Consider the following 72089-nt stretch of genomic DNA (forward strand, 5'->3'; position numbering starts at 1 on the left):
TATACTCATGGCATGCATGCATGTCCTGCAAATCCATATCTATCTTAAAAAGTTCATTCTTATAGAATGACTTTCACATGCATGCCACCTATTGTTTATAAATTTTTGTAACCAACTGAAACTCTCATGCATGATCCTAAAATTTTCGCAGTGATAGGTTACGATTATTAGTTTTGTGTATTAGAGTTTTTGGTTGCTTAGTTTGACCCTCTTCAGACCTTGAGTTTTAGTTGACAGTTTAGATTCGACCCGAGTTTTAGTATGCCAGATCCAGTCAGTGAACTCTAAGTCGCAACGTCTGGTGAACCCAACTTCGTAGTTCCAAGCCAGGTAGGCTCTCGCACTCATATAACTCTGTATTTCTTGTGTATGGTTAATTATTTAATGATTTAGAAATTTATTTATTCATGAAATTCTGGTATTATTTATGTTGGTATTTCTATTATTATCATGTTATTTGCCATTTATTTATTTTAATTATGTTCTAAAATAATTAATTCAATATTTCACTATTTGTACAGCGTATTTCGGTGATTTTGTGTTAACACACCCTTTGCGAGGAAAGGCAATTGATAGAAAGTGGGCACTCAGACATTACTCCCCCTAGGATTATTGCTTCAAGTGCAAGACCAACTATTATATCTCCTAACTGATGTTTAATGAGTCGTGGAAATCCTAAAATACACGGTCCAAACCTAAGGTCAACCGTGACTAACTCTACACTATGCCCCCGTGGAGAAATCAATCAGTCTCAATACCTCACATTGTGAATAGTTGCAAGAAGCTCTAGCGATTCCAAGTGATAAATCATATTCCCTAATATAGGTCTAACCTTTGGTCTAGGAGAAAGATCCCTAGTCACAATTAAGCCCCAGTGCTAAAGATTACTTCAATGCTTCACTCTGTTGCTCATGCAACTAAGCCCTAGCGGAGTTCCTCTCTTAGCACTTCACTCGATTGTGACCACAAAGAACTCTTGGAAAACAGAGGTAGGATTAATCACAATGAAGGGGAAAGGAGACGCTCCGCTACCTCTCGACTCACCCTCTCAACCCTCTCCAATCTTGCTTTGTCTAACCCCATGGTGTGTCACTCACTCACAAGGACTACCAATGTAGACTCTCAACCCTAGTGTCACTCTAAGGGAGAAATCATTCAACAAGCATTTAAGATTAAAACTCAATTAAAAACATCAATTAAGGAAAGCATAATAAAAGGTCACTGAAACAATAACATCCTAGGGTTTACAAGCCCAAGTACCCACTAGGGGTTTAACTCTCCATGGAGCAAGATATAATTAATAATGAAATCGAAAGTAAAGAGATGCAATCCATGAGTAAAGCCCCCTTGGTATTTATGCCGATGGTCTTGTGGAGTAGCCTCGTCCTCTTCAAAGGTTCCCTCGTCAAGCCTAGGGCACACCTCTCCGGATCAGTGCCGATGAAAGCTTCCCCAATAACTCTCTTCCAAAGAAACGCGGTGTCGATGGGCGTTGAACCACTCTAAAGACCTTGCCAAAGCCTCTCTAAACCCTAGCCGCAGGCCTCTCCAAAGTTGGTGAAAAAAGATGGAGAAAGGATGGAAAAAAGATTCTAAAATCAGGCAGAATCGTGGCTTTATATAGGGCTGAAATCAGGAATCCACACTGGCGTGTGGAATTTCCACACGCCTGTGTGAATTTGCAGAACTTGGTTTTTCAGCGGCCTGTAAACAGTAACTGCTACAATGCTTTGCTATAGTACTCCGCAAAACCCACTCCCGAATCCACACTTTTCATCAAGGAAACATAAACGGGCACACGTCTATGCCGTAGATTGCATCACTTCTTCAATAAGGGATAACATTGAGGAAGATCTTGCTAGCCTTGCACAAGTCAGAACACATGAGTGTGACTGCCTTTGTGCCCCTCCAATTTACATATTCCATCGAACATAATGGAGGTTGGCATACACTCATATGTCTTTGAGCACAACTTGTGTCTTCTAGTGTGTTCATTTCAAGATTCCATCAACAAAAATGCATTCACAATCTACTTTGGCTTCTTTCTTCTACATTTGGCTCCATAACCCTACATGCACAAAAGACCACAAAAACATATGTATTAATGATAAAACCTGAGAAAAGAAATGCTCATCATAAGAAAAGAATACTTCGTATTACTAATACACAAGCACTTATTATCGGCGCTAACCAAGGTCACAAAATTGCATTCTTTTTTCAGTACTCTAGCCAACTATTATCATCATTTAATTGAGGGGTATTTGAGAAAAGTTGTGCCTCTTACTGATATATTGAGGAAGGACCAACCATGGTGTTAGGTTGAATAGCAACAATCGGCTTTTGACAAGATTAAGACTAATTTTGAGTAAACTGGTCTTAGCTCTTCCTAACACTAATGCATCCAACAAGGTTATCGGTGGAGTTCTAGTTCAAAACAGGCATCCAACGGCTTTTGAGAGTTGGAAGTGCAAAGATCTGGAGCAACGGTACTTGGCACACAAGCAAGAGCTGCTCACCGTTGTCTATTGCTTGCAGGTATGGAGAGTTTATCTTTTGGGAACCAAATTCCTTGTCAAAACTAATAATGAAGCCAATACTTTTTTGCTACTCAAAAGAAGCTATCCGTATGCAAACTAGATGGCAAGATTTTTTGCAAGAATATGACTTCCTTAGGTAGCATAAGACGGGGAGGCACAATTAGGTTACCGATGCATTGAGTTACCGGTAGGTTATGGATTATGATGTTGTTTTTTCTCAGATAGAGAATGATGTGCAGACTCAAATTCAGGAAGTAGCCAACAAAGACAGCCAATACACTAAGTTGATGCTTGATGTCCAAAAAGGAGTTATGTGCAAATATTGGCTTGAAGATGGACTTCTCTACGCTAAGGGCACTCGACTCTTTGTGCCGAAGGATGATCGGCTTCGACAAGATCTCCTTAAGACGCATCATGATGTTCCTTGGGCAGGACATCCGGGCAGTGAGTGTATGATGGCCTTGCTCTCACCCTATTTCTATTGATTGAATATGGGTGATAACATAGAAGCATATGTGAAGACATGCTTTATGTGCTAACAAGACAAGTCTGAAAGAAGACGAGAAGTTGGCCTTCTTTAGCCGCTATCAATTCTAGAATGGCCATGGGCTTTAGTATCTATGGATTTCATTTCTGGTTTTCCGAATATAAATGATATATCTTATGTTATGGTGATCGTGGATTGATTCACTAAATATGCTGTGTTTGTACTAACACGAGCGACATGTATAGCTGAGAAAGTAGCTGAATTATTTCTAAGGCATGTGGTTAAACACTATGGTGTACCAGAAGATATCGTTAGCATCAGAGATGCTCGCTTCACCGGGTAATTTTAGATAGCCTTGTTTGGTTTGCTGGGCACAGAGTTAATGTTCTCGACTTTCAATCATCTTCAAACTGTTGGGTAGATGGAACATATCAATGCTTTATTGGAGGAGTTTCTTTGATACTATGTCTCTGCCTTATAAAAAATTGGCTGGACTTGCTTAATGTAGCCCAGTTCAACTACAATCTTTTTTTATCTTCTTTGAAAGAGAGAAGTCCTTTTAAGCTTTTTATTGGTACCAACCCATTACTCCTTCAGTGGTGGCCAAGAGGAGAACCAGAGTGAAATGCCCCGCTACCTATCACTTTGCTCTTTACCAATATGATCGAGAGTGCTCAAGATAGCCTCGCCAAGGCAGCTTGCCGCATGAAGAAGTATGCAGACCAAGGGAGACATTCTTTAGAATTTCATGTTGGGGGCAGGGTTTGGTTGAAGCTCACTCTTCAAGTGTGGAAGAAGTTGCATCAAAAGGATGTGCATAAGGGCTTGATTGCATGGTATGATGGGTCGTTCCTTATTATCCTAAATGTTGGCAATGTTGCCTATCATTTTGATCTCCCCAGTCAGCTATAGCTTCATCCGACTTTTCATGTCAGTTTCTTGAAGCCATGCCTTGAATACCCCATTGATCCATCAAAGGCTAAGTTGAGTAGAGCTTCATCGATGATGTAGACAAAGTTCACTCATGTAGCTGAATGGATTTTAGACCGAAAGGTTGTAGGCTAAAGTAAGAAAAATCATTTTGTTTTCTTTCTTGTGCAGTGGAAAGACTTGCCGACCTCAAAGATAAGTTGGAAAAGTGATGCTACTCTTTAGAAATTCGAGGAGTTAGTTCAAAACTTCTTGACAAGTTTGGGTCTGACGAGGAGGTCGGCTTCAACAAGTGGGGGTGATTTGTAAGGGTTCGGTTCTTTACATATAGTCATCTTGCCTTTGACGTGGGAGCGCTGGGGCAAGTTGGTGTGGCCTAATCAAGCAGTGCCGAAACAGGCAATGCACATGAGTTCACAACTGCGTTGACTGGGCAACGTGCATGGGCGCGTGATAGAGAGCTTGTGACTTAGAATGGGAGAGGTAGTCTTCTAGACCATGTATTGAGACCGAGTGGAGTGTGCGCTTGACCATGGGCATGGCGCATGATTAAGACAGCACAGGTGGCCACGTTGTGACAGAGGCTGGTACCCAACACTTACCCGATTTTGGGGTATGATGGGCTAATTCTGTGTTACTGAGATAGATACTCGGCCATTACTGAGAAACCTTGCTAATAGCTAGGCTAGTATCGATAGGCATTGGCGTGACAGAGCTAGCATGCAAAGCTATTGAGGCTGGATGTGTGCAACGGCTGGGTATCACTGAGACTTGATTGGCCTGTGATGTTGGGTAGCACTGTAGCTCTATCTTGGTGATGGATAGTATAGTGATTGGCACTATATAGCTGTACTTATTTTGATAGGATAGTTGACTCCATCTCAACCCTTGGATTAAGTCTTGGTGTTCTTATCCTTTGTAGTGGATTTATTATATAGGGTCTCCCATTCCCTTCTTTTAAGGAGGATGGATGATCTCTTGGTTATTGTCTTGGCCATGTTTGTAATCTTCTCATTCTATAGAAGTTTTGTTTATTTCTCTAATACTTGGTTTCTTGTGACTTCTTGTGATGCATGAATGCTTATATGCCTATGTTTACCTGATAGCATACTTATATTGCTTGTATTAGGGTTGTTTTTCCACCCTAACCTTTGGTAGGCTAATTGTCGCTTGGTTGCATGTCAAGCACTGCACAATGTGATCGAGGTGATAATTAAGAGGCCATGATAGCTGCCATGGTGATGACTTTCATAGTAGATGGAAATCAAGAACAAATCAAAGGTGATCCCTCCTTGGATAACACCCATAATTTATCACATGCAATGCCTAAACTTCAAGATGTGGATTTTGGTTTGTTATCATGAAATATCTCTACATCTAATGCCAATTTTACCACTAGAAATTCAAACTTTTTGATGCTAAAGTTGCAGCAACTCTTAAATGAATTCACATATATTTTCATTGAGCCCTTTAACTTTCCTCCAAAATGCACAATGGACCACCACATTCCATTGAAAGAAGGGGTTACAACAATTAGTCACTATTCTTATCGCTATGGCCATTTCCAAAAAGATGAAATTGAACTTCAAGTTGTTGATATTCTCGCCACTGGAGTCATCCAACCAACCAACAGTCCTTTCTCTAGTCATATCCTCTTAGTTTGCAAAAAAAGATGGTGGATGGGGCTTTTGTGTTGACTATTGAGAGCTCTATATAGCTACCATACTAGATAAATATCCCATTCTGATAATTCAAAAACTATTATACGAATTACATAGAGCTCAATTTTTTCTAAAATTGACCTCGGATCGAGTTACCACCAAATCTGAGTGAAAGAAGAGGATGTTTCCAAAATGGCCTTTCACACACTTTCAGGTTATTATGAGTTTAAGGTGATGCATTTTGGCCTTATGAATGTATCGGCCACATTCCAAGCAACAATGAATGATCTCTTCAGGCCTTTTTGGGCAGGTTTGTTTTAGAATTTTTTTTTTATGACATTTTAATCTACAGTATGTCTTGGAAGGATCATCTACACCACTTATGTCTTGTTAGAGTAATCTATTGGAACAACGCCTTGTACCCAACAAAAAGAAGAGCCGATTTAGCCATAATCCATTGAATAATCATATAGTGTCACAAAAAAGGCTCTCTATTGATCCCTTCAAGGTGTCAAGTGTGCTAAATTGGCAACTCAAAAATATGTTAAAGCCATTTGATCCTTCTTGCGGCTCACTAGATACTATAGGAGACTCATTAAAAGCTATGGAGACATTGCTTGGCCTCTTATTGAGCTGCTTAAGAAAAACTAATCCACCAAATTTTCTTAGCTAGTACAAGCAAATCGGACATTCCAAAAATTAAAGCAAGCCATCACAACAACCGCCACACTTTCCATACCTAATTTTTCTCAAACATTTGTAGTGGAATGTGATGATTCCTGCATTGGTATTAGGGCAGTTTTGATGCAAAATGACCGACAATTGGCCCTTTTCAACAAGCAACTAGCCGTTGGCATCTCACAAAACTGGCTTATAAGAAAGAACTCATGGTTCTAGCGCTAGCCATTCGACAGGGTGAACTATTTTGATTGGTTAGCTCATTGTGATCAAACAAATCATAGAAACCTTCAACATATCTTACAGTAGCATGTTGACACACTAGCCCAACAAAACAAGATTGACGAACTATTGGGTATGAATTGGATATTCAATATCGACCATACTCCACAAACAAGCCTTCCGATGTTTTATCTCGAGCCTATGCAGAATTAGAGTTGACAGTTATTTCCATTCCTTATTGGGCTCATTGGGATCAATTGCAACAAGAAATCCAACAAGACCCCTCATCGCTGTCCCTTCACGAGTAAATTTCCCACCAACCATTGACATTTCCAAATTATCAACTCATCCACAGTTGTTAATTTGGAAATGCCGACAGTTGGTATGAAATTTGCTTCTGTTCAAACATTTGTAGGTGCAAGCCTTTTGGGGGCTTTGTGCACCTATAAATGGCTTGCAGCCAATATATATTAGCCATGTATGATGGCTTCTGTTCAAAAATATGTAGATGATTGTATAGTTTGACAAAAAACTATAAGTATGATGCATTCTCTCCTAAGGGACTTCTCCAATCTTTGCCTATTCCTACTCAAGTCTAGAAAGATATATCAATGTATTTTTTATTTGGATTACCTAAATCTAATAGTTAGGATTGCATTTTAGTTATGGTGGACAGACTGTTTAAATATGCCAATTTCCATGGCTTAAACCATCATTTTCATCGCCAAACTTGTGGCTGATCTTTTTAGCATGAAGATAGTTCTCCTACATAGGGTTCCTCGTGCTATTATAAGTGATCAAGATCCTTTACTTATGAGTTGTTTCTGGCATGAGTTTTCTTTAAGTGGGGTGTCATACTCCAAATGAGCTTGACCTATTATCCGGGGTACAAAAGCCTAACCTAAGCTGATCACTTTCCCAATTCCTCCATGCAATTTTTGCTGTCATGTGCCTCTTTTGTAGCATCAAATGCTGAGTTGTTGTTGTCAAGATTATGCCCTTAAATGCCAACAAAGATACTTGTATTAGGGCATTTCATTTGTGTTATACATTCTTATTATTATTAATAGGCATTTATTTTGATGTTCATATAAATCTTATGATATTATTTTTAATTAGTTTTAAACATCATAGTCCATGTGTATTAAGTTAAACCTTATACTTTTTGTGGGATAAAGAGTGCTAGTTGAACACTATAGGATAGTTGAAGCATATGTCATAAATAAATTAGTGGGATTGGTGTATTCGAGTATACTCTCAGCAATCCAATCACATGGATTTTACTCTTTGATTGTCAATGATTGGGATTGTTGGTTATCATATGAGTGGACCTTAGATCTAAGGTATCATTATCACAATGTGCTTGTGACGTCTGTTTAGTTACCAGAGTTGTTCGGCTCAGTTTACCCTTTGCTAGAGCCAACCTCGAAGTGTGGCTATGTCTTGTAAGTAGTAGTTATGAGTGATCACTAAGAAAAAATTCGTTCTCTTGGAAGTAAACAAGTTAGTATCCTATATGATTATAAGTATGTGAGATTAGAAGACCTTGGCAAAGCAGTTAAATCGTGTGGAACATAAAGGGTAGTTTAGAAATCTTACTCTACTATGGTTATTAGCATGTTTAGTAAGTTTAACAATTACCATGGCTCTCACTCAATTGGGATACAAGAACAAAGGGTATATACGCATATGGTAATCATAATTGGAAAGGTCTGTAATGATCTACTCATTCATATTCAATTGAACTTCAGTGTTTGGCCACAGGGCTGGCTAGGTGTCACCCACGTCCTTTGGTATCTCCCATTGCCAATCAAAACAAACATAGAAAGTCACGCTAAAAAGAATTAAGAATCAGTCTCATTTTGAGTATAGGGTTACTTCATGGGATGAGTGAAATTGTAAATTGATCTAGGGTTTTTCTCTTATGTTTAAATTTTGATTCAAGTTTGATAGAATCGAATAATTATTCAAAAATTAAGGACTTAAAGACAACTGGTTTTAGTAATACTATGACTCATATTTCTATTAGAACTTCATAGGATAATTTTTATCATGTTATAAAGTTTCATATTTCTAGTAGAACTTCATAGGATAATATTTATCATGTTATGAAGTTTCATATTTCTAATAAGACTTCATAATAGGATAATATTTATCATGCTTAGTCTCTATAAATATGACTCCTCTATGTCCATAGAAGGAATCAATTGATTCTCTAGTGAGATAAATCCCCAATCTCTCTCTCTCTCTCTCTCTCTCTCTCTCTCTCTCTCCTAACCCTAGCTGCTATTTGAACAAGAAGAGAAGATTGTTTCTTAATTCTGGTGTGTGATCTAGAGATGTGGGATCTTCATCTGGTACTAGAAAATCTATGGTAATTTGAGGAACAAATTTCTTACATTAAAGGAAAGGTTTTGGAATATCCAGAGGTAGTTTTCTAGACCTTTTATTTAAATTAGGGTGTTCATTAAAACAATTAGTTTATATTGTAATTTTATTCTTTCTTCCGCATGCCTCTGATGGTGTTATATAATTTTGTGATATTCCCTAACAGTTGTAATCTCTTGTTGCCAATTTATTATTTTGTCCAATCTTTGATATTTCTCAATTGAAAAAGATAATAGGTACCCATTCTGTATCTCAAAATCTACCCCATGAATTACACATTGACGACGAGTTGTATCTTCTTGTAGCTATCCTAAAGGTTCAACTCTTAAGTTATGGTTCTTCTCACAACTATCAAATACTTGTTCAATGGCAATTTAGCCATTAGAGGAGTCTATATGGATGGTTTGGGCTGATTTCCGTGGAAAATTTCCCACCTCAAACTTTGTGAATAAAGTTTATTCTATTTAGGAGAGTATTGATAGACCTTTTTGAAAGCAATTATTGGTCTACTCTAGAAAAGATAAGATAAGTCAAGGGTAGAATTGTAAATTGGCAACAAGAGATTATAATAATTCAATATTGGATGCTACAAAAGAGGCACACAAGAGCAAAAAAGGCATAGAGGAATTGGGAAAGTGATCAAATTAGGCTAGGCCTCTGTCTTCCAGGGTTTGTATCTCTAACAAATAACTTATGTATTATTTCCCAAATGGTTATCATTTCTACTAAGGTGTTTAGTATTATTTGCATATGTTAATTATTCTATATATTTGTGTATTTTTCTTCATTGGTTGGTACCTCAAAATTGTTTATTACATTGTTTTGACATTGATAATAATATTCAAGAAATATAAAAATCAAAAAAATCAAAAAGCCAACTCTAAGTGAAGCTCCCAATCAATCAAATAGTAAGATTTCTCAAATAACGAAAAAAATGATAATAGAATGGAGAATCCTCTGAAAAGCCAAAAAAGGAAAAAAAAATTTCTCTTCCTCACTATAATGTGCATAAACATTGGGATGTTTATAGTGCTTTTAATAACCTACCATAAGAAAACAACTATAAATAAAACTAATCAACTACATGTGAAAACTAGGATATACAAAAGATGGTAAATCAACAATATATGTTTTACATTGTCATAATAAAATCCCTGCATTTGGAGTAAGAATTTTTCAATAATAAGTCTTTTAAAAATTTCCAACTATGTTTGTGTTAACATTTCCAGCTTCATATTAGATGCTTAGTGATCAATCCTTGCATCGTAACATTCCAAGGTGCCACTTCTGTAGAAAATGCTAGCTTCTATTTTAAACCAATGCAATCAAATCCATGCCAGCTACCAATTGCTCTTATAGCTTACCTCACAATTAGCATCAATTTAGTTTCTAGGCATGTGGAATACTTTATAGACTAGATGCATGATTTCAACATAAAAAAGAATTTCAACTTTGTGTTCATAAAGAACAATAGGGAACATTTGCTTTGTGACCACTTTCTTTTAAAGTTATCCAAACGAAGTTCTCATTGCTTTTTGCAGTAACTTTTCTTCAGATACAGAAATTATAAATTAATAGTAGCTAGAAGCATAACCACAGAGTTTAAATAAATGACTGCAACAAAAATCAGCACTTCAACATGGTCTGTCTATGTATTTTGCAATTTTATAAGATCTTGCCTGAGAATGACACTCTTATTGGTATAGGTGGCATTTACCTGTTCTGACATACTAGACCATTCAATAGCATCACCATCAACATGCCACAGGCAATTTGTTCAATTATTCACCACATGCTGCATAATACATAAAAGTCATTGATAACATGGCACAACAAATTTGAAAGCTTTTCCAAAAAGCACATGGGCAAATCAATAAAGTTTGTCTAATAGCTGCCAGTTAATCAAACTCATCTTTTTTTTATCCCTTTAATTAGCACATCACCGTGAAGCTTTGCATAAAAACCACTGGAAAATAAGAATGTATTCAAAAATAACTTTCAAAACTAAAGTACATAGAAAATGAGAGAGGTGAATATAAATAATAGTACAAGTGGACTCCCATTCCTTAAAGGTGGTGTTTGTTTGCAAGGAATGGAATTGATAAGGAATGAGAATAAGGGGGAATGGATTAGGAATGGAAGGAAAACTGTGTTTGGTTGGAGGGTATGAGAGAGTAATTCATTGGGAATGGAAAAAGTAAAAAAAAAAAATTTGTGGTGAAAAGACTTTTGTACCCTAAATACAAGTTAATAAGGAAATAATATTATGTTAGATAATAATTATTTTTTATAATAAATAATAATAATTTTTTAATTTTAAAATATTTTGACTATTGTTATTTTCATTTAACTAAATATTTCACTTTAATTATTATTTATTATTAAAATTATCTATTTAATTATTATTTAAACTAGGTTATTATTTTTAATTATTAGTTATTATTTTTTACATTAATTATTATTTATTGTTAAACTTATTTATATAATTATTATTTGAAATAATTTATTATATTTAATTAGTAGTTACTATTATTTCACATTAATTATTATTTATTATTCAAATAACCTAATTAATTACTATTTAAATTAAATTATTATTTTATTTATTGGATATTATTATTTCACTTTAATCATTATTTATTATTAGAATTATATATTTAATTATTATTATTGAATTAAATTATTACTTTAATTATTAAATAAGAGGGGCAAATGTGATATTTCACCAAAATGGGAGGATTGCTCATTCCTCTCTCACTCTTCACTTATTCCTCACTCTTTCCTTTCTCACTCCCATACATGGTCATCCAAACAAGGCATTGGAATCCCCAAGTAATGATTCCCAATCCATGGCTTGCAACCAAACACCCATGATGACATCCTTAGAATGGAAAAAAGTTTATAAATCTACTATTTCATGTTATGCCAAGAAGGATATGAATGCTGAATTATTTTACAAATATGATTTATTAATCAAAGAATTTGTTGAAAGAACTATTTGAAGCAAGTGAAACCACAAAACTAGATTCAATCACTCCAGTTATTATGGCAACTTTAATAGTTATATTATTCTAGAGTTTGATGCTCATGCCACCATATCAACCCATAAAGGGGTGTTTGGTTGCAAGACATGAAGTGGGAATTATTATTTTGTGATTCCAATGCCTTGTTTGGATGACCATGTATGGAAGAGAGAGAGGAGTGGGTGAGTAATGAGTGAGGACTGAACAACCTTCCCAAAATCATTCCTTACTCACTCCTTGCGGTGAAATGTCAAATTTACCCATCTTATTTAATAATTGAAATAATAATTTAATTCAACATAATTAAATAGATAATTTTAATAATTAATAAGGATTAAAATGAAATAATAATAACTAATAAATAAAATAACAATCTAATTTAAAAAATAATTAATTAGATAATTTGAATAATAGATAATAACTAATGTGAAATAATAATAACTATTAATTAAAGATAATAACCTAGTACAAATAATAATTAAATAAATAATTTTATCAATAAATAATTATTAATGTGAAATAATAATAACAACTAATAATTAAAAATAATAATCTAGTTCAAATAATAATAAAATAGATAACTTTAATAATAAATAATAATTAAAATGAAATATTTAGTCAAATGTAAATAACAATAATAAAAATATTTTATAATTTAAAAATAATTATTATCTAACCTAACAATTTTTTTGTTATTAACTAGTATTAAGGGTATAAAAGTTTTTTTACAATATTTTCTTTTTTTATTTTTCGGATTCCCAATGAATTACTCTCTCATACCTTACTAGCCAAACACATTCTTTATTCACATTCATACTTCACTCCCACTCATTTTCATTCCTATTCAACTCCTCCCTATTTCCAATCCGATAACCAAACGCCCCCAACTCCTCCCTATTTCCAATCCCATAATCATTTCATCCATCATTTTAACTATTTACCTCATATATTTCATTAAAACATATTTATTTAATTAAATCTTAAATATTATTAATAAAATAAAGAAATAAAATATTTTAAAAATTATATTTCAAAATTAATATTAAAAATAATAAAAATATACAAATAATAATAAATTATTATATTATTTTGAAAAAAGTAATATTTATTTAATTGAATCTTAAACATTATTAATAAAATAATGAAATAATATATTTAAGAAATTATATTTCAAAACAAATATTTAAAATAATAAAACTATATGAATAATAAAAATTTATTATATTATTTTCAAAAAATTAATTAATATGTGATTGATAAAAAATAAAAAAACAATTTATCAAAATGATGAAGAAATAAAGAAACAACTTAACATAAATTAAAAATACTAAAATATTACATAATTAAAGTCATTAATAAAAGATATAAAAACAGAAAAAAAAATCATTAATAAAAGATATTACATAATTATATAAATTAATAAAAAACACTAAATTAATTAAAGTCATTAATAAGATATAATTACTTAAATTTTTTTAAAAAATATTAATAAAAACATACAATGGAGGCCACCATTTGAACGCTCAGTGGCCATTGAACGTTCATTGGCCACTGAGTGCTCTTTTTTTTTGTTGTGCAAAAGGAATTTCAGCAAACTTAGGAAAAGAAAAAAGAACAAGTAGAAAAGAGAAAAATTTAAAAAGATAAGCTGTGGGCTTTGCGAAATGTCTTCTAGCCAATGAGAGCGATCTCGCCCTTGAGAGAAGAGAGAAACTTGTGGGTTTAAATTGCCGAAGTTTACAAGTTGATCATCAATTGAGTTGTAATATCTGTTGACATGGTTAAGATTGAAGTTGGTCCATTGCTGGAAGATATCCTGAATAGATCGAATTGTGCTTATGTATCGCCAAGCTGTAGTGTACGACACTTAAATCTAGAAGTGAGCCAAGTGCCATGAGCAAGAAGATCAAGGAAGGAGTTGTCCAAGCCAAGAAAATTTAGGATAACATTCCAACAATGAAGAGAATTCCGCCATTTCCACTGAGTGCTTTTAATGGCTTCTCAATCCTTTAATCGCTTATTGTGTGGAGTAAGAACTTTATGCAACCGTGATACCAATTAACTTGTGTTCCCCTCCAATAAAAATTTACCAAGTCAAATATTATAGCCACGTCAACCTATCTAATCATCTACTTACTCGAACAATTAATTTTTTTGTATTTTTCTTTTTATTTTTATTTTTAACTTTTATCTTTACCTTATCATTTTATTTGAAATTTTAACCTAATATAATATTCTCTCCCCTAGGCGTAGATCTTTTCTCCCTTGCGTGTGCCACATGGTTAGGCCACCATGAGCAGTTCGTAGTGGTTGAGGAGTCGCTAGAGGCAAGAGAAAAGGGAGTCATCGAATAATGGAGGAAGATGGGCTAGGAGGGTAAGTTGCAGCCACTTGATCTATGATCATGAGTTCTTCATACCGATTTCATCCATAATCTATACCACTTTCAGCTTTCTACATCGTCGTTGCGATGCTAACAGCCATGTCTAGGTCTGTTGTCTTTTATTCTAACCCTTTTTTCTCATTTTCTTGCTTTATTTTGTTTTATTTTCGAGGTTTTCATGTATTGTTTTTGCTTTTTTTTTGGTGGTTTTCAGATTCTTTCCATGATTTTAGACTAATATGGAAATTCTAACTTGAAGAACATACATAAACAAGGCTAATTTTTGCATAAAAATTGGATTTCTTTTTTTATTCTCTATATTTTTTACAAGTTTTTTATGCATAAATATGAAATTTTATTGGGTTTGTTTGTTTAATTTGGACACCATTGATGTTAGTTGTAATAAATAGGAAGGACGCCTGCAAACATTTAAAATTAGCTTGAAATATTAATGATGAAATTAAAAAGAAAAAAATAGGAATTACTAGAAAATTTTGCAAGCTTAATAATTAGATTAACATGATCCAAGATGAGAAGCTAGGGAAATTCTAAAAGGAGAAGAGATGGAAAGAGGTTAGGCTGACAACTGGTTTGGATGACAGCATTGATCCAAAGGGGAATTAGTGCTTGTCCCAATGCACACCCATGTTTAGGGCATCTCGAATCATACGTCATTTTTGAAGAAAAAATTTAGATTTGGCACAGGGCTGCGCCAACCAAGCGCAATACCCGACGCCAAATCTAATTTTTGCCACTGTAGCAGCGTTTAATTTATTTTTTATTTTATCTTTATTTCTATTTTGATTTTCTTTTTTTTTTAATTCTGTTTTTTTAAATTTTGTTTTTATTTTTTTTAAAATTTATATTTATAATTTTATATTTTAATTAAATTAATAACTTATAATTTAAGTTTATATTTTTCAATTAATAAGAAATATAAAGTTAAAGGAAATAATTTGTGAAATATAAATTCATTAAAATTAACGAAAATTACATGAACGATAAAATAAATACATAGAAAATAATACTAAAACATACATTATCATCGATACCAAAAAGAAAAAAAAAAACAACAACACCCAAAATTCAAATATGAAGTTTGAACAATTTCTTGGTCGTTACAGGCAAATTAAGGACAAAGGCTCTCATATTGCACTTCGCAATGCATTAATTGAACATTTATGGTTGCGCTATGCAAATAACGATAATAATTAGAAACTTGTGTGCTACTTTAGTTTCCAATAATGTGTTGTTTTTACTAATGGTGTTTGTTCGTATGTTATGTTTTTATTAAATAATTAATGTAATGTTTGTATTTGTACTTGTATTTTTTTATCAATTAGATTTTATTTTATATTTAATAAATATTTATAATAAATATAAAAAATTAAAACTATATTTTAAATAGTACAATATTTAAATTTAATGGTTAAAAGTGAAAAGGATTTAAAGATGATTAAATTTGTTGATAGTATGAATTATAAATTGTGAAGTGCTAAAATAGAGATGGTGGTTGGAGAAACTTTCTGGTAAATTTTTTGAGGGAGTACCAAACTATGGTCAATTTTCAGTTAGGGGTCCAAACTTTAATTTGAATCAAAACAGTTACCAATCTCTTATTTATGTTTCACAGGATGGTAATCCGGGAAATTTCGGCCAACTTATGCTGAGCTGGCCACCGGAAAGTCTATGTTAGCAATTTTTTTGAAATGGCCACGTTATCTTCCAGCTGGCCATCACCATGTGTGAGAGACATCACCACGTGCGAGAAGCATCACCACGTGTCTACAAAACCCTCTCTTCACAGGGAAAAGAAGGGCACCTTGCTTGTCTTTCAGATTTTTCCTTTCTCTGGCCGAGAGAGAGCGAGAGAAGAGAAGACGGTGACAGTCATTCAGAGAAAGGTCGCCATCGTCGGAGGAGGAGTTTGACGCGTTGATCTCTGGTGAGCTGTTGGACTCTTACTTATCATTTTCTTGATTTTTTTTTAAATTCATGGATGTCTTTGTTTAGGGCACTGGATCGTTGCATAAATTTGGTAGTGGTTTCTCATAATTTTTTTTAAAATTTTTTGTACCACTATTTTGTTTATGCAATTTCTTTCTGGTATTGGTTAATTTCTTTTTATTTTTTGAGGTATTTATTGGATAATGAACTCTGGAATAGTCTGAACTATGTCATTATTGTTGAAGCCAGTGTTTTTTTTTTCTCATGTTTGATTTTGTTTTTCTGTTCAATTAGGGGTAGGATATTATGGGGCTGTTAGGAAAGTTGGAAGGGGAAAATATAGTGAGGTTTTTGAAGGCGTGAATGTTACCAACAATGATCGTTGCATCATCAAAATCCTAAAGCCTGTGAAGAAAAAAAAAAGGTGTTAAATTATCTAGACTCTGTAATGAAGCTCTTGGTATTTTTAAAGTCTTATTGTTAGTATCATTTTGTGGAATATCATGGGTGGGTTATCTGTTAGGCTTACCACTTTCAAACTTGGGACTAATTACTAAAATTTCTTTAGGTTTACTTTAACTTGTTAAGATGGTCATCATGTTAACTGGGTTGGAATTTAACCAATGCCACTTTGCTTTTGAAACTTTTATGCAGTTCATAGAAATTATAAGTTGGTTACCAAGTGAAACTATCCTGGTCCTCATCAATAGTGTCTACATTTCTAAAACTGAGAAAAGGTGATTTTTGGTTTTCCTAGACCATTGACTGGACTATTTTTGGAATTTAATGTTAAATTGTTGTTTGTGAAAGTGACTCAGTTGATATGTTGTCGAAAGTGAAGAAATTAATGCTCATTTGGAAACCTAGTTTCTAGTTTTACATTTTTTTTTATTATTTTTTTTTTTTGGTCTTTTTTCTTGTGGTTGTCATTTTAAATCATCTTTTAGGGTCACTTGATTTTTAACTAGGTGGAACCCTCGACCTGTACGCAAAGACTTGATTTATGCAGCCCTAGAAATGAAATATTTGATTGATTTATGCAACCCTATAATCTTGTAATAATTTTGGATGTGCTTGCTTTTTGCAGGACCTAAAGAGAAACATCTTTGTTTCAGACCTAGAGATAAAACAAGAAGACGGTTGCTAAGGGGGGAGATCCTTGAATCCAGCGAGGTGGGAGATCATCCAAACCCTAGGCCAAGGTTGCCGAGGAAGTAGGAGATGGCCATTAACTAGGAAATACGTCAAAATGGGGAGGAAGCACCAGAATACTGTAAGTGTTCTCTTTCCCAAATTTATGGCATCATATAAGAGTATTTCTGATCTTTAATGAACTTGTAGTTTAGTTACCTTCTCGTATGAAGGTGTAAGACAATGTTTATTTAAATTATTGCCACTCAATATATGTAAATTATGAGATGATGGATGGATTAATTTTCTTGCTTGCACTTGTTTTTGTTTAATTAATTTAGACAAAAATTTCTTGCTTTTACTATTTTTATTTAAGTTATACATGTTTATACATTGAGTGAAGTAGCTTAAGTGTGTATAGTTAATAATGTGTCTTGATAATTAATCCAACACACTTATTATGGTTTAAATTATGTTGTTATTTAGTGGCTATATTAATTTAACTTATTATGGTCATTTGAGTGCATATATTTTGGAAATTTATACATGAATGTGCCATTCAATATTAATTAGTTAAGTTACTTGCCTTTATGCCTTTACTAGTTTGGATTGAGTAACTGAATGAATCAAGTTTCTTGCTTTTAATGGGTTGATTTATTTAAATTAGATAGAATGAATTAACTTTCCTGGTTTGGATTGATTAACTTACATAACCTTGTTTAACTTTCCTAGTTATGTTATTTAATTCGTGGCATATATGTAGCTTGAATGAGTTGGGTAAGTGTGAATAAATTAATTCATTCATTGCCCTCATTGATGTATATGGCTATGTTATTTAATTTGTGGCATAATGTAGCTTGTTTGGATGATGTAAATGTGAATGAATATGAATTATTTCATTCATGCCCTTGTTTAGATGATGTAAATGGCTATGTTATTTAATTTATGCCATGTATGTTGCTTGTTTGGATGATGTAAATGTGAATGAATTTATTCATTCATGTCCCTTGTTTGGATGATGTATGTTATTTAATTTATGGCATATATGTTGCTTGAATGAATTAATTCATATGCCATGGTTGTATGGTTTAAATGATCATGTGATTTAGTTTACTTGTATTTTCTGGGTTGGTTTACTTAATCCAAATTCAGAATGGTTTCAATTATTTGAACTTAAGGTTTTAGTGAAGTACTATGGTAATTGCATTCATTATACTTACCATGGTAATTACATTTATTTCCATTACCAACTGCAGAATTATTTACAATAAGGCTGCATTATATTGTGGGTGAAGTAGAAGGCATGGTAGGGTATATAGATTTTTGTTCTACAGATCAATTGTCCAAACTAGAGCTTATTTCCATGGCCAAGAAATTTAGGTTAAATGTTGAAGGATGTACTTTTTGGTGGATAGACAATAATGAACAGGATAAGGGTTTGCAGGAGCTTGAAAATGATACAGATGTATTAACTATGGCATTGTCTGTTGCCTCGAATAGGGAGGTGTATGTCTATGTTAAGCTTAGAGATGTTGGTATAAGGGAATAGACAAGAGGGCTAAGTTTCAACCGGAAGTAGGCCTAGATAATATAGAAGATGTAGAAGAAGTTGAAGAAGCTGTACAGGAAGAATTTGTAGTAGGACAACATACTGTAGAAGATGACCTTCATGAAGAAGAAGCAGAAGAAGAAGCTGTAGATGATGCAGATTTAGAGGGTATTTTGTTAGGGAGAGGAACTGATAGGAATACAGTTAATGAGGATGACAAATTCCATGACTCAGACTACAGTTTCAATGGGGAGACAAATGAAGAAAATGGAGAGGATTCTGCAAGGGTTAGGCTTCAGGTTGAAATGGAAGGAAAGGATACTAGAATGAGTAATGATGATGAGGTTGAATCTGACTATGCAAGGTCTGAAGAGCTACAATCTTGCTCTTCAACAGATGAAGAATGCTTGCTTCCTGTTAGGCCCAAATATGCAGAATTCAATGAAGAAGTAGACATGAAAAACCCACATTTTAAGATAGGTATGAAATTCAGAAGTTTCAAGCAATTTAAAGAGGCTGTGAAGAATTATGGGATAAGAAATCCTTACGAGATGAACTTTAACTCTAATAATAAAAGGAAATGCAAGGCATATTGTAGGAAAGGCTGCCCTTTCTACTTATGGGCTTCCCCCATGGTTAACGATAGGAACACAATTCAGATAAAAACAGGTATTTTGGAGCATGAATGTTCAAGAGATCATGTTAACAAGCATGTCAATGCAAATTGGATAGCCAGGGCTTATTTAGAGCAGTTTAGAGCAGATCCTGCATGGAAGATTGCCGGGATCATTCAAGCCGTGAAGAGTAACCAAGAAGTTGATATTAGTAGACTAAAAGCCTATAGGGCCAAGTGCATTGCCCTCAGGTACTTCAAGTTCCCTATTTTTTATATTAAGTTTGCACAATAAACTAGAGAACTTACTCACTTTTTGTTTTCCCTTTATTTTTTTTTCTTCTTACATGATAGGCTTATAGATGGGGATGAGGAATCCCAAATGAAAAGGTTGCATGATTATAGACTAGAATTGATGAAGACCCATCCTGATTCAACCATTATTATCAAGTACAATGATGAATGGGTCTTCCAATCAATCTATGTCTGTCTAGCTCCATTAAGAGCATGATTTTTGGCAGGTTGTAGAAGATTAATTTCATTAGATGGATGTTTTTTGAAAAAGTTGTATGGAGGGCAACTACTATGTGCTGTTGGGATAGATGCAAATGATTGCATCTATCCCATTGCTTGGGCAATGGTAAGTAAAGAGAACAAGGAAAACTGGAAAGAGTTTCTACAGGTACAAAACTAATCTTCTAAAATTTTATATAGGATTTGGATGTACACAACTCATTTTCCATGCCATCAACTAATTTTTTTATCTAATGTACTGTTTTTTGAATAGGTTCTAGCTCAGGATTTAAGGATCACTGATAGCAGGCAATGGATTTTCATAACCGATAGGCAAAAGGTATAACTGTTTTCAGTTTCCAATGTAATGTTTTTCAGTTTTTATTGTTATAATTCCTACATGACACTAGTATAGTTAAAGATATTTCCACTACATGCATGATTGCAAGTCACTGATTTCTGTTTTATTTTTCCCCTACTTTTCCTTCAATTGGTTATGGGTGGTGATGTGGCGCAAAAAATTAATAAATAAACATATACATTAGGGTTTAATGCCTGCTATTGTAGAGCTGTTTCCACACAGTGAGCACAGATATTGTGTGAGACACATTCACACAAATTTTAGAAAGACATTTAGAGGTAAGGCACTAAAAGATCAGTTATGGGTTTGTGCTCTAGCCACTCACCTGAGTGCATTTCATAAGGAGATGGAGATTCTGAAGGGTATGTTTGTAGGGGCTTATGAATATATGAAAAAGATTGAGCCAAAACACTGAAGTAGGTCACACTTCCATAGCAAGTTTAAATGTGATGTACTGTTAAATAATCTGTGTGAGTGCTTTAATAGTCAAATTTTAGAAGCTAGGCTAAAGGGTGTCATCACCATGAATGAGATGATAAGAACACAGTTGACGAAGAGGATTAAAAAAAAAAAAAGGGATGCCATGCAAAAAGTCACAGCTTCCCATTGCCCTAAAATCATGAAAAAACTTGAAAAGTTCAAGCAACTAAGTTGGTTTTATAATACAACTTGGTATGGGGGAGACAAGTACCAAGTTATAGGTCCTGAAGGGCAATTTGTGGTTGATAAGAAGAATTGCACCTGTTATTGTAGGAGATGGCAGTTGAGCGGAATTCCATGTGGGCATGCAATTTCAGTGTTGTATTATAACAAGAAAAAGGCTGAAAATTACCTAGATAATTATTATAGGTTGAGCACCTACATGAAAACATATAGAAATATATTAAACCCAACTCAAGACAGAGATTCATGGCCAAGAAGTGACCAAGGGCCTATCATCCCACTTGAACCAGTGAATAAGAGGAGGGGCAGGAAAACATTGCTTAGAAGGAAAGAAAATGGTGAAACCACTGGCTTCACTGGTAGGAAGGTCAGCAAAAAGGGTGTGAAGATGACCTGCAGCATATGTGGTGCAGCAGGCCACAACAAGAGATATCATGGGGTTCAGGTATATGATTTAATGTTTGTTTGTTCTATTTACAATATATGTGTAAATTAAGGTTTAATGCCTTGCCAATTTTCCTTGGTTTTCTTTCTTAGAGGAATAAACATAATTTAGGTGAGCAGAACCATGAACAGGTAAGTCAAAGTCAATCTGTCAATGTAGAAATGCTCAATGAGAATGAGGTATTTCAGGTGTTTAATTAATTGGTACACTAATTCATGGACCCTAATGGTTCTTTATTCTCAATAAATATAGGTACCTGCAGAACACCCTGAAGACACTGGTTTCATAACAACAAATACAAATGATCATGATGTGGGGAGGGCAGAATTCAATATCGGAGATGACACACAAAACATGCTAAATGAGACACAAGTTAGTATTTCTGTGCATTGTGTTTGTCCATGTTACATATCAGTGAATTTGCAAGGGCCTAACATTTAATTTTCCCTTAACCATTGTAGTTAATTGCAATACTTGTTCAACTTCATCATGATCCAATATTTTCAATAAAAGATCAAACAAGTGGCCAACAAGTAAATGCCAATGCAGATGAGAATCCTCTATCACAAGAACCTATGTCACAGGTTAGTATTATTAATAATATATACATATATATTTTTTTTATTAACAAGGGGCCAACAAGTAGTTGCATTTCGTGCTTTTTTTTTGTGGCAAAAAAGCAGGTGATTACAACACCTATACAAACATTCCAAATGGAAATACCACCTATAGGAGTTCAACTAAGAAAACAAAAATTGCATATAAGAGGGTCTGAAAAATCAAGAAGGATTGAAGAAGAACCCACAACTGAAGGCAATCTAGTGTTAGAAAATCAGGTTTCACAAGTACTATTGTTATTAATTTTTTCATTTTCAAAAAATATGTACTGTTTGGTGATTGTATTTTCATTAACTAACATTATAGGTGGACATAAATGTTGGTGAAACACCTAGGGGAGCAAAGCCTGTGAGAGTCATGCATATGAGAAGTCAGGACACATGGAGAAGAGAAACCCAGAGATCAAATGAGACAAATGCTATCATAGGTGGTCCTATGCTCAAATCTCAAGGAAAATAAAATCAAGTGCAACAAAGGAACAAAGCATTTGCTGACAAGAGAAGAAGAATTTGGCTACCCCCAGGAGTTAGATCCTCCACTGCATTAACTGATCTACACAAGAAGCTCCATGACAAGGATTTATGTTTTCATGTTAACTACATATGTAATGTCCAACTTTTTATTTTGATTGGGTGATTTTGTAGCCCTCTTTAGGGTCAGGTCAGAAGGAAACTAATTTGAACATTCTTTGTTTAGCCAATTTTGTATAGCATATGCCTCAGTAAAGCTAGTTTGGCTAATTTTGTTTGCCCAATTTTGTTAAATGCACTGGTTTTTGTAAATATGTATTTTGTTAATGGACAAACTTCCATGTGTTATGTACAGACTTCTATTTCATATTTCAAATTTCATTAGGATGTTTTATTGATTTTGCAGATTTATATTGAATAACAATGTGCAGATGAGACTTTCATTGATTTTGTAGATTTATACTGAATAACATTATATTTTGTAAATTATGCAGAACTGTTAAATTGAATCCTCTATTTCTACCAATTTGAATGCTTTGTTTTTGTAGGATTGCCCATATTCAAATTTAAGTAGAATGTTATGTTTCTGCAAAACCATATTGTCTATCATTCTAATTTAAGTATAATGTTATGTTTCCGTACTCAAAGAAAAATTAAAATGTTCATTTGAATGCAACCACATATGAGAAAACAACTGCAAATCAATAAAGAAAGGAAAAAAAAATCCATACATCCATTGAATAATTAAATTGTATACATACATTGATGATACAAACACCATTTTACAACAAACCCATACATGATGTTTCAAAAATAATCCCAGTGAATTCCAAAAAACAAATCATGAAAGCTAGGGCATCATCCTCAGCCAACAGTATAGAAAAAAAAATGAGAGAGATAGCTAGGGCATGCTTGTCGACTGGTGACCACGGCCACGTTCTTCACTGGAAATCTGGTGATCTATCTACCCCTCACTGAAATGAAGAAGCCAACCTAGCCTCCATCTGAGCCCCTTCTCTCTTGATTACAGTCATGAAGAAGCCAATCTTTATCTTCTTCACACATGTGGGAAGTCCATTTAAAACTTTGTAGCAAATGATGTGGCCAACATAGTTGATGTGGATTTGCCTAATAGCTATTTTTTTTAAAATAAATTGCTGACATAGACTTTCCGGTGGCCAGCTCAGCATAAGTTGGGTGGAATTTCCCGAGTTACCATCCTGTGAAACATAAATAAGAGATTGGTAACTGCTTTGATTCAAATTAAAGTTTGGACCCAAAATAAAAATTGACCATAGTTTGGTACTCCCTCAAAAAAATTTACCCAGAAGCTTTCACTGTAGATGTTGTATTTTTGAGTACTGAAGCCCCAAATATAGATTTTTGGTTGGGAGATGGCCTTAAATATGCATTGGTGGTGATGATTACACCCCATGGCGATATATTATCACCCAATGGGGGGTAATCATCATTCCGACCTAAATTGGGCGGAATGGAGAGGAGGGAGAGGTAATGGGCATGACATTCCCATTTTACCCTTCAATATATATATAATAATATTAATATTAAAGTAATTAATTTATAATAATTAGATAATAATTGTATATTAAATAAATAAATAAATATATATATATATATTTTAAATACAAGTCACCAAATTAAGTATGAAATTATAATATTTACAATGATTACTTCATGAATTACAATGATTAATTTACATAAATAAAAATAATAATTAACTGTAATAATTAATTAAATTAAAATAAATATTGATATTTATATATTAAAATAAATAATTTTAATTAAAACTTTGGGATGAGTAATTCTTGTTTGGGATTATTGGTATATTTATAATGAAATCCATTAATTTATACAATTCATTATAATAATTAAATTTATTAGAATGAGATTGATAATATTCCACACTATAAAAATTATTATTATATGAATCATGTTATGTACAGAAAAAAATCTTACCTAATTTAAATAATTAATTATAATAATTAGATTGAATGATAATTATATAATTTAATTCATAATTGTAATAATGGTAATTTTTTCACATATTCTCTTCTAACTTTTTACATTCCCAATAAATTTCCCCTCCAACCAAACAAAGTTTTCATTCATATTCACATCCCCATTCTTTCATCCAAACGCTACTTGAAAAATCTCTACAGGAGAAAATTGAGTTTAAGCGGGGCAATATCGTGCCGGAGTGGGAAAAGAAAATTTCATAAAGTGAATAAAATTTTAAAAAAAAAACACATGTGGAAAGAAATAGTTTGAGAGGAGAGAATAGGGCATGAAATGGGAGAAAGGCACATGAGGTAGTCATCATCAGGTGTTTGGAGTCCGGTCTCCGGTGTTCTAGATCAAGATGAGCACACCGGTGAAGGTATGTATTATTCTTTGTTGAAGGTAAGGCTTCAACCAACATAAAAACATAATGTACACAGCAAGAAACACAATTAATTCTCTCCACATGGAGAATAGAGTTACTATTTGACATAATCAAAATTATTGAATACTTTCAAAATAGATTGAATGGAAAATTATTAAATACTTTTAGAACGGTGCAAACACCCTACTTTGGCATGATAATTGGCTAGACAGTAAAGCCCTTAAAGATCTCTGGCCCAACCTTTACAATAACTGTACTATTCCATGGACATTTATAAGAAATTTCTCATATGAACTTCATTCTCCAAAATCTCTTTTCCTCTCGGCTCCCCTTGCTTCTATCACACCCCTTTTGGCATTAATTCTGAATTGCATTAGTGAACAAGAGGATGTGAGTATTTGGACTCTGGAAAGTAATATGCGTTTTTCAGTGAGATCCTTCTATCAATTTCTAGTGGATAGAGGAATCCGTTCACTCCTCTACCCTCAATTTTGGAAAGTGGGTTGTCCCAACAAAATAATCCTCTTCTGCTAGCTTGCTTGGGGTAACAAAATCCTAAGCCTAACCAGCCTAGCCAAGAAAGGTTGTAATATTCATTGTGCAACAAATACTTGTGTTCTATGTCACAAGAATTCAGAATCTGTGGATCATCTCTTGCTCAAGTGCAACTTCTCTAACAGCATTTGGTACTTTTTCATGCAAAATCTAGGTCTCTATTCCCAACCTCGGTCCATTTCTGATGTTTGGACCGCTTGAATCCCATACTCACATGAACAACATCAACTATTTTGGGACCTTTTATCTACAACCATTTTTCTGGAATTTATGGCGGGAAAGAAATAACCTTATTTTCAACTTGCATGCTCTTGCCCCTCATTCTGTTATATGCTCCTTGTTTTGGTTTTCCTTAGCCAAACAAGGAGCATATGAATAATGAAACCTACCCAAAAGTTTTATAGTCCAGCCTGCCTAGATTAGGCTTAGACCATGTCCTTATAAGGTTTGCATTATTGTGGGGGGCATTCCTTTAAAATGAAAAACTTTAGATTCTGCTCAAACCAAAAACCTCTCAGGCTTGATTCAAAACTAGTGAGATGAAATTAAGCTTGTCTATTGTGGGGCTTTCCAACTCTCCAAGAAGCTCAAATACCTTAAATTCAATTTGTGTAATTAGGCCATGTTCAGCTTTGGCACCATCAAATTAAAAAAACTGGCCCTACTACATGATCACAAACTATAGATCTCCTTATAGAATCCAGAACCCATGTCGCTGAAGAGGCCCTACAGGAATTTGACACCCTCCTGAATTTAAACTCTCTTATTAAGCAAGAGGAACAATATTGGACGTAGAGCTCTAGAGTCAAATGGCTAAATGAGGGCAATTTGATATTATTAGTATTGTTACTTCTATTAAAGGTTGATTTTGCCAAAGCTTTTGATATGTTTGACTGGGACTTTATTGGAGCTTTAGCTGCTTATGGCTTTGGTCCCAGATGGATTAAATGGGTGCTTGATCACACCATGATCTATGTGTGTATATACTGCAAGTACACGGGTCATTAAGTACTACCTCAAGAGTGAGAATGAGGGTCATATTCTTCAGGGAACAACGAGAGGCTTCTATTACTTCCTTTTCCCTTAATCAATAGTCTGAACGTCTATAGTGTTTCTAAAATTTACTTCTACAAATTAATTAATAAAATACAATTGAGGATAGTGAAGTGCAATTGGAAGGAGTTGGGTAATCATATGACAATTCCTCAATAATCACTTGTGAAACAACTTTAAGAAGTGATAATTCGATCTAGTATTAGATTGGGGGAACTGATAAGTGCTTGAGTAGACATATTTTTATATATGTTTTACATGCATTGAGCATCATTTTTACTATGGTTTATGTCTCATATTGTGTATTTGGTGTTCTTTTATGCATATAGGTTGTGAATACCTTGAAGAGTAAAAAGGAAGCAAAGATGGGCTATAAAGACATAATGTTGGGAGTTCTTGTTCAATTCAAGGACCAAGACATGAGAGGAGTTCATAAACGTGGAGATGTGTGCCAACTTCCAAGAAGATTCAAGTCAATTCACTAGTTGGAAGGGCACAAAGGCAGCCACATCTTCATGTTCCTTCTCTTTGTAAAGATTGCAAGACCTCTCAAAGATACGTCAATGAAGAAAAGTTTTATAGCCTACCACATGGACGTGTGCTCGGACATGTGGCCTCAAGAGAAGAGTGTTTGGACCGCGTTTTGCGAAAAGTACTGTAGCAATTCCATTGTAGCAATTTCAGTGTAGATGTACTGTAGTAAAATTACTGTTCACGCGGCCGCGTGGAAATTCCTGCAGCCCATGCGTGCGCATGGAAAATCCACACGGGCGCGTGAGGACACATGATAGACGCGATCTAAGGCCTATAAATAGCCGTTTTTCCCTATTCTTTCTCATCTTTTGTGCGGCTCTTGAGGGGTGAGACGGCTAGGGTTTGGAGAGGAGGTCTTTGCGGCTTTGGAGGTGCTTCATCACCAACTTTGATCGATTCCTCCTCCATCATAGCATCAAGGAAGCCACCGGTGAACCTAGCTTCGGAGTGGGTCCTTCAAGACGTCGAAGCTCTACATCAAGGCCATCAGTTCATATATAAGGGGGTTTATTTCTATGGTTTTAATGTACTTTCATTCATTGATGGTGTGTTTTGTATGTTGCCCCATGGAGAGCTAAAACCCTAGAGGGTATTTGGGCTTGTGAACCCTAGGATTCTCATCTTTTGTGGATTTGCTTAGTGTTTCTATTTAATCCGAGTTTAATTAAGTTTTAATCTTGATTGTCTAATGCTTGCTTGCCTTATTGATCTTTTGGTTATTTGGTTTGCATGATTTGTTACCTTGGTGAAAGAGAGGTCTCCATTAGGGTTAGAACCTCAAGATTGAAGATGGTTGAGAGGCGAGTCATAAGATAGTGAGCATCTCCTTTCCCCTCCGATTGGTGTATTCTATCTCCGTTCCCTAAGCTTTATGCAACCATATTTGGTGTGAGGCGTGAGATTGAGAGATTTCTCCGCCGGGACCTTGTAGGGGGTTAGGATCCTTCGTCGGGAATTAGGGTTGGATCAATCTTTAGGAATCGGATACACCTCTTGGAATCCCTAGAGTGCTTTGCGGTCATATGTGGTGTGAGGTGTTCAGATTGAGCGATTTCTCCACCGGGACCTCGTAGGGGACTAGTATCGGTGATCGGGAGGCCGGATCCGATTATATTTGGATATCCACGACTTAACTTACTCTTCATAGGAACACTTTGCTTATCCGGTACCTAATACCTGAATCCTAGGGGGAGCATTACCCGAATACCCCACTTTTACAGATTGAGATCTCCATCCATTTCACCCTTGCATATTTGTCTCCGGTATTCATTTCTTCGCACATTAGATCATCACACCTTTCCATTTATCATTAGGCTAGAAAGCAGAGAAGAAGTTAGTACTAGTAGCCCTGTTCCTTGTGGATTCGACTACCCACTCACTGGGGTAATTATTACTTCGACACCAGTGCACTTGCGGTTTACACGCATATTCGGACGCGTGTCAGGAACTCAAGGGCCTACTTGTCCCAATCTCTTGGCAGCTAGGCCTAAAACACTAGCAACTTGAGATAGAATCTTTTTCACCCCAATCTCCTATGTCCCCCTTATGTTCAAGAACTCTATTAGAAGGGCTAAACAAACCCTAATCTTGAAATCTAGCTATATCTAATCTCTTAACGCATGCAAAGATCTAATAGAGTATGGGTGCTCTAATGCATGGGAATCTCTTCCACACAACATCAACAAAATAATCATCAAACAATCATGTAATAAATCCAAGTTAACTAGAAAGATTAATACATTGCCAAAAAGAATTCACAAATAAAAGTTGAGGTACATTGACATGCAATTCCCCTCGAATTGGGGTCCTCTAAAGGATATACAAGTATAAATCAATGAATAATAATTATCCAAAAGAAAAAAGAATAGAAAAAGAATTCCTAAACAAACTCCCTCTAATAGGTCACCGATGGTTATGGTTGAGAAGATCCCAAGATCATCAAGAGAATGTTGAATCTCTTCGTGCACTCTCCACTATCAATCCAAGGTGAAACTCATCACTAGCCGCTCAGATTTCCAGAAATCCAGCTGCATCTCCCAAATTTAGAAAAAGAACCCCCCTCTTAATGTAAAACCTAGGGGTATTTATAACCTGAGTCCACCACTCCTCACCATACCTGTTATGATGGCCGTGGTGAGTAAGTTTTATTGTTTAGGCCGCAAGTCACGTCCAAGCATAGTTTGTCTCAGTGTTGTGTGGATTGGCTACAACGTTATGATTTACAACGACTGTTGTGGAGGCTGCTGTGACTTTTGAGCTATTTTTTGTAACTCCACACTAGCACGGCTTGGTCATGATCATGATAGAAGTGGACAACGGCTGTGGTAAGATGTCACCACGGCTGTTTTGAGCCCTGATGGTGCTTTGGTTTAGCAAGTTGATCTGTTTAGTTTTAAAAAGCTTCCATATTCGCTTTTTTAGCTGTAAGAAGGAATAAAAGTACATGGTGAACAAAAAAATAAAATTCTGCACTAGTTTGGTATTAAACATGTAAAATCCAATGCTAAATGTATTATAAATAATGTATAAAATACTTGTTTTCAAAGACTTATTAGTATAGGAAATCTTGGTCTCTTCTAAAGCACATTTTCTAATGAATGGATCACAAAGTGGTTATGTCGAATACCAAAGAGGTCTACGACAAAGTGATCCCTTGTTATCTTTGCTTTTTGTGCTTGTTGGGGATGTCTTAAGTCTCATGTTTAATCATGCCTTGAATTCTGGAGTGCTTCATAGGGTCTCCCTTAGTAGCCTCAAAAAATGTGCCACTTGCAATACATTGATGATTTGCTAATTATAACATCAAAGGCATAGAAGACCCCAAAGTCATTAAACTAATCCTCTATCTATTGGAAGATATCTCTGGCTTGGCCATCAACTTTCAAAAGACTAGCATCTATCTGGTCACACCTAGTTTATTTCCTGAGATCCACTTAGCCCAAACTCATAAATGCTCTGCTAGTGCACTATCGGTAACATATTTAGAGGTCCCCATCTTAGGAAAGAGACCTAGGCATTATAATTGGGAAATCTTAATTTCCAAAATATGATCAAGGTAATCCACATGGAAAAGTAGATTTATATCCATAAAGCTTGTCAACTTGGTGCTCTCCTCAATCCCCTATTACTGTATGTTTATCTTTAAGCTACCAATATGGACAACAAAAAAGATTGATCATATTAGAATAGACTTTCTTTGTCTAGGCCTAACATTGACCATCCTAATTATCGTTTAGTGAATTGGAAGAGAATTTGCAAATCTAGGGATCAAGAAGGTTGGGGAATTTTGAATTTGGAGGAATTTAACAATGCCTTCTAGGAAAATGGTGGTGGAAAATTTCCACTGGGGCCCCTTGGTGAGGAGATAAGATAATTAATTTAGTTTAACTACTATCAAGAGTCTTACATATGGAATCTTTCCTCCCATCCACCTGCAAGGAAATCCTTCTTGTGGAATGTGCTCTAGAAATACTTGGAGGATTTTAGGCCATGTGTATCCCTAATAATCCAAAATGGATCCTTAACACTATTTTGGCAGGACATATGGATTGACAACACACCTATATTTATATATATATATATATATATATATATATATATATATATATATATATATATATATATATATATATATATATATATATCTGGCCAAGCCTATTTAGGAACACCCTTAGTCCTCTTGGAATAGTACAAGAGATGTTTCCCCTAATGTAGCGACACACGTGGTTAGTTCATCCTATCCTAGTTGATAACCACAATAGAGAAAATCTATAGCCTCTCATTTCGGCTGATAAAAAACCATGGTGTTTAACGGTAAATGGTGGCTTCACAATCAAAATTTTCTATAATTTCCTTAACCATAGGGCCATTATGTGTTCAACTATGAATTTAATTTGGAAATGTTCATGCCCTAGAATGATTTTCCTTTTCAATTGGCTGGCTTGGGACAACAATATTGTTACTCCTGAGAACCTAGTAGCCAAAAGATGCAACAGGCTCTCGACACACACCTGTGTGCCTTCCCGTGAAGCAATAGAGTTAGCTGATCATCTTTTCATTCGTTGGCCTTTTGTTGAACGCATTTAGAATTTCATCTCCCAAGTTTTCAAACTGTCCCCCACTTCCCATCACCACTACCACCGAACTCCCTTCATGAGCATTTGTAATCAGTGGAGACCTCTACTCCCGTTTTCAATTAGGGACAATGGAGACCTTCTGTTAAGGGCATTAACTTGGAATTTATGGATTGAAGAAATGCATGAATCTTTAGTGATAAATGCACTACATGTTCTGCCTTAATAATTGAAATCATGCTGATGTTCCTTTCATGAATTTCTGTGGCTCCATATGCTAAAAGGAGCAAACTTGAAGGCTCAGATACAATTTCTAAATGCAGCTGACCAAAATTCAAGAATAGTCTAGCACAGCAGGATTGGTCCCTCCCTGTTTCCCTAGCAGCTCTAGGGTTGTTTTCTCTATTTTTCTTTGGATGTACGTAAGATTTTGCTTAAATTCATAATTTTATTTCATTACATAAATTGAATGCCATGTTTATTGTAATAAGTAACTTACTTCATTATTTAATTATTATGCCTCTTTATTTAATCACATAAGCTTAAAACTTGTACTGGAGAAAGTCATCAAGGTTGATGAGTGCATAATGTACACAATGTCTATATATCTTTTGCATGAACTTAGCTTGTCTTCTTGCATACCTCTTTATATTTTTAGTGCTGCTTTTGGTATTTTGTGCTTCATTGAATAGGTAATTAGGGTTAGGGACAAAAGAAGCAAAATATAAATGAATTGAAGCTAAACAAGTAAAGACCACAATCATGTTTAGGCCATGTTCAAGCCTTGCATATCACGACAGATGAGGAAATTGAGCCCAAAATGCAACATGGCCCAGTTTTATCCTTGTATGGCCGTGTAGAAGGATGTCCAGGCCGTGTAGATTACGAAAAAGAGGAAATGAAGAAGCAAGGGCAACTAGCTCCTTGCACGACCATGCTTGGGATAAGCACGACCATGGTTGAAGGCCATGCAAATCCCAGTTTGTGATATTTTTTTCTTGATTCTAGTCACAAAGTTTGCTAATAAAGTGCACGGCCTCAAACACACCCTCAATATGGTCGAGCATGAGTATCTACTTTTAAAAGTTCGAAAGTTAGATTCTAAGGGGACTTTTTTTGGTGGAGAATAAGGAGGACAGCTAAGGTTAAGAAAGGAGAGCCAAAAAACCATCATTCAAGGGTAGATTGAAGCTACCCTTACAGCTCGAAAGCGAGCCATTGATGATTTGGCCTTCTTCATTCTTGGATTCCAATGTAACCATTGAGAGGAGGATTAAGGGAATTTTAAATGTGATTTCCTCCTTGTCTTTAACCTTGGATTATATCTTGTTATTTTTGAACATGAGAGGCTAAACCATCATTCAGTGCCTCAAGCCATGAATCTCAAGATTTATTCTATTTGATCTCCTTATTTTTATATATTGGCTATGAGTTTTCTTGTGAATCTTCTATGTTGCTTCATGCTTATAATTACATTGTGCGGAAGCTTTAATTGAATATCTGATTGGCATGATTAGAATTGAGAAATCAATCGTATTAAGTGGTGCATAGAAGATACAGGTAGAACACACATCTAGAGATAGGGTATATATTGTTGAATTCTACGAATTAGGGTTAGACCTAATAAAGAGATCCATAGAGCATCATCCAATCATAGGGTAATGATCTATTACCACATGTGATCAGGGTTGATTGCTTGGACCAAAGGGATCAACTACCCTAGGGATTTTCACAATACAAAAATGCTATGCCAATAACTAATATAGGAAATCTTTGTAATTGTCTTGAGAGGAGTAAGCCCAGGGCACCGCTCTATCTCCTAATTTCATCCCAAGTTTGTCATCTCTCTGCCTTAGTTTTTTATTTTGTCACTTAGGTTTAGTAGTTCCAAATTCATTCTACAGGCTAGATAATAAAGGGTGAACTAGTACTAGGAGAGCTGGTCCTTGAGGATTTGACTACCCTATCTTAGGGTACACTTTATTACTTGTGTGACCCCTGCACTTACAGTGTATATACAATGGATGCACCAAAGATCAATGCCAGCAACACGGACCTCTCCATCACGGACAAGAAAGACTCTATTCTCAAAAAGGTTTGGGAGGGATGGGATGTAGAAATATTGTAGATTTGGACAAGAATAGGAAGGGCTTCTAATAAGGATCAGGTTATCGATATCGATTTGTTAGGGCTTTTAGTTTTATGCCTGAAGTGTTTGGCCAAAGGGAGCCTTTCAAAATTTCTTGGAGGAGGTTGGAGACGGGGAAGGTTAGGAGTACCTAGAGTTGCTGCGGGGAGATTGCATCTCAGTTGGGGAAGCCAAGGCCAATTAGAAGGCCTTCTAAGAGGATGGAGCAAAAATAAAAGAGGAGATTGAAGCCTAAGGTACATTCAACTGTAGAGAGGTCGAGATTGGAGAAAAGACCATTGGCAATGGGGATTCATAGGTCACAAAGGTACAGAGCACCACAACCTTGGTGTAGTCAACGAAGAAGAAGCAAGGCTCATGTCGTTGAAGTGGCTTGGGATCATAGAGACGGGTCCAATTATGGCTATCACTGAAGGGGCCATCGATAAAAGGAGAGAAGAAAGCGTATGGCGGAGAAGGTTAGAAGCATATGGAATGGATAGAGAGGGTCATCATTCATGTTTAAGGGTACTTTTTACTTTTTTTTAATAATATTTTAATACAAAAAGAGCCACATCAAGAAAATTTAATAGCTAAACTAATAACCATCAAGCCCAGGACTAACATTGCTAAATTTAAAGAAAGATTATAAAAGAACCAATAAGACCATTTCATATTTGCATATGGCCATATTTAAAGTATAGGAGATACTTTCTATTACTTTTACAACATTTGATTCCCATCTATCAATTAATTCTGGCCATTTTTGAGGATGTACTGCACTAAGTATTAACATACTTCGTTATTTTGTTTACCTGAACCCATGCAAAGATAAACACAAACCACTAAGTAATGTGGGTAGCACTACTTTCCAAGCAAGCCTATGTACAGACACGTACCCCCTCTGAAGGAGCATCAATGCTTGAACATTTGTAAATGCATTTTGGAGAGATTAATAATTAGAACTAGCCAAAGAAATTGACATAATAAGTGTTGATAGTAATGATGTGTCGAGTCAAGTCATGTCTGTACTTTGTCTTTTCTCTAATATCATAACAAACACAAATGAGCCTTATATAGACTTCATCCAGATTGTAGAAGAAGAATATAGATTAGAAGAGATAGGAGTTCAAGATCAAAATAATCTAAGAATCTATCCTATAGGTTATAGGGACAATAATCTACTAAACATAAATTTTTTAATAGAATTTCATGATGGATTTAAACTTCCAGCGAGTGGTATAATTGATATTGGAGTAGTAGAAGTTATATCTCAGAAAAAAAATAGTTCCCAAAGAATATAAAGAAAAAGCCTTACAAAGAATATGAGAAGCAAAATGGCAACTAAGATAGTTTTAAAAATAAAAGGGATATATGACTTACATCAATTGACTTGGCACCAGACTTGCTTTAGGACAAAAAAAAAATGTCTCACTCTCAAAGAATCAAATAATCCACTAGATTCTCTTTGACAATAAGAAAAATTGCACATACAGGTAATTAAAGCTCAAGCTACACAATCACAGGCGATGCAGATGACTGATGGCAAAAAGTGATTACTCTTAAAAGGCCTAAATTAAAGTAATCGTTAGTAACAGAAGGTGCATCTAAGCCGGAGGCTCTAGCATATAAATCAAAGCTATACAATGCATGGAAACTAGACTAAGACTCAAAATGCTCTATTGAAGGCAAATCTTAAAGTGAGGTGACAATGTAGAATCAACAAGTGATCAGAACCCTTTTTTGATGTAATTGACTCGATATGGGTTCAAATTCTAAACAACACTTCAGTTTTAACACTTCCTTCTAATACACTAAGACAAATAAATCAAACAAGACCGAATCTCTCTGATACCACTTAATTTGTCACGCCCCGAACCCGGCTCGTCGGACCCGGTGCGCAGACAAACGGCCGCAGATCCACAGGGTGTGAACCAAGTAGACCTGCAAGGCCTCAGGACCTAGTTTAGGACAAACAAAACTATAACAAACCAACTGGGTTACAGAATTACAAACTCTACAAAGTACATAATACCGGGATATAGAAGTTCAAAATATAAAATACGGGAATACATGGATAAACAATAATATGAACTTAAAATTTACAACATGACAAGACAACATCTACAGCCAATCTTTCAAGATCCACGCCGGTCTATCACTCTTAATCTGAAAAGGATTTAAAATGAATTCATGAGCTCACTAGCCCAGTAAGTAATCCAGAAATTATTTTAAAACAACGGGGATTATGAATCTGGAATTCAAATATTAAGAATAATTCAAAGTTTAAACATAGTTTAAACAATTACAAAATAAATACTTCAACAGAGGTATAGTTCTTAAGTAATACCACTATTTAAGAATACTTTATTCAAGAGAATACCAGATTCAAAGCTGCAAATCAGAAATATAGAAAATTTTCTAGATATGAGCATAAGCCTCCAAACCATAGTTAGACTAAATCAGAAATTACAAAAGTGACTTTTCAAGTATACCGGATTTTCAGAACAGCACAAGTCTCCGAAACAATAATTTAACACAATACAGAGTATAATATTCTAATAAAAGAATATTTCCAAGTAAGTCGTTCACCAAAATTTTGAAAACCAGGAATGCGAATCTGAAATTTGTACAAAAATCAATAGCACCAAATAGTATTATCAGAACCAAAGGATAAAGCATAGATAACAAAATCCAGAGTATGTCTCCAAATTCACTGTAAGTGCCAAAGGTCATTTGTTTATCCTCGGTGACAGACCCGAGCCCAAAATAACAGAAATCATTTATTTACCCTCGGTGACCCGAGACTGAATACCATGTGACAGTTGATTATTTCACCGAACGGACACGGTGCGAAACTGCAGTCTCATTTTTCCAAAATTACTTGTCGACAAGGTTAGGGTTTAACCCCCCACTGACAGGGTTGCATATCGCTCATTTGTAGACCAAAACATTCAGATACAAAATATTTACAAAGTACAAGTTCAGAAATTTCTAAAATTCCTCAAGTTCATATATATTCAAAAATGCTAATAAATATCAAAATCTCACTTTAAGGAAATAAATCGATAACCATAAATGAAATATAAAAATTTAAGTACATAAAGTATTTAAAATTATTAAAAACACCAGCTACTTCAAAACTAAATTAAATGATTAAATAAATAAATAAATAATGGAATTAACTAAGTCAATCCAAATGATAGCAGAATCATTAACCCATGCCTACAAACAAACGAATTTTATAAATGTTGAAGTAATCATTTGACTGTAATCGCACACTTAGTATAAATAATAAATTAACAACCAAGTTAAAATGAATTAGCAATCCTTTAATTAGCATTACACCAATGTAGATTTACCAAGTCAACAACTAAACAAAAATAATTAATTAAAGAAAATGCCTCAAAATACATATTCCAATTAAATTATATCATTATTAACAAAAATAATAGATATTCAAAAATAAAAATAACAAAAATACTAGATAATTAATTTGCCGAATAAAAATAATTTCTCAAATATTGAAAAATACGGAGTTATCGAGTGGATTACTTACAACACTCAAAAATATTCAATTCAAATACCCGAATTACTTGAAATACTAAGGTAGAGTTTCTAAAAACATGCCAAACTTTATAATCCAAATATGATCAAATATTCCTTTTAAACAAAAAGTTGCAAGCTCCCACTCCTATGAAATTTTAAATATAGAATCAATTAATATTAAAACTTTTGAAATTAAAACTTGTCAAAAATATTAGGTGCGGATTACTTACCTCGAAAATACTATACTCCAAGACACAATGCGAAGACCCAAAGTCACTTGTCAAGTGATCCTATAACCCAAGGATTGCCAACCATTACAACTCAAGAAAGAATGAACCATTCAAAACAAAAAAAATGAACAACATAAACTAGGGTTGTTGGTCATCATCAAGGCAACTACCTAAGATCACACAAGGACTGCAAGGTCACTCTCAAATGCAAAAACACACATCCTAAGGCTGCAGAATTTAGAAGGTGAGTGTGTTTTTCTAAGCATGCACTAGTTGGCCCTTAAGCATGCTTGAAAGAAACAAGAAGACATGCAAAACAACTAATTTACAAGCATAAAGCTTGGATTTCTAATGAGTTCAAAAATGTTAACAGGCTGCAGGTTTCCATGCAAAAATATGCAAAGATAAACACTCAAATGGCTGCAGTTTTCATGCAAAAATATGCAAAGATAAACACTCAAATGGCTGTAGTTTTTGATGTAAATATAAGTATATATGCATACCAACAAAAAGGTTGTAGTTTTCATGCAAAAATATATGCCTATATATATTCTTTAAAAAGGATAAAACTCTTGAAGAAAACCTAAGAATATAAACAAACAAGTTTTCATCTTGGCATACAAACATGCTATGAATGGAAAGCTAAGCTTTTGATCGAGGTGGAAAATCATTGGTAACTACCTCTAGGTTTGCCGACAAGTTGGCGGCGATGATCTCTTCCCCGGCTTGATCACCATCGCTACAGTGCTCCGCAATGATTCTCACACTTGAAGCTCTAAGTGGAGAAGTAATGGAAACCAAGGAGATGAAGGAAACAAGGGAGGGAGGGAGGAGGCAAGGAGGTTGACACTTGATTTAATCAGCAAAGCATGGATGTGATGGAAGCCAAAAAACACTCCGGAAATTCCTCCTTCTAACAAACTTTTAACAACAAGATGACAAGGAGAAGAGTGATTATGGGAAAAGCAAACAAATGATTAGCATCCTAAGCAAGGTTAATGCATGGGCGGGGTCCACATCATCTTATTCCCACAAGGCCTCTCTCCAGATCTAGACTATATTGTTCACCTTCTTCGTCTCTGCAAACCCTGAATCCCAGTGAATCCAAAAATAACACGCTTTCTTCTTTTTCTTCATCTCCACCCACAGGAGCTTATCTATTAATGAGCCGGCTTCCACCTTCCCTGCAGATTTCAGGTACCCCCAATTTCCCATATTGGATTTCTTTCTTTTGTTTTTGTTTTTCTTTTTTAATGATATTGTGAAGAAATTTGATCCTTTTCTTCATGGATTTATTTTGTTTCTTGTGGGTTTTCAACCCATCAGGTCTTGTAATTCTTGCTATTTTAAGTGGCATTCTGTTATTCACTGGGAAGTGAGGAATGACATGGTTTGTCTATGATTGGGTAGAAAAAGTGGATAAACCACACTATGATTGGTTTTGTTCCACATATCTTATTTATGACCAAAACTCTTTTACAATCTCTATTTAGAAATGTTTTAAATAAGAAAAAATAATCTTAGAACTTAAGGGCAATTCCATCTTAAAAAGTTATAACCTTACTAACTCTGAATAAATTATTTTTAAAATGTTATAAAAAACTAACAATTTTAATTGCATAACAAAAAAAAAATTATGAAAAAAAAAATGTTATTTTCCTTGTAAAAGAGTAATACTTGTGTGCATACCTTCATAGACTTTATTGCTAAAAATCAAACATTATTTTTTTTGTATAAACATAATTGCTATTAGTATATATGCTAGCATGTATATAGTATTTAATAAAAGTAAATATGTGCTTCATTCATATGTGTAATTTTTTTTTACTCTTGCATTGTTGGGTTTCCCTACCCTTGTCAGGTATTCATTTTATATATAAAACTTTTATTAGGGTTACAGGTGAATTGTGCCCATCAAACACATTAAAATTACATAATTCATATGAACATAAGATTTGGTATGGATGAATGGAGTACCTATTGCAAACTTTTGGTAAATTATAATGTTCTCTCTACTATTTTTATTCTACTTTTAACAGTAACACCGAAATTTGCTTGTATACCTCTTATAAAAACGGTAATTCTAGACATACTTCTCTAAAAATCATATTGTAGTCAAAAGTAAACTTGAAAGTCCTATAAAAATAAATTTATTCTTGACCTTCGACATTTTTCTTCCCCTCTCCGAAGAGAATGAGTAGTTAGATATGTCACATATGAATGAAGCACCTATTGCAATCTTTTGGTGCATCATGATATTTTCTCTTCTCCATTATAATTTTTTATTCTATCTTTAGCCATAATATAGAAAAATTGCTTGTATACTCCTATGAAAGTATTAATTTTTTCTACTTTTGGAAAAATCATATTATATTTACTTTAGTTAAAAGTCCACTTAAAAATTGCATGAATGTAAGATTTATTCTTGACCTTCCACTTCTTTTTTCCCTCTCTAAAGTGAATAAATGGTAGTTTCATTTTTTGTTTTCTTTTATATCGATGTTCTAATTGATTTATGTTAGAGGAGTATATTAGCAATTACCCACTTTTTTTAAGGATATGCAAGCAAAAAAGAAACCATATTATATATAATTTCTTAAGGAGTTATAAGTGCAATGGCAGTCTTTATTTCTTAGCTTTTGAAATCTTTTTGTTTTATAGTGATATTCTTTAAACATAAAAAAAAAAAAAAAAATCATTATGTTTAAAGAAATTACTTTTAGTCTACATAAACATGAGTTAAGTCATGTACGAGTCAAGTTCCTATTGTAATCTTTTGATTTATTGTTATATATTTTGTTCTTTTGCACTCGTTGATCTCTTATTCTTAACAAAACCTATCTGTCCAAGTTCCTTTCACTTTTTACTAGTTAGTTTGATACACAAGGTTCTAACTAGATTTTCGGCTCCTCCAAGCCATACTATGCCTTGCTGATGGAGCTGTAGATTTCGGCACCTTATATAATACCTGACCAATTATTTTTTTTGTTGATGGTCTTTTATAGACTTGCTACTCCATTTTGGCAATTCTTCTAAATAGAAGATGGTCAATGTTTCTGGAAGATCGCATGGAAATGGCAGCATGTATAAGGGTGTGTTTGTTTGGGTGTATTTGGTTTTACATGTAAAACCAAATACTTTACTTTATGAAATTCATTGTTTGTTTGAGTGTATTTGCAAATCCTGATGTAATTGGGATTACATCACAATAGCTTTTTTGGTGTATTTGGTTTTACGCCCAAATTGGGCGTAAAACCAAATCCTGTGAGTTGAAAACCAATGTATATATATAAATACACGCATACATACACATACATATACACATACATATACATTTATATATTTATATAAACATATACAGGTACTTTTACACATATACATATACATACTCATATACATATATGTATATATACATATAGTTATACAGATATATATATTCATATACGTATATATACACATACATACTATATATATATATATATATTCTCATATACATATTTTTACACATACATATATATCCATATATGTATATGTATATATGCACATACATATATGTATTATGTATACATATACTTATACATATATATACATATACTTATACATATATATATATACTTGTATACATATATGTATATGTATATACATATACTTATACAGCTATATATATACTTATATATGTATATGTATATACATATATATACATACATATACATGTACTTATACCGATATATATTTATATACATATATGTATATACATATATATATATATACATATACATGTACTTATACAAATATATATATACTCATATACATATATGTATATATACACACATATATATATATATATGTATATATACACACATATATATATATATATGTATATTTATACATATATATACTCATATACATATATGTATATATACACATATATATACATATATGTATATATACACACATATATATATATATGTATATTTATACATATATATACTCATATACATATATACATATATGCATATATACACACATATACACATGCATTTTCCAATTACAGATTTACAAATCCTTTTCAAACAAACATAAAAATTTTTATAATACGATGAATTTCGAGTTACATCTAACCAAACACAAGATTTGATCAGACTGTATTTTTGAAAAACCAAGGATTTCTAATTACAATGTAATTAGAAATCCACTGCATTTAGAATTACATCCAACCAAACGCCCCCTAAGTTTAATTGCATTGTCATTATGTATTGTTTGTCCACGTTCACTTATGTTTGTTTCTGAAACATTGTAGCTTGAAACAGCCAAATTAGCCCTTACCGGTTGATATACATTTTGGAGAGGAATGCAAGCAATAACCTCCACTATTCATTAAAATAATTTTAGGGGATGCGAGGCCTGTGGAAAAGAGGGAGTTGAAAGGGGATGCAACGGTGAGGGGGGAATTCAAGGTGACATAGCAACTGTCCCTGGCTTTGGCTAGTGGCCTAGCAAGGCATTCAGACCATGCCCGGGATTCATTGCATCTGGTGGGAGATATAGGCGGCATGGACAGAACATGGATGAGGTTGCATTTGGAAGGGGAGGAAGGGATTCTGCAACAGGAAGCACTGACTAAGGTAGATGATAATAAATCTCCCGAGGTTTTTCTTCATGTAGTTTCTTCATGTAGTTTCTTCATAATTAATCTATCAAATAAAATCTCTCTTTCTAAGTTTTATTCAAGTATAATGCTGATGTACTAACTGGGGTGAAAACAGTGCCTGCCTTGTTCTGGTTTCCTTTTATATAGGTTGGAAGATCTCATCATTGATAATCCCCTGAACCTACATTTTACTTTTTCTTTCATTTTGTTTCTTAATGGTCCAAGTGTTAGTAAAGTAGTTTTGTTGTTATTTGAATGCTTGTATGTGGTTGACAAATGTGGAACATTGTATTCAACTCATTCGCAATTCCTCTCTTCATTTGAAGATCTTAAAGAATTGATGTTTACTCAAAGTGTAAAACATTCATCAATTGCAATGATGCAGCCATTGGGGAAACATTTATATTTGATTTAGGACCTCATGAAGAAAGAATTTTGGGGATATTGAACAGGAATAACCCCCAATTTGTCATGCTGTCTCATATGTTGTACATGATACTTCTTCTGTTGATCAGGCCATTGGCTACGCAGTCCTTGAATCTTGAACTTCAGAAGGCTGCTATGCTCACCATGTTTATGGTTGTTTTGTGGTGGGTTCCAATGTGTCAAATACATTGAAGTGGATAACCGAATTCTTTGAATGCAATGCAAACTCTAGTCTCTTGTTGTTTGTTTAAAAGTAAGATTATCTTGTGTTTTCTTGACATTGTTACTGATTAATGACAGATGAAATGCCTTCTTTTTTCAAAAGCAGCATCTGGGGAAATGACTGATGCATGGTCAAGAGGCTGAAATGAAGACCACAAGATTACAGGCGAATCAACTCACGCAAAAATTTTTGGTGTTTATCATAATCAAAGATGCTTTGTATTCTGAATGAATCTAATCATTTATTAGTATTGTGTTTCCATTATGGAATGTATTATTGTATACAAGCTGGTCAATCCAGGAGGTGTATTTGTTCTATTGTATATTTATATGGCCAACAAGCCAAGTTTTTCATGTATGTTTGATGCTTAAAGTTAGCTGACTGAATCCATTTATTATTAAACAGGCAGTTAATATGAAAAACCTCAGCATCTGTTTCTTCATGTTCTTCCAGGTTTTTCACCTTCTGAAATTTCAGACTTATTTATGTGTGCCGTAGCAGCACCTCTTTTTTTTTTTTTCTTTTTTCTTTTTTTGGCAGAAACGATGCATTTAATTGGCAGATATGTTCAGCTTTCAATCATACTTTTACATTGTATCAATATCTTAATTTCTAATATACCAAAAATAGTCAAACTTGAATAAAATGAAGGCAAGCTCAGAATTAAAAGTTAATTTGAGCTTGTGCTTAATTTTACGCAAGAATTTCACCAAATCTGAAATGACTATGTTTCCCAGTGATTGGAAAGCATGCAATCATCCTGAAACCAGCCATTTCCTGGAGACATTTGCAATTAACTAATGAAATCTAAAGAAACCAAATTTGCTGTCCAGTTTGCAATCATCATTCACTGAAAAAAATAAGGGTCCATACTTTGAAGTCCAATGGAGAGCTAACACACTTCAAATTATAATTAATGTACAGACATCTGCCCAAGTTTAATAATCTGTTAATTCTAAATCAAGATTAGAAAATATATAAGCATCTGGTCCTGGTGAATGACGCCCTGTACAGTCTTCAAATCTTTCTTTTGCACAATGCTAACAATGAAGTTTTCATATAAATAATAAATGTCCGCAAAGCATAATTTCTCGGAAGAATGCTTCACCAAACTTGATGGCAAGGATCATGTAGAAAGGGCATTCAACCAGACAACCCAATTCTAGAAAATTATTTATTATGCCTCATTCAGGCAACTAAAGACAACAAGACAATTGAAATTTAAATGTCAAAAACTTGATCAAATTCTTTTAACTGGTTCATCTCACCACCAGAATAAGTTAATGTCATTTGCATATTCAACATGAATAGTTCTCTACAGTAACAATCATATGGGAATGATGTAATCAGATATAATCTGTAAAACTAAATCTGGCTTGCTATGAATTGGGGGTTATCATGCTCTATCATAAAAGATTCAATTTGGCAGTACCTTTAGTATATACTGACGTGCATCATTGAGGAACTTCTCATAGTCTTTTCGTTTGGCATGGAAGGCGTCTTTCGCCTTCTTTAACAAAGCCTTTTCTCTTAGAATATCTTCAGCCAGCCTCTCTTTTTTCCATTGCAAAACCTTCATTTTCTCCCGTGTCTCGTGAATCTCCTTTGGTCTGGTTGGTTTTCCAAAACTTGTTGGAAATCTTAATATGTCGTCCTTCCTAAAATCATGTCCATTAATAGGCATTATCAATAATTTAAAGACACTATATAATAAACTTATATTATCTTCTATATATGACTAGTACTATGAACCTGTCTTTGATACCATGTTAATACAATTCAAAACATGAAAATAAACTATTGATAGAAAGGATGTAATCTCCAAACCAAATGAGTAGTCTTTCATACAAAAACACAATTGAGACACAACTCTTTTTAAATAAGAGTAGGAATCCAAAATTCATTAATACCCTTATACTTTAAAGACATACTTCTAACATTTTATACATACCACCCGTCACATTATGGGTGCTAGCCATACCCACCTTAACCATAAGGAGGTGAATACCGAAGGCGAGCTTTGTAAAGAAATAACAACTCATACTTGACAAAATTAAGACAAATACACGTTAAACTAAAGATATTAAGCATAATAAACATTTTGTTATTATAGATGAGACAATCTAGTTTTAATTTACTTAATTTCCTTGGAAGATATAGATGGCAAGTGCATTGTAGAATTGATCAGATCGTGTCTTCATGGATTCAAAACAAAGATGGATTCTAGTAATTTACAAAATCAAATAAATACACCTACTATTTGATAGGTATCAATATTTCATCATTAAATAAAGAAAATTTTATAACAATTTTGATTCCTTACCAAATACTATTAAATATTAGTATTCCTTACTGTGTGAATAATTTTACATTTATGATAATATATTTCTAAAATCATTGAGGTTTAGAGGCCAGGCATATAACAAAAGAATTTTAATCTCGATTACAATTGTACTTTCCAACTTATTCAATTTTTCTATTAACAAAAGTACCATTGATTGGGAAAAACTAACCACCTCATGAATTAAATATACTCTAATAAAATAAATAAATAAATAATTAGGACACCGTAGCACCCATCTATTGTTAATTCTTTTGTCTGCACTAAAATATTAAATGTTCATCATAAAAGGGTATAAATGGACATTGGAAACAAGCATATGGACTACACATAACACATTTAAGCAAAGAATACAAATATGTCCATATCCACACCCAAACAACTTTATGTATTTATCATCACAAAGGGCCACAAATATGGCCACAAATTAGAAAAACCTGCATATCTGCATAAAAAAATTTTATAGACTGCTGCCCAATTAACTTCCAGAAATGTTAAATATACTTAGGAATGAGCTCAATACAAAGCAAAATTCTTGATTGCTCAACATCCTATACATTACTCAAAAAAATTGCCATGGGCATTCCCTTTTTTCTATTCTTATTGCTATCTCAAATAAGATTGTTGCAAACACACAAACTTTATCAAAGAAAATCTAATCACAAGATTGCAAGTTCAGCATAGGCCTTAATGTAAGCAAATAATTTGGTTCACTAATATGTAACAGAATACTTGTAGGCCTTCCATAGAGGCATGAGAACTGAACATCTAATAGGGACAATCTCCCAATATTTTGGGAATATGTGTATTTGGCATAAACTATCAAAAATTTGATTCGCTTGCTACAAATGTAAATCAATACTATCAAAAAGAATGAAGTTCATTATAAAATAATCACGACCAAAATTATGTCAATTGTTTACCTCGCCCCAAGATAAAAAAGACCATTGGTTTTAATCATTCCCCCATCTAAAGAAATAGCACCGTCACTTATGCAAGGCATTGCAAGCTCCATCTCAGCCCTGCTTCTATATACTTGTGAGTAGGAAAACAGGTTATAAAATAAGGTTTCCCTTAGACCATGGCCATTGACTGTGAGACAACTTAAGTGATCATCATCCAAATCAATCATGTTTACTGCAAAACCTAGAAAACCTGGTGGGCATTTGCCATCTGGTAATCTCGGCTTTGGAAAATCAAGTCTCTTTTGTGGATCACCAGCTAAAAATCCACCAGGATATGCTCTGCAAAATTAGAAGCAAATTATGATGCCAAAAGGCAATTGAACAAGTAAAGAAGATTGATTTATCCAGAGGTGAAATTGACGACAACCATACTTCCAATTACTCAAAAGTTTTATGAGACGATAAATTTCCATGCAGGATATTCAATGAAGGAAAATGATAGTCAAAACTTTGACCTTAAATTTTCAAGACTGATGGCAAGAAATCTTCCCTCAAGGAGTCTGCCAATTGACGGTCCAAGACCATGAAGGCCAAAATTCTTGTCAATCATGCCTTCTTTGTCATACTTTTCAAGGGCCTTTATGCCTTCAAAAGTCTTGCAAACAACACCCAACATGGTTTCTGAACCCAAGTATTCAGATAAAAGCCTAAACAAATAAAATCAAATTTTAATAAATGATCGAAATATAGAACTACTTTTGGTATGATTGAGAAGAATAACCTGCTAAGATTCTCGTCCTTTACACTTCCAAGTGTAACAACAACACCAACAACATCCTTTGTCAATGGTAACTTTGATGCTTGAGATACATGACGAATTCTCAGCTGGCATATTATGCCAGCTGCTGTTTTCTCCTTCTCCAGTATGTGTTCGATTGTATGCTTCATAGTTTGAATCTGACATTCATGGTTGCTTGTTTCTTCATTTACATGAGATATATCATATACCGCAAGTTCAGGTTCAGCTGCAAATCCTAATATCAGTACCTTGAATACTAATTACCTGTGCATAATTTATTTGCTATGCTACATAGAATAGAAAATAAAAAAGTTTGGTCTCTGACATATTCTAACATTTAAATACAAATAGGATTCTACATTAAAAAAAAAGGCATGCCAAGCAATTCGTAATAGTGTAAATGGTATGGCATGGCACATGAAATTTTCAAGTAGCAAATATTTTTCAAGATTAACAATATCACTTGTGCAAATTCTTTGGCAATCATTACAACTAATGAGCCTTTTAAAAAATGATAATTTGGGTTTAACCTTGTAAGTCAATAACTGATTCAGAGAGAGTGCTCATCTCAGCATTGAGAAATGCCAGATTTTTCTCATGATAATTAACTTTCAGCCCAAGATCTTGTAAATCAGCATCCACTTTCTGTTAGAAAAATAAACAAGAGAAGCTCATTAGGTACTGCATTTTGGGTCCACAGGATGTTTTCTAATATAACTTCAGCCTAACTTGCTTGATCATACAAATGATGACACCAAAACCACAAATCTCGTACCTCTAAAGCTCACAGAAAACAGAATATCTGACAATGGAGAGATAATAATGAGATAAAAGACATAAGCTAGTGACACTAAATACTATGATTTTACCAACCTCAGAACTGCTTATCATTGACTCTATCTTTTGAGGATCTTCCTCCATTCAACTTTCAGGCAGTAGAAAGCAACTATTTCCACCGATGAGCTCCACAGCTAGCAAGCTGCATCCACGCATACAAAGAGTGCACCATGAGAATCTTATACATATACTTCTAGCAGGTAGCAATACAGTAGGCAGTACATCTGTGGTCCAGAAAACTTTGTGGCTCTCATTGATAAAAACAGGTGGCAGGATGGATTACTGCCAATGGCAAGAAATTTTTAAATAAAATGACAGAATTTCTACTAGTAAGTTATTTGTTCAGGAGATTTCATGTACTATGCACTATTAAAATATCACATCCACCATGACAAGCATTTGTGTTATAATTGGCACAACACTATAACTTTTCAGATTCTACCATTGGCTGGTGAGCATGAATATTCATGCTGGTTTCTTTTCATAGATCTCAAACACTAACATTATGTGTTGATTATCCCATTGTCCTGCTGCACTCATTGTTGAGAGCCTTTTATTAGAGAATGGAATTTTGGATCACATCTTTTGTTTTTGTGAATTGTTAAACTATCCAAATCATAAGATGGCCTTCTAAAAAGTTTTCAATCTCTTATAAACATGAAATTGACAATGGCCAACCTTAAATATAATTATTTCTATAAATCATTGGCTTTTTAACATGAATTCAAATCAGTAATTACTTGTGATTTTTGTTAAAATCCAAAACAAACAAGTGTATTTTAGTGAGAAAGAATAGCCTTTCACACTAAAATACAATCAACGCACAACTCTATCTAAATAAAAGTAGGATTAGAGTTTTTTAAACTTAAATCAAAAGACATTAATGCCCTTATACTTTAAACATATATTATTACTCTAACATCCCCCTCATACTATTTACAGAGTAGAAATAAAAATACTATCTTGATTGCTCACAATTCAGTTTATCACAATGAAAAGGTGATGGCATAGATCAATGCTATGCTTCAGTGGAGAATCTAGCAACAACTCCTGTTTCTTGCTTTTCCGAGAGACCAGAAAAATATCCCAAATAAAAAAATGAACCAATAGTGGAACGATGATCCATGAAATCTCCGACCCAATTTGCATCACAAAAGGTATCTAAAGCCAAAGATGAACATGAAAGGAATAATAATACATAATAATATGTGCCTTGGAAGGATTAAACAACTTGAAGCAGAACAAAATTGACTACTAACATGTACAACAAACTGTATATTAGGGCGAGTGACGTGAGATCCACTACATTCAGTTTGAGATAACATATCACCTTGAGCTAATAAGGTGATTTCAATCCCAAGAAAATAACTTAAATGGCCAAAATCTTTTATTTCAAATAACTTTGCAAGGTGATCCTTAAGAGAGGTAATACCATCCAAGTCATCTCCACTAATAATCATATCATCCACATACAAAAGCAAAAGAATTTTGCCACGAGAAGAGCTATAAGTGAATAAAACTAAATCATAAGTTGAGTTAATAAAGCCAAGTTGGAGTAATGCTGAACTGAACTTCTCAAGCCAAGCAAGAAGCGCTTGTTTGAGACCATAAAGTCATTTACAAGACAGCATAAGTGTTTCTTAGCGCAGGGAAAGCCTATGGAAGGACATGTTAGATCCAAACCAAACATATTATCTAAGCCTGATTCAACGCAAAAGTTTAAGGTGATAAGATGACACTTCTTGTTCAGATACCCCCTATAGGTAAAGTTATGTGTTGATCAGTAAATATATTAGACAAGACATTAGCCCACGTCCAATACATCATTGTAGTTACCTAAGAATAGACTGAGTAAGACTGATATGGAACATATTACACCCCTGGCCACAACCATGATCTCAAGTACAACCACACTGTGCACAAGAGTTCTTCCAATGCCTCTTTTTCATGGCAATAACTACACTTATTTGAAATGATTTTAAACATACGTTTGGTTGTGAGTTGAATGTGACCTATATTAACGACAACAACAGCAGAATTTTAAGATTTATGAATACTAAAAATGGGAGACAGAGTCAAAACGAATCTTTCGGCAATTAATTCACTCATAGCTACACCAATAATAGACAGGAATATGCGATATAATAGAGAATGCTTGACAGACTCAAAATCTTCTTGTAACCCCATCAACAATTAAGTCAAATGGTGTTTTCTCTATATTTGAGAAAGGCTACATTTGCTTGCAACCGATAAGCTTCATAAGTGTTAATCAATCCCATAACATACTTAATTTGGTATAAAAATCTTAAATAGAAGAAACCTTAGTGAGCAGCTCGTATTTGCTCATGTAATTGACATACTTTGTCATAATTATCATGCATATATAAATTTGTTAGAAAATCCTATGCAGACTTAGCAGTAGAAATTTTTGATAATTGAAAACCGATATCCTATTCCTAGGTGACAATACACCGCTCTTATAGACACTTTTAGAGATTAGATAAAGCTTCTATAGAACTATCATACTTTGTATCAAGTATAAGCATAACTAAAGATCCATTAATATACATCAACATACTTTATCCATCAAGAAAATTTGTCATCATATAATTACTCTAATTTCATCATGAAACTCCATGCAAAAACAAATCCTTCCAAAGAACTGCTACAATGTCAAAAAGTATCGCTTCTGCTACAGTGCCACACCACAGCACCACAACCAAGATTCCTTTTCTTTCTTCGAACCCTAGTCTTGATACCATGTTAATGCAATCCAAAATAAGTGAACAAACTATTTAAGGAAAGAATATAATATTCAAACAAAAAAAAATAGACTTTCACACTATATATAATTGAGGCATAACTCTCCTTAAGTAAAGTAGGATTAGGATTTTCTAAACTTAACCAAAAAGCCATTAAAACCCTTATAATTTAAACATATATATTATTACTCTAGCAATTTCCATTCGAATAGTATTAGGGTATTTTTCCATGTCAAAGATATAAAACCATGAAAACTACATTTCTAATATAAATAGCTGACCCCTTCTAATATGTCACAATAACCTCACCCCTTCAGTAATTGACAAAGAATCTTGCTGAAAATTTCACTTTCCACAAAAGCGCAACTGACTTTAAGTATGTGATAAAATACTTCTAAAAGCAGAGGCAAAAATTTAAATTGTTTCTGTCATGTTTGAAAAATATTACAAAAGAGTAGACTGTGCATGCTCATCACGTACCTAGCTTCGGAAATGATATACAACACTAGTTACATGGTATATACAAGTTTCAAATCTTTAGAATAAAGCATATTCACCGATCACTAACAAAAATTGCAAAAATACAAGTACTTATATAACTAATAATATGCTCCCATCTCTAGTAGTATAAATATGAATCTTAATTCTGTATGACCAAAAAATAACCAACATAAGTGCTGCAATTATAAATAATACACCTGAAACAAATCAATGGAAACTGATCTGCAGCGGAACTTGGAGTTTATAGAGAAAAATAGGTTTTGCAGATTGATCCACTCACATAATACTCCATCCAATTCCTGCTAACATATTATTCGCTAATCTAAAATAAACACAACCACTAAGACAATGCTCCAACAATCCTAATTTTCTTAAAACGTCCCCAACATCATCTCTTTCACAACACAGATATATAAATTCCCAAAAGCATATCATCACTATATACATAACTTCTTCATTGCTCACCAACTAAAGAAAACTCTTTGGCTAATTTAAATCCTGAAACAAGTGTTAAACGAGGCACCTGCTGAACAAATCAGGGGCCTCAGGTGCTTGACATGGTAATCAAGTATTAGAAAGAGACAAATTCAGATAAATGCATATCAAGTGAAGAGAGGAGCGGATTGAGGGAAGAAAGAAGAAAGAAAGGAAAAGAAGGACCTGAATCGGCGCTTGAAGGAATTGCGGAGGCTGGCGGAGGAAGGTCGGAGAAGAGTTTGCTGAATGTGTGAATGAACATAGCCATTTTTGTCTCTTCTCTGTCACGTGGAACTCACGTGAATAATTTAAATTTTCTCACAGAGAATTTTCTAATTAATATATTAATAGTGTTTTTACATGCATGCCCCTCAACCATCCTAAAAAAGAGCTGAGAGAGTAATTTTTTCTACTAAGAAATTAGGTAGAATACCCAAATTGATCCCTGTATTATTTGAAATGTGTCATTTTAGTCCCTCTCGTTTTATTTGCCCTTACAAGATCCTTTTTATTGTTTCAAAGAGTAAAATCAAGTCCCGATCTTAACGGACATGTGATTTTCCGTCCATAAAAGCTGACATGGCGTTTATATATATATTTTATTAATAAAATATTATTTCCACCATCATGTCATGTGCTGGTTTTCTCACCGACTCTTCCCGTGCCTCCAGTTCTACAATTAAAAAAACAATGAAGAGAGGGAGAGATGGGAAGAGAGAGGATAGTTTTCAAATATTCCTGTTGTAACCAACTGACGATGAAGAGCATTCTGATCGGCGTGGCGACGGAGCTCCGGGCGAGGAAAACATGCAAGATAGTTTGAATCGGAGTTTCCAATTTGGCTAGTGTTTTTTTTTCTCGCTTTTAGTACTAAAAATCGTTTGGCTTGGTTTTGAGATGCAGGACTTGGGAAGCTAAAGAGGAAGGTGCGCAGCTGAGAATAGATGGACGTGTGAGTGATGTGAGCAATGTTGAGCGGTGGGCAGAGTTGTTTTGCTCATCACCAGGCGGTGAGGGTAGAGGGGAAATGACACGTGAGGAGTGGGATACTTGAATGGGCTCTCTGCCTTTGTGTTGTGGGTTTTGAGCTCTTGTTTGCACAGAGCGTTTGATGTTGATAACTAAGTTTGTTCATAACCAATTGAGAAGAAGAGATCCCTCTCTTTCTTTCTAGTCTCTCTCTCCATCTCTTTCTCTTCTCTCTTTTCAGTCATCCATGTATGTGTTTATATGTGAAGGAAGGAACATGGTGTGATTTGATATGGATGAAAAATAATTCTAATGTTTCATGCTTGATGTTTTTTTCTTTTTCTCTTTTCGCTAATGTTTCATGCCATATGTCTGAATTTGAATGGTGAATTTTGGCATGAGCATATTGGCGACGGCGGTTGTGGATGCAGAATTGCGGTCGCCGACGGTGACTACGATTGCGTTGCCGACAGTGACGGCGGTTAATGATGGCGACGAAGGGGGTATCCTTAGTGTGCATGAAGAGCCATCCTATGTGTAGAGAAAATTTGGCTGATATTTCTTGCGCGATGACGACGGCGATGACGGCACGACTGCAACGATGAAACCATGGCAACGACGCCAGCGGGTGGGACGATGATGATGGTTTTAGCGTTGGATAAAAATTAATTTAAAAGTTAATTTTCATTTAAGTTTTGGATCTTATCCAAATTTGACCCAGATTAGGTTTTTCAAAATTTAAGAAATAATATTTTAATAATATATTATATATAAGTGCCATGTCAGCTTTTATGGACGGAAAACCACATGTCCGTTAAGGTCGGGACTTGATTTTACTCTTTGAAACAATAAAAGGATCTTGTAAGGGCAAATAAAACGAGAGGGACTAAAAAGGCACATTTCAAATAATACAGGGATCAATTTGGGTATTCTACCAAGAAATTAATATATGATTTCAGAGTTATTTCTAAATTTTAATTAATAAATCAATAATGTTTTCAAACACACACCCCTCTGACATCATATAAAGGGTTGAGATTCTTACCTCTATTAGAGGTGTAAATGAGCCAAGCTACAAGTGAGCTACTCGAGATCGGCTCAGTCAGTGCTCGAATTCGATTCGATTTTTCACGAGCCGAGCCGAGCCGAGCTCGAGCCCAAACATACTCAGCTCGTGAGATTCACGAGCCTAAACGAGATCATATGTATAATATTAAATTATTTATATATTAATTACAAAAATATATAATTATATAACTATATTAAATAACTTACATTATATATATTATCCTAACTCGAGCTTAAACGAGCCGAGCTCGAGCACAAAAAAAAAAATGGCTCGAATAAGCTTGAGCCGAGCTCGAGCCTTCGAATAATATACTCGAGCCTGATGATACTCGGCTCGGCTCAGCTCATTTACAGCTCTAACCTCTATACATTAAAGGGTTGAGAAATTTGGTAAAGTCTGGGTAAAGTTTAGGGATTCCACTCGTATAATTTTGAATATCATATAAAATCAATATAAGAGCTTTTTTCACTTAACACCCCTGGAAGGTAAGGAAATTGCTTACCATACTCTTGACAAAACTATGATACTTGCTCCACAGGTAATTGTAACTAGAAAATGACATTTTTCGGAGCAATTGGTAGTATTTGTAATACATTAAAAAAAACTATAATTTGCTCATAATTCATTTGAATGTTTTTTTTTTCTTTTTCTTATTAGGTCCTCTCTAAATAATAATCATCTTACAAGAATTTTTTTTAATTTGATTTTTATTTAATTTTATTTTTAAAAAAAAAAATGGATAAACCACTTTATTAACACTAAAAATAAGTTCTTAGAATAGGCGTGATACAAGAAATAACCTCATAAAAACAATAACAAGACAGAAATCCACTATGTGCGGAGCATACTAATTAAAAACATTAATGAAGTGACAAGAGAGTATGAAAACTAAGAGGCTGAGGTGGTGTTTGGTTCTGGGAAGTGAGTTCGAAAGTGATGGAAGTGGCTAACTTCCTGACACTTCCATGTGTTTGGTTTATGGAAGATAGTCCAAAAGTAAGAATTCCCACTTCAGTATTTTCACTTCCACTTAAAAATTTTGGAAGTGGGAGTTTAACGGGGTTTTCTAGTATTCATGGAAGTGGGATTTCCTTGAAAGTCATGTTTCTCATGCTTTGCTAGTCGCACTTTGAGAAATACTTTCCTCTTGCCTACTTGAGAATTTTCATCTCCATCTCGCTTTGCTCGTCACCATCACCACACCTTCGCCACTTGCAAGTTATAAACGGTAAGCATTAGTGCCTTGCTTAACTCCATCACTATTCTTCTTCCTTTATCCTTACTAATGCTCTTCCTCACTCCACTCTAAACTTTCATAATTTTCTTGTTTCAAGCTCCTTTGGGTTTGAAATCATGATTTTCTTTAGATAAAAGTGTCTTTTTTCTAGATCTATGTTTTCTTAGGTTTTAGTTAATGTTTTGCTTAGATTTTTTCAAATCTGTGTGTTTGTTCATGAAATTAATTCTATATGCTTGTAGCTATGTGTTTTTTTCTTTAGAAATTGATTAAGGATCAGGATTTATTTCTTTAAAAAAAAATCCAACAATAAAATAGTAGAAGAAGATGAACAGTGGATCTAATTCTCATGTTCTTGTGAGTATAAAATCAGTTTCTTTTCCTATATTGCATCAATATGTAATTATAATAGTTTATTAGTTTTCATTGGTTATAGCTTTCTTAATTGTTTTTAAATATGGAGTCCTGGTTTTGTTGTTTTCTTATTCATTTGGCAACTATTCTAGTCAGTGAGAATAGCAGTTACTGAGAGGAAATCTTTGATGCTAGTCATAGAATATTTAATAGGGGTACACATGCAAATTATCTTAAGCAAAGTTTTATAATCCCTGGCATAAAAAGTCTTATGTAAGAACTAAACTTCTTTAAATTACTACAATGCATTCCTTATCAAAGTACCCATTGATTGACTTAAAGTAGATGTGCACGCAAGTGTACTCGCCAATCGAAGTAATACATGCAAATATCAAAGTCGAATCCACAGAGACTAGATATTACTAGTACTACCTTTATTTTCTATAGCCAACCAGAATAAAGATCATGTTCACGTCTAGAATCAAAAGAAAACAATAAAACAAACAAGAGACCGAATCAAACAAAGCAAGGAACTGAACGCAATGAATAAAGTAGTGCCCGGATCAATTACACTTGGGAATTTAATAAGTAAGATGATTGCAATTCAATAGAGATTAAACCTTAGCTAACCCGAACAAAGGAAATCAAAAACACACCAAGTGCTTTCTCAAAACTCCCTAGTGTCTAATCCTATGCTAAAGGTGGAAGTGAATATCTCCTACTCCTATCCTCGCACAATTGTAATGAGCTCTAGGATCTCCATGTCAAGAATTGGGGATAAACCACCGAAATTCCAATCAAAAGGTATATAGCGCTCTTACTATCTCTAGCGATCATTAGTGTTAATGATAAACACCTAAATGTATGTATTGTATACATATAAATTTTGTACTATTTATCTGTATTTTGATAAATCAATGCCCTTTTGTGGTTTAATTGATTCCATTTGTGTTAAAGGTCTCAAAAAAGCCTAAGTGAGCTTGACAATGTAATTCATGAAGAAATCAGCAACGGAAATGATGTTTTAGAGCTTCGGGGATTGTAGCAATCACTATAGCAAGTACTATAGCACGGAGGACTGAAGAAATAACAAAGCGTCCATTTTTCCTTGTGGGCAACCTTGCAACCAACCTTGCAGCCATGGGAATGCTTGCAAGCCAGCTGGAGAAATTGCATACCTACTATTGCAGTAGGTTTACTATATCAAAGGTATTGTATCAGGTACTTAGCACTTTACTAAAATTTCGGCAGAAATTCGAGGGGCTTGCAGCTATCCTTGCACGCACAAGCCAGGCAGTGAAGACATCCCGAGATGACTTTTAATAGAAGGCTAGGGTATTTTCCTTGGGATCATCATCTTCTACCTTAAGCTCTCCAGCCCCCCAAGGCTTGATCCGAGGTGGAGAACCACAATTGAAAATGGTTTTGAGGTGGAAATCTACAGGAGAAGCATACTCCGGCAAGGTCCTCCCTTGATCTCACTTGTAGGAGCTTGAAGATGATGAGGGAAGCCACCCCATTGTGGAGTTCGTGGAAGCTTTCCACACGATCCGACATGCCATTCGGCTTCTAGAGTTCAAGAGAGTTTTTATTATATTTGTTTTAGTTGTTCCCATGATATTGAGCTTTGTACTTTTCTGTATGGACGGTTAAACCCCAAGGTCTCCGGGTGCCGGTGAACCTTGGGTGACTTGCTTGTTTGAATATTTTTGTTACTTCTAATGAATATGGTTTGATTTGTGGTTCAAGCTTTGTGTTCATTGTTGTGTTGGATTGCATGAGAACTCTGTCGTTCAACTTCTAGGTTGTAGTTGGTTGCGTGACCAACACTCTTGTACTAGATTCACTTAGCTTGAAAGGGATTCATGTTCTAATACGTCATGAACATCGGGTATTCTGTACACCTCCAGTCTTTATGGTTGAACCTAGGTATTGTGTTTGACCCTAATTAGAGACTTCCCTAAGCGTACTGCAATCGTAGGAGGATTTGGTCAGAAGAGATTTTGGACTAACACTTGTATAGGATCAGGGGTTAATCGCCAAGACCTTCGAGGTTAACCCACTTTAGGTCGTCTCTTAACCCAAAATCGACATTGCATTGTAATTCTAGCATCCTCCTAGCTTTAATAATCCTGAGGGGATCCGTACCCATGACCATCTTTATCCTTAGGTTTTCCACTCATTCATCCCAACATGTAGACACTTCATTTAAATTCTCTATAATCTCTCCAATAGCTTAGAACACTCGCACTCAAATTTGTAGGCTAGACAACAAGTAAAGAGGAAGTAAGGGTAGCTCCTTAGCCCCATGGAATACGACCCCTGGGTCACGCACATGGTACTACTTGATGAGTCCGTGCACTTGTGGGAGTTCACATCAGTTAAATTCTCATCCAAGTGTGATCTATTCGTAAGGATCTCTCAATACACAAAAGAAATCATAATGGTAGAGCCACACCTTTCGATATGTAAAACCAATAATAAAAACAAGGATGAATCCGGAAGTGAAAGGTAAATATAAATTAAAAGCAATCCCAAGCTTCATCAATCCGAGCACCCAAGGAAGTTAGTCCTCCATGGGGCTCATATTCATCAATACAAAATAAATCTCAATCTCTAGAACCTTAAACATTTAATAATAACCCCCTTCTCAATGTCTTGTGGTTGGAGATGATGTGAGTCTCTATTGTCAACAATGGATCATCTCTTTGGTGACTCTTGTGAACTCCTCTTTCAATCCTTCAAAGCTCTCTTCAACCATAGCCAATGGTCTTTAGAACCTTTCCTCCCAAATTCTGCCAAAACTTAAAAATCTCTCAATCTTCTATTTATACTTACAGGGCTCGACTGGAACATGAGCAAGTACATGGACGTGTACCTTGCCCGTGTAACTCTTATGAAAAAGTTCAAAAATCGTAAGCCTCATTGTACCCGAGCTGTTGTACATGACTATATAGTTCGGTCTTTGGCCATGTATCTCCCAGGTTTTCTTCTTATCTTATTCTTTAGTTACATGCCCATGCACCCTTTCTTCTTCCTGTGCTCTTATCAGGGATGCGCTCTTTAATCTTTCAAATGCATATGGCCATGTAATTGGTTTACATGGCCGTGTTCTTCTCTATAGGGAGCACTCGAGAAGTCTACGGCTGATCACATGGTGCGCATGTAATATTCTGCATGATGCTTGGCCGAAATGTACACGGGAAAGTACACTGGTGTATACTTGACCGTGTATTTCTCTGTTTGATGATTTTTTGCACCGATATACTCTCAATTTGCTTTCTTTGGCTCTTTTTATGCTTCTTTTAACTTGTGATACAAAATGAACAACTAAGTACCAGTTATCCATAAAAACAAAGCTCAATAGGGTTGATTAAGTGCACTTAGTCTAGAAATAGTTGTTAATTTTGCATTGGATATTGCTAGGTAATTATTATATTTATCCCTTTATAATTCTAATTGATTTATTTATATGGACTGTGGATATTATTGTAGAACAAAAAATGGTGCCTATTCATTCTATGGATCAATTTTCCTTGTAATGTACAGTACATGTTTATGTACTTTCCTTTGGTTTTGAGGATGTGACTATAATTTGGTTAAGACTTTGAGTTGCTACCTTGCTTAAAGTCTTGGAGCTACTACCATTATCTACAACAAGAATTATGCATGTGATCATTTGAGCATAGAATTATTTTACCGTAATTAATTCTTATGATGATTTTTTATGCTTAATCTTGTTGTTTGTAGTGGAATGAGTCAAATGTGTTCTTTTGTGCAATGAGTCCTTTATGAATTTATAGCTGCTAAGATCAGTCATTGTGTTCCCTTATCTATCTATGCTTGTCTTTACTGATGCCAAGACCAGTCACATGTGTTCCTTTGTGCAATGAGTGCTATCTCATTATAGTTGCTTTATCAAAGTTTTATACTTGTAAGATGGTTTTTCATATTTCATAATGCACAAGATTGGTATCCTCCATAGTATGGTTTTTCATGTTTCATATTTCATGTTTCATACCTTCGTTTAGTGTTTATTTTCACACTTCTTCCTATAACTTATTTTCTCTTTACTTGTGAATAGTCTATGCAATCTTATATATAGATTAGTTGAGGGAGTTTGATAATTCATAAATGTGAAGTTCAAGAAAGGGCTCCTACAACTATTGGTGTCTAGAATGTGCCTTATGAAACTATAGAATCCTTGTTTTTAATTGTTGTTGAATGCATATATTTATGTTTAAGAATTCATTTTGATAGAAATGTGCATTTGAACCAATTTCATCACCAACTTCCATTACCACATTATCATAAGATTATTAAATTACGATCATATATATGTAATAGTTATTTCTATCAACATTTGATTTGTGCTTGCAAAATTGGAGTGATTTAGTAGGCATCATAAGATTATTAAACTAAGATCATATAAATGTAACAATTATTTCTATCATGGACTATTCAAATCACATTGGCATTCCTGGAATGATGATGGTGCAAATAATTTAAATCTTCATGAGAATATAAGCATAATTACAAAAACAAATTGCAACAAAATTGGTATAATGAAATAATTTTTGCAAGGTCACTATAACCCTGGTTTCCACATCTATCGCAAACAAGGCAAGAAAAGTCGTGTTTCCCATCTTGGGAAATGGTTATTTAATTGATTTGAATTAACATGGTGGCCAATTATCATTCGGAACTTCAACAAGCATGTGCATGACTTTTTGCTTTCAGTAGTGATAAAATTATCAATTAATTTAATGCCACATATCCACTTTTCTTTATTTATTTTTATTTAATCCTTAACTCTTTAGCTTAATTCATTGCATATTTTAAATTCACAATAATTAGTAACTGCCATGTTTGTAGAATTTTATGATGACTTCAATGAGAACTCTAAACAATGTATACTACATGTCTTAGAAAAAAGTTTACCTCTTATGTAGATGGACAACTGGGTGTCAAATGAATGAGCAAAAGAGTATGCTGCCATGTTCACAATAATTATAGTTATTATTTGGATTCTAAATAAATAGCTAGGGATGCTTGCCCCATCTAGATACAAGTACCTTCTCTATATAGAGACTTGACTAGGAAGTGACATATGGGTCACATTCTAAGGAGCGGCAAAGATAATTGTGTCAGCTACCTTAGAATGGATGTAGAGCCTTTCGTGCATCTTGCATCTTGCATCAATCATGCATGATAGGCACATTCTTTTGTGATGCTAGACATGTGTCCATAGAAAAACAGTTAGCTATGTGACAAGGTCCCCTTGCGTATATCCCGCAAGTGCACGGGTTTGTCGAAGTAATAATCCCGGGTGAGCGGGGTCGAATCCACAGGGAGTAGAGAGTAAAGACACTTAATTTTATTCTTAGCTATGTGGAGTATCAACAATGATAAGTGTGGTAATGATTCAATTCTCAGAAATTAAAAGCAACAAGTGAGAGAGCAAAAGTAAGGAGGAGGCAAGGCAATCGATAAAGATGGGGTACTCGGATTATGCTTCACCTAGGATAATCGCTTCAAGTGCAAGAACTCTCTATTATGCTTCCTAATCAATGCAATGGTGAGTCGTAGAAATCCTTACATACATAGTCCCAAATCTAAGGTCAACTATGCCTAACTCTATACATGTCCCGGAGGAGAAATCGAACAATCTCAACACCTCGCACTCGCATAGAGTTGCAATGAGCTCTAGGGATTCCAAGTGATAAATCTCTTCCTAGATTTAGACCTAACCCTTTGGTCGAGCGGAAGGTCCCTAGCCACAATTAAGCCCTAGATACTAAGATCACCTCAGCGCTTCACTCCATTGCACGCGCAACTAGGCCCCCAGCTGAGGTTCATCCCTTAGACCATTCACTCTATTATGGCCGCAAAGAACTCAAGGAGCGGAGGTAGAATCTATCACGTCGGAGGGAAAAGGGGACGCTCCCTGCACTCTCGACTCACCCTCTCAACCCTCTCCAACCTAGCTTTTGTCTAACGCTCGTGGTGTGTCACTCACTCACAAAGTTACCAACAAGAACTCTCAACCCTAGTGTCACTCTAGGGGAAATGTTCATACAATCAAGCATTCAAGGTTGAAACTCACAATAAACATCAATTTATTGAAAGCATAATAAAGAAGTTCAAAGAAACGAATACATCCTAGGGTTCACAATCACCCAAGTATCCACTAGGGGTTTAGCTCTCCATGGAGCTAAGTACAATCAAAGAAATTGAATGTAAAAGCAATGAATCCATAAAGAAACCCCCTCGATAATCGTGTCGATGGTCTTGTGGAAAGTCCTCTATTCGTCGTCCAAGGATTCCTTCGTCCTGTATAGGATACGCCTCGATCGAATCTCCCCTACCAACCTTCTTCCTAATGGATCACGATGTCGGAGCCATAGAACCTCTCCAAAACCTTGGCTAATACCCCTCGAAACCCTAGCCGACGCCCTCTCGTAAGTTAGGGAAAAGATGGAGAAAAGAATACCAAAATCGGGGCTGAATTGGCTTTAAATAGGGCTGGAATCGGGCAACTCCACGGGCGTGGACGATACACGCGCCCGTGCGGAATTTCCACACGGGCGTGGATAATTTCCACACGCCCGTGTGGATTCTCTGTATCACGGGTTTCTCGGCCGGCTGTGAACAGTGCTGCTACAGTACTTTCTACATTGTTGCTACAGCTTCGACCTGAATACCTTCCCAATTCCATACTTTCATCGGGGTAACGCAAACGGGCACACGTTTACGTCGTGAATCACTTGCTTCTTCAATAATACATATGTTGGTGGAGCTCCTGTTCTTGTATGCATAAGACGGAATGCTCGAGTGTGACTGCCTTTTTGCCCCTCCAAATGGATGTGCTCACTCGAATGCGAGGAGGTTGGCACACACTCTAGCATCTCACACCTGTCCTATGTCTTCGCGTTTGAACTTTAGCATGATCTCCTCCAAAATAAGTGCATTATGATCCACATTGGCCTATTTCCTTTATACTCGGCCTCACAGCCCTACCTGTGTAAAAGTAACATAAAAACACACATATTAATGTAAAAACCTGAGAAAAGTAATGCTCAACATAAGGAATGAACGCTTCGCATTCATATCGCACAAGCACTTATCACTATGTTCTTACATATAATAGGGCACAATACTAAGAATAGAACTATGTGAGTCAAATTCCTACGATCGAGGGGAAACTATTAGTAGGTGCTTTAATAAAGTTTCATGTGTTGTTTGTCACATTCGAGATGATTTCGTACAACCTCCATGGCATACTTGTCATCCAAACATAGAGAATAACCATATTTAGTATCCTTATTTTAATAAGTTAGCACATTAAAGAAATTATAACCTTATTCTCCTAATATTTCTATATTAGCTCATGCACTGTAAATTATTTGTAGGTTTGTATTGGTTTGTTGTATGGGACAAATATAGTGGCATCTATCCCATCCAAAGATTTACCACGTTCCCGTGGATGTAAAGGGCTAACCTAAAATGTGCTTGTGATAATAGACCCAGACATAAAATTTACTTATGTGTTGGATGGGTGGAAAGGGTTAGTGAATGATTTTACTATTTCAAAGGATGCTATATCATGTCCTCAACTTGAGGGGTTAAGGGTAATTAAATGTATGTTCAAAAATTTGAAGTATAACATTATGCAATTACATGTGCTAAACTTATGTATTTTGGTGTAGGAAAATGTTATTTTGTTAACGTTGGCTACACAACCATGACTAGTTTTATTGTTCCTTCTCGGGGAGTTAGGTATTATTTGAAGGAGCACAGTGGTTATGTACTTACAAATTCTAAAAATTATTTAATCTAAGGAATACATCTTATACGTACAAGAGTGGAGTGTACCTTTGGGATACTTAAAAATCGTTTCAAAATTTTAGCATCACAATAGTTTTTCCCGTATAAGACTCAAGTGAATCTTGTGATAGCTACTTGTACCTTACATAATTATATTTTAAGCGTTGACCTGAATGATCAAATTGTTCAACTACCTTCCATAGTAATTGAATATGTTATGATCATATCTCAAAATAGGTCCCAACATGAGTAAAGGGAATAAAATTGGTTGTGGGAATTAAGATATAAGATTGTCAATGAGATGTGGCTACACAGGCCTTGTTGTTGCTTGGTTTAATAATCATGATTTTATTTCTTGCACAATGTTTGTTGTGATATGTAGTTGTTGTAATTTATTTACTCTCGCACAACTATTTGTAACGAAACCTTATTTGCTTGGTTTAATTATAATGTTTTTATATCACACGCCATGCTTGTTATCATATACAATTTTTGAATTTATTTACTCTTGTATTAGTATTTATGCCTATATTACTTTCCATATATGAATAATGGAGCTTTCATGGTTTGGTTTAATATAACTTTCCTTATGCTGTGGGTCTCATTGTTGTTGACCCAAGGTTTTTTGTAACTTGAAAAGAGATGTGGTACTCCCAATGAACGATGGAAAGCTGGGTATGATGATTTTCTTATCCTTGTACTTGCTGAACATGTTAACAAAGACATGAAATTTGACAAGACCTTCAAGAAGGCAACATTTGTCTATGTCGCTAATGCTGCCAATGCCTAGTTCAAGGCTAATTTCATAGCTGATAATGTTGAGAACCACTCCAGAACATTGAAGTCAAGATATTCTGAGATAAAAGAAGGCAAGGCAACTGAGTGGTGTTTGATGGAATGATGCAAAAAAAATGATAACCTTCCCTGGTAAAGTATACAAAGCGTACGCTAAAGTTAGTTAAATAAAAGTAAATTCCAATACTTTGACACATTGATATTGAAAGTAACAATTGACTTTGAGTAATACAAGTTCATCCAATGGCAATACCATTTATTAATAAGCCATTAAGGAACTATGATGGATTGTGCATCATTTGTGGAGATGATATCACTATTGGATCAGATACGACCTCCATGTTCAGAGATATCAACAAGAGGTTAGGTGAGGAAGACAATATGGAGCTCAGAGATAGATCAAATGAGATACCCATTAATAATGAAGACAATAGCAACCACAACTCAAGTCCTCCTATTAATAGTAGCCCAACGACTTTTGCTACTATTAGGCCTCAACATGCACCAAGAAGAGGTAACATAAGCCTATGGTAGTCAAGTGACAGACTTGATATGCGCAATCAATAGGATGTAAAACCTATGCCCATATCAAAATTGACATGCAATCAAGTGTTTGAAGTTGAGGGATTTGAGGATAGCGCATTAGTGGCCATTTTCAACTACCTTGATGAGAATGAAAGAGAAGGGTGGTTCTTGAGTTCCAACATTGCTTGACCATTTATGGGAGTGCCTTTTTATTTTATGGTACAATATTTGCATTTTTCTTTGTTCTAGATTGCATGAATATTGTCTCTAGTGTTTTAGACTTTTAAGAAATGTGTTGCTTCATTCTCAATGTAGTAGACATGTAAACCTTTAATCTACTTATTTGGTGGTTTTGGACTTCATTTATGTCATGGTTATGGATAGAATTAAAGTATAGTTAGTTAATATATTTGTTATTGTGCTCAAAGATTTATATTCTCATCTCACAATGTGCATTGTTAGCTTTGGGCAGTCCATACTCAAATCTTGTATTCCGATTGAATTACTATTTGTGTGGGGAGAGAGAGAAAGACAACATAAGCATGTAGTTTATATATATATATATATATATTGGTGCATATGATCTTTTGTGGTTATAAATTAGCTAGCTCGATAGCTAGGAATATAATTTCAGTTAGCTTTATTTGTCAATGAAAGTGGCATTGCACTCACACAAGCAAACTTTTTTTTTTTGAAAAAAAGGATAACCCCCAATGATATTAAAAGAAAAGCCAAGTACAAAAGAGCATTAAAAGAAGTGTAAGATAGAAACATAAGACTAACATAGTAATAAGACAAAGAAATGAAAGTCCACTAGGCATGGAGTGAGAAACATACTAAACATACAATACCAAAGCTCTTACTGGGACGTGAGAGACCTTAGAAGAGCTCAATAAATAAAACAAGACAAACAACGCCTGTTGACAATCTAGCTAGCTCGATCAGGCAACCCTCATGGGTTACTAGACTCATCCCACTGGATATTGCGAAGTCCAGGCTTTTCTTGACAGTTCTAGTTTACTCCTCCATCTTGCCTTTTAACTTTCAGGACTATAAAAACCCAAAAAAAAAAAAAAAAGTGTTACCAATTTTATCTATCAGAGAAATAAAAGATGAATCAAATATGCGTCTATTTCTTTTGAGCCAAATGTGCCAAAGGATGGCTTTAGAAAGAGCATCCCAAGTTTCCCTAATGGTTTCTTTAGCCTCACTCTCCACAGTCCCCACATATTAGCTATGGATAATGGAAGTGGGATCCGATCAAAGCACTGTAGAAAGTGTTCCCAAATAAGCATAGTAAATTGGCAATGAAGAAATAAATGGTCCACTAATTCAATAGATGCATAACGCAACACATAAGTGGTATGTTACATTTTCTTTGCATAAGATTCTCTAGAGTGAGGATCTTATTCTCTAAAGCTAACCAAGTGAAAGCCTTAACCTTCCTTTGATAGAATCCTTTCCAAATAGCCTGACTAGATGGGCATCAAGTACCTCCATAACATACGAAATTATAAAAGGATTTAATTGAAAAAAGGCCGTTAGAGGTAAGACTCCAATGCTTGTGATCTTTAGAATAATTGCCTAGATGAATAAGAGTGTTATCTATAGTGTAGTCTATTTTCCTAAGAAGGTGAATGAAAGAGGATGCAAGGTCGCAATCTGTACCAAAAGGATTGGACAACTGAGAATATGCTTCTAGCCACAAATATCTTAGCACTCGTCTTTCAACCCAACCATCTAGCCAAAAGAGAGTGGAGGTGCCATCTTGGATGTCATGTAAAACACATACCTTGAAGGGTTGGAGGCCGCTTAAAAGGACTCTCTAGAAGTAGGACCTACTTGTGTGCGTTTTGTGGAATAGATTCTAGAAGGGATGGCGTTGGAAATAGTTAAATTATAGGACCAATGATCCATATCACTTGGAATCAGTTAGAATTTTCCACCACCATTGACCTAGCAGTGCCAAGTTAAAGTCTACTAGATTAAGAATGCCTTATTTGCCCTTATTTCATGGTTTGCAAAAACATTTCTAGTTGACTAACCTACAACCTACCTTATCAATGTCCGGTCCACGCCCTAAGAAGTCAAGATGAATCTAGTCTATTGCTTTACTAATCCAAATAGGGAGCTTATAAATTGACATCCAATATGTGAGAATGGAGGTGAGAACTGAGTTAACTAAGGCGAGTCTTCCTCCTAAGGACAAGAGTGAGGCTTCTAGACTGGGTTTCTTTGAGTGACTTTATGGATAAGAGTCTCACAGTCTTGATGTTGGGGCCGTCTACCAGAGATAGAAATACCAAGGTAAGTGAGTGGTAAAAGGCCGGTTGAGCAGCTTAGAATGGCTGAGAGAGGTCCTTCAGGGAGTTGACCTGGTCCAATTGAGTAGGGACAAGTTTTATGGAAATTGATGGCTAAACCTAAGATGGCTTCAAAGAGATACAAAATAACCGTGATTATTTAGAGATCTTCAGCATCTCTAGCCATCAAAATTATTAAGTCATCAGCGTATTGGAGATGACAAATTTTACTAAATCTCCTTAAAGGAACTCCATAGAGAACACCTAATGATAAGGCGCTATTAAACATAGTGCTCAATACATTAGTGACAAGAATAAAAAGGAGAGGGTAAAGAAGATCTCCTTGTCTAAGTCCCCTTTGATATCTAACATAACCATTCACTGATCCATTTATTGGAATAGATGCTTTGGATGTATCTAAGATTCTATCAACCCATCACCTCCAGGGAGGGCCAAAGCCGAGGATATGAAGATCTAAAAGAAATTCCTAGTAAACCATATCAAAGGCTTTAGCAAAGTCTACTTTGATTACACAACCCAATAATTTCCTCATTGGAGACTGAAGATTGCCTCCACAGCAGCTATAATATTATCAAGGATGCAATGTCCCTCAATAAATGTAGACTGAGGAGTCTCTATGAGTGAGTTGATAAATTTGCCAAGAAACAAGGCAAGAATTTTAGAGATTCTTTTTATAAAGGAATTGATTAGACTGATTGGGCGAAAGTTTGAGGAAAGTTCAGGAGTTCTAAACTTGAGAAATAGGACAATGTTCGCCAGTTTATGCGTTCTAAGTTTGAAGTGCGATTGTAAAAGTCATTGCAAAGTATTAGCAAGTCATTGCTTACTATGGACCAGAATTTTTGGAAGAAGAACATATGGAAGACATTTGGTCTAGGAGCCTTTTCTGCGCCAAGATAGAAGATGGCTTTCTTGATTTCTTTCAATGTGAATGGCGCCTCGAGTATGGTTAAGTCCACCTGGAATTTGTTAGCAAGTAATCTCTCCCAGTCAAATATCAAACATGAAGGTATATTTTCCTAAGTTCCTTAGTTCCTTTAATTTTATGACAGTCGTGAGTCAAATATGAAATGTGAAGTTCTTTTGTATCCAAATTGGGATTAAAAAATAGATGTAAAAATTTTCCCAATCTCCTTAGTTCCTTCAATTTTATGATGGCCGTGAATAATGTAGGAAATCATATTATGGTTGCGCCATCTGTTAGTAACAACATGGAAAGATTTAGTATCAGAGTCTTCTTCCTTGAGCCAGGAGATCCTAGAGCATTGATGTCAATTAATTTCCTCTTGTTTCATAATAGAGCCAAGGGAAAAGCGAAGCTTCACTTCTCTTTCCTGTTTCCGTTGTGGTAAGACTACAAGTTTCCTTAAAAAAGTAAGGGTTTCAAGATCTTGGAGAATGGACAATTTATGGATTTTGATAGAGCCAAAGTGGTTTCCGGACCAAGTCCGTAGTTGATGTGAACTCGTCTGCAAGTGCACAGAGTCGTCAAGTAATACCTCTCGTGCAAGCACAAGAAGGTTGTATTCCCTGGGCCCAAGGATCTACCCTTACTTCCTCTTTGCGTATTGTCTAGCCAACATATTCGAAGGGGTTCTCTAGACTATTAATTAAAATAAAAGAAACTACAGGTTGAGTATAAAACAAGGCAAAGGTATAAAATCAAGGGAATGAAATGGTCACAGATGCGGATTCCCTAGGGGTTACTAAAGTGCACAGGAGTCTAGAATGTCATGCAATTGAAGGTTTGGACCAAGAGACTTCCTTAAATAGATCAACAAGATGGTCACGGCAATTGACCCCTAATCGGGTACAAGTATTGATACAGAATATCTTTAGATCAAATCCTCATAAGATTGGATTAAAAATGGGGAAATCTCTAATTAGTGCCATAACACAACTTGGTCTAACCCTAATGTTGGAGGGGTACAAAATACCCGATGGTCACGGTGTATTTGTACATGAATCCTTTCCAAACTTGGTGTGTCTAGTACAAGGGCGATGGTCATGCTACCAAGTACAACTTAGAAGTTGGTTTACAGAGTTCCCATGTAAACAACACATCAAATGCACCAAGAATAAATCAACAAACACACAACAATTGCAATAGACATAATTAAATCATCCAAATACACAAGTTACCCCAAGGTTCATCGGCATCCGGTGACCTTGGGGTCTACTCATCCATACAAACAAATACAAACAATAGGCTTATGAAAACAACTATATATGGCATAAGAAAACTCCCTCAAATAATGGAAGTGAGATGACAAGCTAAGTTAGGTGGAAAGCTTCCACAGACGCCGCGATCGAGGGCGGCTTCCCTCATCGTCTATGAGCTTCCAAAGAAGAGATCGATGAAGATCTAGCCAAACCAAGCTTCTCCCTTTGATTCCCTCTCCACAACACGCGATCTTGCCTCCTCAAAGCTGATGGAAGTCGGCTCCAAGAACTCCCCAAAAAACCTTCTCCAAAAAACCTCTCCAAAAAGAACTCTCTTGCCCTAGAAAAAGCAGTCCAATATATCCCGTCAAGTCCATACGGGCTCCATGCGGGCTCATGGATGCCCGTGAAGCTCACTGGCATTTTGCCCAAAAATGTCTCGGTTCTACAGTAATTATGCTACAGTACTGAAAGTTGTGAATTTCTAGCAAACCTCAAGGGCACTCATGCGTGCGTATGGACCCCGTGAAGCTTACAGCCGAATGCCTGCAGAATCAAACAGTGACTCCGCTACAGTGGCCGTTACAGTGCCAAAACCCTAAAATGCGGTTTTTGATGTCGAATTCGTCCCAATTGCGTTCTTGAGCTTCGCTCGGCTTATTTAAAGATCTGCAACACCGAAATAACCAATTTAGACTTAAATGGGCATCAATTCATTAACATATATGCAAATAATACAAGATCAATACGTATAAAATATGTACATATAGGCGTTTATCAAACATCCCCACACCTAAGCATTTGCTTGTCCCCAAGCAAACACACATGAAAAACAGGGATACGAAGATAAACGGCTAAATGCATGACCTCAAGCTCAAACTGTAAAGAACCCCACAGGCATAGATGAATTGAAATCAAGAAAATGAGTTGTACAATAACCAATTTAATAAAGATAGTCATGATTCCTCTAGAGTGCTTTCCTCATGAGTGTGTGTATACTTCTTCCCTCGCTCTCCCTATTCACGCCACATTCAATGACTACCGGTGTTAAAAATGTTAAAGACACCCTCAATGGCAAGTCAAGAGTACTTTGGTCCACAGTTAATACTTTAGCTTCTAAGTGAATGCATGATAGAGTCCAGGAGAATAAGCACATTTTTTTTTTTTTTTGAGTCCGCCTAACGTAGGCTGCACCAAATATCTTATAATCTTTTACAAGGATGCACATGCTGATTAGGCACAAGAGCCACCCAACTTACTTGATTACAGTCTACATAAACGCATTCATGCTAAATTAGCAGAGGAATACTGACATATACTCATTTTTTTTAATTTTTTTAATTTTTCATTTTTTTCAACTATATACATGTCTCCTGACCTCCTTCATGTAACACTTCACTTAGGGCTAAAGCAAAATGAACAAAAGAACCAAAAGCTCTTAAAAAAAACTATTGAGGGATGAATTTAACAGTTTTAACACTGAAATCAAAGCAGTGGGTTAGCTGGGGAAAAACAAGGTAGAAGTTTTGTGGCAAAGTTGTGAAGAAAGCACTAGAGAGAAAACATGACTTCCTGATAGCACAAATAACACTACAACTCATTACTATCATTCATTCAAGCCAGGAGGTTCTTAATAATAAATCATAGCTATCATAGGTGACTTAAGCATGCAAATAACCCATCCCCACACCTAGAGTCGTACATTGCCCTCAATGTACACTAATTAGCAGAACATGGTGTAAAATTCAGAATAATGAAATGAAGCATGAAAGGGAAGGGTAAAGAGACTGCCCATTTGGTGGATGAAGTGTTGCAATGTGAGCGCGGTCAGTGGGCTACAAGGCAAGCGATGATAAAAGGAAGTTGGGCTCAGTCCTTGAGGGTCCTACAAAAATAGGCAAGGCGATCACAACACTTAATTAAATTAAAAGGAGGAAACATGCATATTAATAAAATAAAAGGAATACAAGTTTAGCAGGGAATGGACCCTTGCTAACAAAAGAGTTCAACTAGCAAGCCACAAAACAAGATGAAATAAAAAAATATAAACTCAAATCCATGAAAGTTTTTGCTCCTAGGCTGGGTGATATCCGTCAGTAGGTGCAGCAGGTGCAAAGGATGTGGTAGCTCCGGAGGTGGTGCTGCATCGCGTCTTGGCCGATTTGATAAAACTCGCTTGACTGGCATTCCTATATCACAAAAACACAAGATCAAACCAAGATTTCCATGAATAAAATCATAGGAGATATCCATAACATCATAGAATTAAGAAAAGGGTGAATGCACAACAATTTCAATGTGGAGAATGAAAAATTCAGCATTTGCTACACTAACTCATGAAATTTTTTTGCAAGAGTTTCTCCTAGACATGGAGCTTCCCAAAATTTACAAATGAAAGAAAAACTCTAGGAATTAAGCACACACCACATCACAACAACCAATTATGCCATTCATACTTGAGTATAAAAGAAAAACACAACAAAACCCGAGTTTTTTTTAGCAAAACCTTGAACTAGGGCTTGAAAGCTTTGAGTGAAGAGATTTGGCTAAAAAGATAGTAAAAATATGAGTAAAACCAAGATTGAGTTTGCAAGATGGAGGAGAGAAGATTAGAGGAGAAAAAACCAAGAAAAATAGTGTAGAAATGAGGAAGAGTGAAAGAGAAATGAGAGAAAACAAGGTGGAGATGAAGAATAATGGTGAGGAGAAATAAAGGGAAGAAAGACCGCTTTAATGGGCGCCGTGTTAGGTGGTAACCTTCCACGGATGCCGCGAACGGGAGTGGCTTCCCTCATTGTCTATGAGCTCCCAAAGAAGAGATCGATGAAGATCTAGCCAAACCAAGCTTCTCCCTTTGATTCCCTCTCTCCAAAACGCGCGATCTTGCCTCTTCAAAGCTGATGGAAGTCGGCTCCAAGAACTCCCCAAAAAACCTTCTCCGAAAAGCCTCCCCAAAAAGAACTCTCTTGCCCTAGAAAAAACAGTCCAATATATATCCCGTCAGGTCCATACGGGCTCAATGCAAGCACATGGATGCCTGTGCAGCTCACTGGTATTTTGCCCAAAAATGTCTCGGTGCTACAGTAACTCAGCCACAGTAATTCTACTACAGTACTGAAAGTTGTGAATTTCTAGCAAACCTCACGGGCACTCATGCGGGTGCATAGACCCCGTGAAGCTTACATCCGAATGCCCGTAGTGTCAAATAGTGACTCTGCTACAGTGCTAAAACCCTAAAACGCGTTTTTAATGTCGAATTCCTCCCAATTACGTTCTTGAGCTTCGCTCGGCTCATGTAAAGATCTGCAACACCAAAATAACCAATTTAGAATTAAACGGGCATCAATTCATTAACATATACGCAAATAATACAAGATCAATACATATAAAATATGTACATTTAGGCGTTTATCAGTAGTCTCTCTTTGACATGGACAAGTTTTTTAGAAAAAATGAAAGTACTACATCCTTGGTGATTTATTTCCTCCCATCACCCCTGAATGAGGTTGCTGAGTCCGTTTATAGTGAAACAAGCAATTTCAAATCAGAAAGGTCATGGAGTAAAGGTGTGATGTCCCGAATCATAGGGCAGAACGCCCACCATGACTAATATGGATCTCATTCCAGAAGGCTTGTTTTAAGTGTCTATCATTTGGTCTATATACAAAGATACAAAGCCAACTCTCGTGATCCACAGTATTAGTAAACTCCACTATTAGAAAGAATTGGCCAGAGAAAATTGGGGAACCTCTAAAAAAA

The 72089-nt window shown here is 35.0% G+C and overlaps 1 protein-coding gene and 2 long non-coding RNA genes across 4 annotated transcripts; 1 reads left to right on the forward strand and 2 right to left on the reverse strand.

The window, feature by feature from the left end:
• Positions 1 to 35367: 35367 nt before the first annotated feature.
• On the reverse strand, positions 35368 to 38050 carry LOC120280238. The gene is made up of 3 exons (XR_005542277.1): positions 37827 to 38050; positions 37146 to 37205; positions 35368 to 35535 (listed from the first exon to the last, which is right to left on the reverse strand). It is a non-coding gene; the product is annotated as an uncharacterized LOC120280238 (long non-coding RNA).
• A 151-nt stretch (positions 38051 to 38201) lies between these two features.
• Positions 38202 to 42812, forward strand: LOC120280237. The gene is made up of 3 exons (XR_005542276.1): positions 38202 to 38342; positions 41446 to 41770; positions 42523 to 42812. It is a non-coding gene; the product is annotated as an uncharacterized LOC120280237 (long non-coding RNA).
• Positions 42813 to 43659: 847 nt separating this feature from the next.
• On the reverse strand, positions 43660 to 51327 carry LOC120279955 (protein DEFECTIVE IN MERISTEM SILENCING 3-like). Of its 2 annotated transcripts, none has more exons than XM_039286643.1 (7): positions 51251 to 51327; positions 47364 to 47469; positions 47021 to 47135; positions 46473 to 46716; positions 46207 to 46398; positions 45710 to 46030; positions 43660 to 44103 (listed from the first exon to the last, which is right to left on the reverse strand). In XM_039286643.1, exons 2-7 carry the CDS (start codon positions 47409 to 47411, stop codon positions 43863 to 43865), a joined length of 1161 nt encoding a protein of 386 aa, XP_039142577.1. In that variant the 5' UTR covers positions 47412 to 47469; positions 51251 to 51327; the 3' UTR covers positions 43660 to 43862. The 2 variants fall into 2 exon arrangements, with proteins under 2 accessions (XP_039142577.1, XP_039142578.1); XM_039286644.1 differs by lacking the exon at positions 51251 to 51327 and adding an exon at positions 47266 to 47292 and having other exon boundaries at positions 47364 to 47461.
• Between the last annotated feature and the right edge of the window lie 20762 nt (positions 51328 to 72089).

The sequence above is a fragment of the Dioscorea cayenensis genome, chromosome 17 (assembly GCF_009730915.1).
Source record: "Dioscorea cayenensis subsp. rotundata cultivar TDr96_F1 chromosome 17, TDr96_F1_v2_PseudoChromosome.rev07_lg8_w22 25.fasta, whole genome shotgun sequence".
Lineage (NCBI taxonomy): Eukaryota > Viridiplantae > Streptophyta > Magnoliopsida > Dioscoreales > Dioscoreaceae > Dioscorea > Dioscorea cayenensis.

What these genes read in the sequence shown, in the direction of transcription:
- LOC120279955 (XM_039286643.1), bottom strand. Translation starts at nt 47,411, where the DNA reads ATGGAGGAAGATCCTCAAAAGATAGAGTCAATGATAAGCAGTTCTGAG. An exon ending in ATCAGTTATTGACTTACAAG is followed by an intron (nt 46,717 to 47,020) that starts GTTAAACCCAAA and finishes TAGGATTTGCAG; the next exon opens with CTGAACCTGAACTTGCGGTA. An exon ending in AAGGACGAGAATCTTAGCAG is followed by an intron (nt 46,399 to 46,472) that starts GTTATTCTTCTC and finishes TTATTTGTTTAG; the next exon opens with GCTTTTATCTGAATACTTGG.